The sequence below is a fragment of the Sander lucioperca genome, chromosome 13, assembly GCF_008315115.2.
Source record: "Sander lucioperca isolate FBNREF2018 chromosome 13, SLUC_FBN_1.2, whole genome shotgun sequence".
NCBI classification, from domain to species: domain Eukaryota; kingdom Metazoa; phylum Chordata; class Actinopteri; order Perciformes; family Percidae; genus Sander; species Sander lucioperca.
Genome location: NC_050185.1, coordinates 10,278,702 through 10,346,522, shown reverse-complemented (window position 1 = coordinate 10,346,522; position 67,821 = coordinate 10,278,702). Strand labels below are relative to the sequence as shown.

The following is a 67,821-nucleotide window of genomic DNA, read 5'->3' as shown; positions in this document are numbered from 1 at the left end:
AGCTCCCAGCAGGTATGAATAGAAGCAGAGGAAGTTTGTGCTGAGGTACAGCCAGCCTTGGCAGGGCACTTTGCCTCTCCAGTAGCTGCATGAGTAATATGTGACCAGTTTTTCCTTCGGTGGCAGCTCAAACCACTTCTCAAACCTCAAAAGTGCTTCTCGGAACTTCTCCGGATCTTCCTCCAGCACCAGGGATGATTTCCCTTCCTCAGCGATAAGACCCTAACACATTAGACATTGAGGGTTACTGCAGACTGAGGGTGATAACATTACAGTGCGTCATCTTCCTTGAAGCTGCTTGAATCAATATCTTTATATCAAGACTGGAAAAAGGACTGTGTGTAATGTAGATTTTGCTCTTGGTGACGAAGGCACACTTATTCGCTAAGTGGCCAGAAGAACGACTCCAAATAACCAGGTTTAAGTAACTGACAGTCATAGAGTAATGTTTATCATATAAAATATTGTATAGAATGACAATAAGTTCTTACTCTAATCTTGCCCTGTACAAAGCTGGTAATGTCTTCGCTGGAGTCAAAAACAGAGAGTGTCCTCATGATGTTCTGCTGCAGCCAATCCCAGTGCTGAACAATCTCCTCTTTGGTGACACCTGACCCAAAGTCAAAAATACAAAAAACTCAAATATCATGTTTGGGTTGTTGGTTTTTTTTTTTTAACGGTAAAATCTCTTAACTTGAACTTTTTTTCAAACCTAATCATTTGACAGCACTATTGAACATTTTTCCAGGAAAAGATGAAAATACAGCGACATACCACATGCTATGGTCCAATACACTTGTGAGTCTGGTGTGTGGTGTAGAATGCGGTAGGGAGCAACTTTGGATGTGGAGTCCAACACAGTATCCAGAGTTCCCACAAGGAGGCCTGTAACATACAGTACATCGATATGTTTAACCACCAGTGTCACACATGATCTTCAGCCATGTGAACCCTTTGAAAATCAGAAAAATAAATACCAGATATTTAAGAAAAATAACAAACCTTCCTTTGTTTTATTATTGACAAATCAATGTTTGTTTAACTGCTGCATTTACTGATAAACAACCATCTGACAGCATCAGAAAATATGAATAACTTCAGCTAATTTAGCGACGGTGTAATGTTAGTCGTTCATCAAAAGACCTGTCAATCAATCTTTTTTTTTTAATACTTGGATCGCAGACTATGCCTTTATACTCATAATGACAGTGTAGAAATAGGATCTAACCCTAACCCGCAGCCAAACTAAAATGAGCTAAATCTGTTACCACAACTTCTCTCTCTCTGACATGCCCTCCATGAATAATTAACAAGGTTGCAGTGAAACCACACTAATGCACTGCATCAGCATCATACTAGCCTGCCGGCTGAACATATGTTGTACTAGTGAGCTGCCAAGGAGTAATGGATTCAAAGGATCAAATGCAGATCATTTATTATATTTCAACCGGTGTAGAACATCATACAGAAGAGCATAGACATAAACACATAAAAGATACTTCAGACATAAAACGCTCTTGTGCTGGAGAGGGCTTCAACTACCATCAGGTAGTATTTAACCTGCACTATCATTAAACCAGCCAATCAGGACATTGGTCATTTTCTCTTCAGCTAGAACACCATCCATTAACATTCATTATCTAGTAATTACCTTACAGAGGCCCCACTGTGGCATACATGTGCTTAGAAAGTATAGGTTACAATCATTGGTGGTATTACAAGCATCACTTTTATGCTGGTAGGTGACAATGGTTGTTAAAGATCCAAGTCAGTAAAGAATGTCATGCAGTTAGGGGGTTAACACAAGGCTGTGTCTGCATTTGCATGGTGGGAACAGAGGACCTGAGGGTGCACTTGACGTTGCCTGATTTAAAGGGGGTGCCACTATTTTCAAGAGTTCTCACACACACACACAATTTTTTGGGGTTTTAACAGTTATACTAGTTACTTTGAGCATACTGCACCACTCTTTCCTAAAAACTGGCACAAAATGTGTGTTTAGGTTTAGTTATTGTCCATCGGGGGATATTTGGCTTCCAGTAAGGAAATAATACAAACAGTTCAATATAAGTAAATAAATAAAATTCATAATAAACTATATGGAGTAGTGCAACCCATGACTGACTTCTCCTTAACCAAGACTTGTCATTTTAAATTATCTGATCAATGTGTCAGCTAATAATATTGCTGGCCAATTATACCTTACATGTGTGTTTTTATCATACATACATTATTCACATTTCCAAAGCAAAAAACAGGGAAAGCTGTTATACCAGCTCTACAAAAGATCTGAGATCTGGGCTGAAATGATTAGTTGATGAATCAATTAGGTGATCAACAGGATTAATCAACAACCACTTTTATAATTAACTAATTTAACAAGGAAAAATGCAAAACATTCACATGTGAGGTTTCCCTTCCCTTTTTGGCTTTATAGCATTGTAAATTCAATAACATTGGGATTTGGACTATTGGTAATAATTGACAGATTGATCAATAAAAAAACAATCAGTAGTTTGCATCACGCAAAAACAACTGTCAGGGGTTTCTGTCCTCTCCATGCTTTAACAATTGTGCATCTGATTTTAGCAATGCTAAAATATAACCTAAATTACAGTATGACAACTCAACTACGCACGAATGTCTCCACAAAGTCGCTGACGCATGTATTGCCAAGGCAGGGAGCAGCAGTCCCTGACATTGCAGTTACAGTGGCATTATAAATGCAAAGGTTTTCTCTTTTATTTCTAGCCTCAGGGAGAAAGTGGTGCAAATATTCACAAACTGACTGAACTGTCATGGGGAAATGTAATATCTGTATATTCTTAGAACATAGCTACTCCAAAGTAGCCTTCATGATTGTGTCTGCTGGTACTGTGATTGGAGTCTAAATCTGACACAATAATGGCTCAAAGTGTTTAGGCCTATGAACATCCTGTAACCTAACCACAGGCACTGGGTAGTAAAATCAGCAGGAAATGAAATTAACTGAGTAGTGGACAGAAATACTTTTACCCATGTAACCTCCTTGTCAACTCAATAAACAAACCCAATTTTTTGAGACGTCAGCTACACATAAAGAGACCTTTACTCTTGCGAGCTGGCGTGTCAACAAGATCAACCAGCTGTTCAGCTACTGACGCGAGTAATTTTGACACTTGGCTTGGCTTAATAACGTTACCTGTTGCTATGAGGATTTTTTGTTCTGTAGACGAGGATACAGCACCCGCCCTATATACGACAGACAGCACAGCTATGCAGACGTATGGCGAGTAAACCCGTGAATAACTAATTTGTTTGAACGTGGTTCGGCGAAGACGCAGCGGCTGTCCTACACATGCGAGGAGGTGATAATAACATAACCGCTAACATTACCTGTCAAACCGCCTCCACCTTCTCCATAACCTCGTCTCCTTTGCAGTACGAAATACTCGTTATCCTCCTCGGTGACCCATAATTTAAACGCGTTTTTCAGCAGAATCTCATCAGGTTGGAGCCACATGTTTCAAATGTCATGGAGTTATCTATTAAATACACCTGACATGTCACAGCTATCTGTAACGTAGCCCAACATCAAACCCGTGGACGTTTGTTTGTGTCCGAATCTCTCCCTTCCCACGTCGACAAGAAATGCTGCCAATGCTGCAGGGCATTCTGGGATTGTAGTTTCTGACGAGAAGGCGGTCCTAGGGAGATTCATTCTCCGGGACCATGTTCGGGAGCAGCTGTTTCATGAATAAAATGGGGGGGGTCTTTAATCACAAGCAAAATAGTTTTTCTTTTTCATCCAAACTGCAAAATATATTTTTGAAATACTTTAATAGCAAATACTTGTTTGACATAACATTTTTATTGGCTTTTCTACATTCTTTAAACATACAGTAGGTGTTTTTTTTTTTCTGACCCATTTCTTAATAACTCAAAATAAAAGACGAATAAGAGAAGTTTTAGGCCTACATAATAAATGCAATTACTTTTTCCCTTATTGACATTTCCGTTTCTGTTTTTTAGACTAACTAACATAATATTTTGCATTGTAAAGTAGCCTATTATTTCAATGAACTTGTGACAGTATTTGCTCTATATTTAGCCTACATTTATGTCTTTGTTGTATCATCTAGCCTTCTTTATCTTCAATTGAAAAACGTTTTAGCTGTACTGTGTACATTTCTTTTTATTTTTACACATTTTACACATTGTCTGAATGGTGTAGTGTTTACACTATTATTATTAGGCCTATTATTATTATTGTGGTTGTTGTTGTTCAAATGTAGATATATTAAAAGATTTATACAGACCAAAGATTTTTACTGACAAAGACACAGAGTGCTGAGAGGGCATACAATAGCTACACAGCTGGGGAGGTAGAGCACATTCATTCATATCTATACTGTGTATCAGTTTGCTTCCTAAATGCAATGGAAACACTAATAGTATCATCATAAAAATCAGCAGGTCTTGGTGACAGTGATTCATTTGAGTAACATGGATTGGAAATTAAACATGCACTTTAATGCTTTTATTTCATTGTCTCTTTCATTCTTACCACTAATGCATGGGTGACTTTAACAGCAAATACACTTTAAATATGTAACCTGATCTACAAATGTTAACTGTAAAACTGTACAAGATACATGGATCTATGCTGTGCTGGATCTTATTATTAAACATATCATGGTAGCAATTACTTGAGCACTAATACATGTAAAAACTAAGTGCATGATGTGTAAACATGACTTAGTTGAACTCCATTCAGTAATGCTGTAAAATGTAACACACCAGACTTACATGATTGTTGCTTCATTGAAGGAAATGAGAGTACCATGATGGCTAATTCACTTGCCAGGAAGTTCTTTTTTAACAGATCAGCAGTACGAATAACTGTAAATCCTTCCCCAACTTTTATTTATGGTGTGAGTGGTAGGCTACAGATTAATGTTAACTTCTGGCAGAAGCATTGGGACTTGCTGAATTGAATGCGGACAGCGGAACGGTTATAGTTGATTGTTTGCAACATGAAAGTGAAGTCTGGTGAAGTGTCTGAAGTTACACTATGTGGTCAAAAATGTTGATACCTAAACATAACACCCATATGTGACTATTGATCTCACTTCAAATCCTTAGGCATTAAAAGCCTCCACTCTTTCGGTAAAGCTCTTCAAAACATTTTGGAACCCGATTGCAAGAATAAGCTCTCACTCACTGTTGGATGGGGTTGAGGTTGTGGCTCTGTGCAGGCCAGTCAGATTCTTATACACAAAATTCAGAAAATTGTTTCTTAATGGACCTTGATTTGCGCAAGGAGATGTTATGCTGAAACAGGAAAGGGTGTTCCCTAAACTTTTGCATCAAAGAAAATGCAGATTTACAATACCATTGCTGTTACATTAAGGTGTCCCTTATTTGGAAAAAAAAGGGGACTGGCCCAAATCAAGATCAACAGCCCATGCAGTCCAGTATATGTATTTTTTTGACCATATAGGCTACTGCATAGGAAAGCAAAGGACCCACTTTCTGACTTCATTTGGACAGCAGAGGTCATGTTTGAGCTGAATTAAAAGATGTTTCCTGATCTCTGTCAAACATCTCAAGACTTTAGAAGCAAATCTACAAAGTTCATTCTCTGGATAATGTACATCAAGTCTGTGGTGTCAGCAGGATTATTATGAGCAGTTCTCACTCTATGCATCATGTAAGCAGCCAGACACAGCCTATTTACAGTATATATTAATTCATAATAATAATAAAAAACTCATGTTTGTACTACAACATGTTGCCCACAGACATAATTGTCCACTACAAAATGTGCACACTGCATGCACTGACAGGAATATCTGTCTCCTGAAACAGAAACTCAGATCTGCCTTGGAAAACACAATTGGGCTGCTGTGTAATACATTTGGGATGCTTTATATTCACATTTGGGTTGCACATACTAATATTTAGGGGAGTGTATATTTTTTCCTTGGAAGAATGTGATCTATACAGAATTTACTCACATTGTTGTTTCAATAATTATTTTGACGTCAAATTAATTTTGTTTTTGGGAGTAGTATTATCTCTGTCAGTTTGAAGTGGATCAGTGTTGGATCCTGTCCTGACCAGTAGGGGGCAGTAAGCCTTTACCCACGGACTGCTGGCTTCTCGTCATGCTGCAGAGAGCGAACTCATCAAACGCTGCTTGTCCTGCCGTCCGGGACCTGCAACAAGAACAGTTTCTGCTGACGTCAGGGCTCATTAAACTGTCTGTTGCTTATGAGAGGAGCTGATGTGATTGGCATTAGTGACGCTTCCTCTAACTCCACCTGCTGCTCTCAATTTGGCCATATAGGTCATATAGGTCATCAGAGCTCTCTCTCTCTCTCTCTCTCTCTCTCTCTCTCTCTCTCTCTCTCACCATCTGATCAAATTGAGAATGATCGGATTATTTCATTATTATTGGTGACTGTCTGTGCTGTTGGGAGAAGTTTAGTCTCGCTTTGCCAGACCTTCCTCCACAGCGCTGCGGAGGAGGGACTGGCTAGTCCACAAAGCATTCTGGGATGGGAGAAAAACGTGCTCTGGTTTATTGGCATTTCTTTAAACCAATCACAATCTTCATGGGTGGCGCTAAGCCCCGGGCAGAGCCATGGTGCCGCTGCAAAATAGTTTCGGGAAGGAACTTGTTTTGGTGGAACGCGTACATTCAAAAGTTGTTTTCGTCTTGCAACAGAAAACTCAGATTGGACAGATAGTCTAGCTAGCTGTCTGGATTTACCCTGCAGAGATCTGAGGAGCAGTTAACCATAGTCCTCATAAATCCACCGGAGTTTAAAATTCCAACACAATGAAAGCGGAAGGTAAAGGACATCCGGCTGAAAAGAGTGAAATACAGTGGAAATTCCGTTGGCAACGGAGCAATCCCGGAAGTGGACCGTCGTGGATATAGACCATCGTAATACATCCATGATATAGACCAGGAGAAGCCAGCCTTGGAAGCCCTTTCTGCCACGAATCTGTTTAGACTTAGGAAAATATTCTGGTTTGGGTTAAAATAGACCCTTTCTTTCTGGCAGAAAGCCCTCAAGGCTAACTTCTGCCATGTGTGACAAGACTACTGTGAGTTGAGGGTTGACGTCACAGTAGGCTAGTGTTTAGGCATTACATATGGTTGTATAATATCTGACAGAATGGCAGCCTTATTATTCCAAAAGAGCCTTACATATGTAAGACAGAAGTCAGATCATCGATAGACTAATTGCTATGCAATGTTATAACTTTAACAGCCTTATCATTCACTGGATCAAATAGTCCTACATTATAAACACATCATCACACACTGTAATGAAATACACAAAAAAGAAGCTTACCTTATAACTTACCTTACCAATGAAAACAATTACATGTCACCAATCGCTTATCTCATATCACCAGTTTAGATTTCCTTTCTGTCAAAATAAAAAATGATTTCTTATCATGAATAATCAGCTGCCTTAATATTAAGAAAAATGGGACCAATTTAAAGTCCACTGCAGAAGACGTTATGAACCTTCAGATTTAGCATTCTCCAGTTGATTGCAGTCAAATTATAAATATGCAACAGAATTCAAATTTCTTGAGCACCAGATTGTGATAATGGTCTAGTTTGTTATCAGGTCTATAAGCAAATTTCATGATGACTCAGTGAGGTCTTGTACATTCATGATGAAAACCAAATGAAGATTTGTGAAAAAAAACTTTACATACAATGCATTGTATACGTTAATATAATGTCTTAATTTAGGCCTAGTCAAAATAAAATGTTAAATAAACTGTAGAGGGCAGCAGTACACTTTGGTTGCATGTAACCTGTAGAAATGTCAAGAAGAAGAACCGGGTTCACGTCCGTTACCAAAGAGTATTGAAGGAAAGAGCTCGAAACAGCGTCGACTCGGTGTAACAGTCTATATTACAGAGCTTAAATCTGAAATGACACGTTTTCTATGTAGCTAAGTGAGTAAAACTGCTCTGATCCGTCATAGCACAAAAATAACAGCAAAAACATGTCAACTCATTCAAGACTTTACGAAACTTATGTTCGAAACTGTCACTGATTGTTCGGCGGCGCCATCTTTTTTCCAAAGCCGTTATCCTACTTAGTTTTCCATTGGTGAATAATCTTACGTTGTCAAAGAGTCTTTGCAATTACCCATGACTCTCCTGAAACGTATGACCTGTCTCTGGCCTTGGCGTGTAGCGCGGTGCTGCTAGTTGTGTGCCGGGTGTACTGAATAACGTGAACTAGCTAGTATTCCTGACCGAGAAGTCGGCTAGTAAACTGGGAACCGTTACAGCGGAGCTGAGCCATAATGCTGAAATGTAGAACTGTATGGAAAAAGCTTGCACCACTTGCTAGAGCTTCCTCAACTGTGTGCCGACAGAATGTGAGAAGAACAGGTAACGTTACGTTAAGTTAGGTAACAAACGTTAAGTAACGTTACAGTAACTTGGTTTCTCCTTGTTAGTTTCCCTCAATACAAACACACATTGCTTGTAGCATGATATTGCACAATGTTGACAATTTCTTAAACCAGACGGGGTATATTTTGGTAATGTTAGCTTAGTAAGTATTTTGACCTTCGGTTGGCAGTTACAAAGCTAATATTAACTGAGCTAATTAGCAAATGGCAACATGCAGAAGCCAATGGCACTTCGAAAACTAGCTAGGTTATCTCAAACCATATTACACTACACTGGTTGCTCTCGCCTAATGCATAGCAGAAAGCAACGCTAGTGAATGCAATATAAACTCACGTCACTGTCATACATTGATTTTGATTCAGTGCTGGTAACGTAGTGCTTATTACAGGTGTTACGCTATAGTCCGATTTGACCATGCTTACATAGGCTGACTTTGGTTTAGATCACGGGGTGTTTTGGTTTTCAGTCCCCCTGTGACCCTGAAAGAAAAAGCACAGCGCGTACAACGTAAGTCCCTCTGCATAGGATGCCTGTAGATTGGTTGAATGTACAATGATGAAGAAAGGAAGCAGTGGGAAGTTACTGTATAACAGGAATGAGAGAGGTTGGTCATAATGAGGATCCAAGCCTCTCAACTCAACTCAAATTGTGTGTGTGTGTGTGTGTGTGTGTGTGTGTGTGTGTGTGTGTGTGTGTGTGTGTGTGTGTGTGTGTGTGTGTGTGCGCGCGCGTTCTTTAATTAACCCAATAACAGGCACAAGGATTTCTGAGCATACCTATACACACACACCAACGTGTGCCAGTCCCTTCATTTTGGAGGAATTTAAACCCAGATGTATATTACCACAATATTTGATATTACCTTGCAAATAAGCATTAATATGCTTTAATTGATGATCTTGTAGTAAGACGTGTTTTCATTGTCAACATCCACAGGTTATATTCTGTAAATATATCATACAGCCTGCAGCATTTACACAGATAGTTAAAACTGTCGCTGTCATGGCTGTGTTTATTTAAATTGTTTGCATACATTAACTGCATGCACCTTTTCACATGCTATAAACTGTAGAAAAGAAATGTCTTATTCTTGTTACGTCTGGCCTCGTTGTTAGTGTCCAGCCAAATAGCACAATGAGATGTTATTGACTGAGCAATGATAGAGAATACATAATTTGATTAAGTGGCATTGTCAGTCAGATAGCTGCCACCTGATAAGCCTGATTAACATTTAAAAAAAACAATGATTGGAGAGCATCTCCAGCTGTGGCAAATGCTCCAGTTTTAGTGTTTTCTGCCATACAGGAAAAAATATATATAATAAAAAACATAGCACATTTCTTTCATAAGTCCAAGTTTAGTGTATTGCTATTAGTCATGTGTGTATAATACATGGCTTGGAGATGTAGGCTACTGCAACTACGGTTGACCTCCAGTTGGATTACTTTTGTGAGCACCATCAAAGTTGTTTGACTGAAATTGATGCAGTTTTTACGAATTTACATTTTTATTATTTGTCAAATTGTTTTCAGGGTTAAACAATAGCAGAATACCAGCATGTGTACCTGTGGCTCACATGTCCACCGGGCCTGCAGGGGGAGGCAGGGAAAACCAGCTGTACGTCCTTCTGGTTGGAGCAGCCTGCGTTGGTGGTGCAATATATGTGAGTAAGCTTTGTCCGTCATAACACACAGTACATGTATTTAAAATCATAAGTAATCAGTTGCAGTCAGTTCGCAAATACTCATGGTTGAAAACTTCTGTTTTTACAGACATACCGAACTGTCAAGGGAGACAACCAAAGATATCAGGACCGTATTGATGAAATTTCATCCAGACCATATAAAAGAGCCACAGAAGAACCAGCCACCCCCATCCAGTCAGAGCCTCCTGGTGAGCAATTTATATTAACTGATTTTAATGATAATATTATTTAAATAAAAGATCCGCAGCCTTCTACTGTGATACCTTTTTTTTTTGGTTCTGATCAATTAAGATTTCACTGTTTCTTTCTTGTTTTAGCTGTGGATGCCACTGAAACAGAGGGTGAGTGATTGTTATGTCATTTCTGAGTAGATATTATCTTAACATTTATAGATCAATCTCCAACTCTGTTAATAAGTTAAAGGTGCAGTAGGTAATATTTATAAAACTAACTTTCTGTCATATTTGCTGAAACTGACCCTATGTTCCAGTAGAACTACATGAAGCAGGTAATAATGAAAAAAAAAAAAAAATCCAGAAATCTTAAAAGCAATGCCTGTATTGTAAATAAAATAAAAAAGCCCTTTCACTTAAAAGAGTGACACAGCATTGTCACTCTTTTAAGTGAAAGGGCTTTAGTTAAATATTTTTTGGTGTAAGTCGGCTTGCAATCAGCTGACTCTGCAGTGCACAGTTTAGCTTCCTTGAGACTACAAAACCAACTTTATTTAGGTTAGTGGTGGATTGGTTTAAATGACTTACCTTAAACCATTTGTCTTAACTGATAATACATAATCTGAACGTCACACAAAAGAAATTGGGTTGAATATCCAGTCTTTAGTTAATCATTCCATAGCTAATGTTTGATAACTCTGTTCATTTCTCTTTCAGTCATCCCAGAGCCAGAACCTGAAGCAGCACCGTCACCAGAACCTCAAGCAGCACCGTCACCAGAAGAGCCGAGCCCCCTGGCCCCTGATGCTGCAGTAGCGGCTCCCATTGAAACAACTGAACCCCCTCCAGGTTGTCTGCATTCTTTTCTATATACCCCTACATGCATGCGTAACATGTTCCTCCTTTATAAACAGTATGTTTGAACCAAAAAGTAACAAAAAAACTTCAAAACACACTGTCTCTATTACACTTTGGACACATACTATACTTTAAAGAGAACTAAGGTGTCAGAAATGTGACACCAACTTGTAAAGTCAGGTTAGTGCAAAAAAAGCAGGCTCTAAAACACCTGTCTTTTCATTACCCTGCTCATAAGTGTAACACATTAGTACAATTATTTATTTTTATTTATATATATATATATATATTAGAAATAGAAATTTTTGGTGATTACATGTTTTATACACGAGGCCCTCTGGATATTCTAAACTTGTATTGTCTTTAAGTTGCTGTCTTTTTGTATGCGTTTATTTATTTACTTTCTTTCTTGTATTAATTGATGCATTTGTCATGCTCAGTTCTGTTGGGTTTCATGTGTGTCCTCTAACCTTGTTGTACATTAACCCTTTACTGTGGACACTCACATACTCACCTCCGTTCTGAACTATAATACTTCTCTTTTTGTGGGACACACTCGTTGATGTCAGTATTTTCTACAAATATCTTGGCTCCTGGTGTGCTTTGTTATATTTGTGATATCAAATGGAATCCTCCTGTCTGACATTTTTTGTGAATGTGTCAAACTTTGTGTTACTTTGTCCTAGGATAGTACTTTTTCTGCCGTAAATGTGATAGTATTGTTCATAATTGGAAGCTGCCCTTCGATGTTGATTGTATTTCTTTGTGACGTTTTTCATGCTGTGTCTAAGATGCAAAATGTCTTCACAGTAGTTTAGAAAACAGAAAGGTCCCTGGTACTTGTGAACATCACTGTCATCAAAACTGACAACTGATAAACTCCATGCTCAGCTCCTTGATATTATTTCTTTCGAATATAACCGTTATATTTTCTGGTATGGTGTGGACTATGTACATCTCTTTAGACCACACAGTGGGCAGCTTCCTCTTGTCATTGTGTCAGTATGCATGCTCTGGAGAATGTTAACAGGGTGAAGCTAATAGGGGTGGGAATCACCAGAGGTCTCACGATACAATATCATCACAATACTTGTGTCACGATACAATATTATTGCGATTTTAAACATATTGCAATATTCTGCGATATATTGCAATTTATTACCTTTTTTCCAACTTCAAATTTTTCCCAATTTCAAATGATGTCCCCAAAAGTAAACTTTGTCAACATCTGTTTTATCTAAAAAGATATATTTCTCTGTTTGTTCATCTCACTTCAATTTTATTGCTGCAAAATGGGATTGGGACAAACTGACCAACACATATATAATAAAAGATCGATACTTGGCGTCTGTGTATCGATACAGTATTGCCACGGAAAATATTGTGATACTATGCTGTATCGATTTTTTTTCCCCCACCCCTAGAAGCTAAGGAAATGCATGGATCCTGATGGTCTTCCCCTCCAATAATTTAGTAAAGAATGTGATCTTAACCCATACTATGGATTGCACCAACAGCAGATGAGCCAGTGGTAGAAGCATCCCCAGAACCACCTGCTGCACCTGTAGTTGAGGAGGGTAAGATTTGAGTAGAAAGATACTCTGATCTAATTAATTTACTCATTCAATTGGAAACATATAAGGGTGCATCTACATATGCTTTTCCATCTGACCTGAGGCTGTGTAGTAGATACACACTACAGCTCAGTTAAAGATGGATTTCGCACATTAACTGTTGGTGCGCATCCGAGATTATTATGTAACTTTGCCACTATGCTACCAGAACCATCACCCCCCTCTGAGCCGTCCCCAGCTGAGCTTACAGAGCCACCCCCTGCACCTGTTGTGGAGAGTGGTAAGCACTGTGCATGACCTGTGCACGGAACCAGTGATGTACATTTACCACATCTGAGGGTTGATTTGGTCTTAACTGGTTAATGCTCCGGTTATACTAACAGAACCTGCAGCAGCAGAAAGCCCAGCAGAGCCAACCGAGCCTCAACCTGAAGTTGTGGCAGAGAGTGGTAAGACCGTAGCTCAGCCTTGTTTGGAGCGGGGAAGTCGGCTGACACCAATACATTTCCTATTTTGTTAATGTTAATTTGAAACACCTTTTCTTCTATAAATATTTTAAGTATATTTTTCTCATTACAGCTTTTCTTCCTGCTTGTTCATGTCTTTTTTTTTTTTTTTTACATTGTTTGGATTCTTGTAATGATAAAGGTTAATCTCACTCGTGGAAAAAATGTATTTCTGTTTCAATATAACTTTGGACACTCATATACTCACCTCCATTCTGAACTATAATACTTCTATTTTTGTGGGACATAGTCGTTGGAGTTGTCAGTATTTTCTACAAATATCTTGGCTCCTGGTGTGCTTCGTCATATTTGTGATATCAAATAGAACCCTTCCTGTTCATTTTCTGTGAATCTGTCAAACTTTGTCTTGGGATAGTAATCAAAAGTTGTTTTTTTTATACTGTTAATGTGATAGTATTGTTCATAATTGGAAGCTGCCCTTTGAGGTGAATTTTGTTTCTTACCTCTGAACGTTTTTCATGCTGTGTCTAAGATGCAAAATGTATTCACAGCAGTTTCTAATTCAAAAAGGAAGTCGTAAAACAGAAAGGTCCTTGGTCCTTGTGAACGTCAGTGTGGTAAGACATGCTTGAATAAAAATCAGCAGTGACACTGTCAACATGTACAAAGGCTAGAGTACAACTCCATAATGAGCTCCATGATGGTATACAGTGTGTACAGTACGTCTGTAGAAGTGTATCACAAAGTGGGCAGCTTCCACTTGTCATTGTGTTAGTGTGCATGCTCTGCAGAATGTTAACAGGGTGAAGCTAAGGAAATGCACTGATCCCGATGGTCTTCCCCTCCAATAATTTAGTAAAGAATGTGATCTTAACCCATACTATGGATTGCACCAACAGCAGATGAGCCAGTGGTAGTAGCATCCCCAGAAGAGTCAGCAGAACCACCTGCTGCACCTGTAGTTGAGGAGGGTAAGATTTGAGAAGAAAGATACTCTGATCTAATTAATTTACTCATTCAATTGGAAATATATTCAGGTGCATCTACATGTGCTTTTCCATCTGACCTGAGGCTGTGTAGTAGATACACACTACAGCTCAGTTAAAGATGGATTTCGCACATCAACTGTTAGTGCACGTCCGAGATTATTATGTAACTTTGCCACTATGCTACCAGAACCATCACCCCCCTCTGAGCCGTCCCCAGCTGAGCTTACAGAGCCGCCCCCTGCACCTGTTGTGGAGAGTGGTAAGCACTGTGCATGACCTGTGCATGGAACCAGTGATGTACATTTACCACATCTGAGGGTTGATTTGGTCTTAACTGGTTAATGCTCCGGTTATACTAACAGAACCTGCAGCAGCAGAAAGCCCAGCAGAGCCAACCGAGCCTCAACCTGAAGTTGTGGCAGAGAGTGGTAAGACCGTAGCTCAGCCTTGTTTGGAGCGGGGAAGTCGGCTGACACCAATACATTTCCTATTTTGTTAATTTCAAACACCTTTTCTTCTATATATATTTTTTAACATTTTCTTCTCATTACAGCTTTTTCCCCTGCTTGTTCATGTCTTTTTCACATTGTTTGGATTCTTTTAATGATAAAGGTTAATCTCACTCACATGAAAACTTTTTTCTTTTTCCATTTACTCCTTTCAGGTGCATTTGTCATGGGTACTGATGATCATCCAAGATCATGCACTGACTGTGTCTCTCTTCTGCTTTTTGCCTTTCTCTTTTTTTTCACTGTCACTCTCTCGTGCTCGCTGTCGCTCTCTCATGCAAACTCCAGGTGGCCCCGCACCTGCCTCTCTCAAGGTCCCCTCGCACACCCCCTACCTCCTTATTGGTGGAGGTACCGCCTCTTTCGCTGCTGCCCGGTCTATTCGAGCCAGAGACCCTGGTGCCAAGGTCAGCATTCAGTTCATCAATCGCCTTGTTGTATCTGAGTTTTTCCAGTTTGATTTGTGTGTGTTTTCCTCATGTCCCTTTTTTGAATTGTTGTTACCAGGTACTGATTGTGACTGATGAGCCAGACCCTCCATACATGAGACCACCTCTCTCTAAGGAACTGTGGTTCTCTAATGACCCCAGTGTGACGGAAACACTGCGTTTCAAACAGTGGAATGGAAAGGAAAGGAGGTGTGTTTAAGTTTCTTGCATTGTGCTTTTTGGTCTATACAACTTTATTGCCTTAAATTCTTTCTGTCTCACTGTGACTTTGTGCCTTTCATACAATCTGTCTTTCTCTGCTGTGATACGTGGCCATTACAGGCAGTTAGACTGTGTTGTCCTGTGACATTTCTTTGATTTCATTACAATTACCATTCTGTTGGTGGCACTTTTTCTATTCAGGTGGACTAAACTCTGTTTACTGACTTCCCCTTTTTACGGTATTCACAACAAACCACTGTTGATGTCAAACAAAACTTGCACAATTTCCCGTGCTGCTAATGATTTATTTTCCCCAGGATAGAGCTGCTGGACACAGCTGCAACTTGGTACTGTCCTAATACCAGCTACAGTCGATACCAGTACTTTACTGGTTTAAGTGGTTTATGTATGACTTGCTATGTATGATTAGTGGCCAAATGATTTCTTTTTAAAATGTTTAAAGATTTTATAATATTTGTGTTTATTTGCCAGTATCTACTTCCAGCCACCTTCATTCTACATTAATGCAGAAGAATTGGATGGTGCAGAAAATGGTGGAGTGGCAGTTCTCACTGGCAAAAAGGTTGGTTTGTATTTCTTTTCCTTTAACAGTCAGACACTACAGTGTGTTAATGTCATGATTATATACAGTACATAATAGTAGTATTAGTAGTAGTATTCATACCAGAAGTGAGGAATGTCATTGGCAGATGTAAAAGTACTTTTTGACTGTATTGAGATTTTTGACAACAAATAACATGATGTAATCCACTTTAGGTGGTTCACATGGATGTGAGAGGAAACAAAATAAAACTGGACGATGATACCGAGATTTCATATGACAAGTGTTTGATTGCTACAGGTAAGCCTCTTTGTGATGCATTTATTACCACGTGTGGTTTAAACCTGGTGGAAGCTAATTTGAATGGTTTGCTGCAGGTGGTGTGCCAAGAAATCTACAGGTCATTGAAAGAGCTGGAGAGGAGGTGATGAAGAAGACAACGTTGTTCCGCAAGGTCAGTGTTTGGCCACAAGGGGGCAATATCTTTGTTTCAGTTTGGGTATTTCTGTCTAATAGTACAAAGCTCCAAAAAGTGACACGTTTTGGCTGTGGAAGTAAAAGTTGAATAAATGTCAAAGGTATGACATGATGGTAATAATTAGTTGGCAATATTTTTGATTCTGAATAAGTTGTTTGGAAGTGTTAGATAACCCGAAATACTCTCTGAATGTTGATTCCAACACTCTTGAATAGGTCAGTGAGCCAGTGAAAATACTTAGTTTAATTTAGAAAATAATACAAAGTATAACTTCATTCTAAAATGCCGTTTTGGCAGGAAATGCAAAAACTTTGCTCCGTAACATAAATCGTGGCTGCAGTGTGCGCAATGTTTCCTTTTGTCAATCCATTGTTTCTTATGGTTCATTTATTACAGTCCCTTCATAGTTGCACAGACAAGTTAACACACTTGTATAAGACTAATTTTAAATGTTGAGAGTAACACTGTGATGTATCACTGCCCAAAAAAAGTGAAGTTGATGTACATTTTCTTCTCCTCAGATAGAGGACTTCAAATCATTGGATAAGGTCTCCAGAAACATCAAGTCCATCACAATCATTGGAGGCGGCTTCTTGGGCAGCGAGCTGGCCTGTGCCCTCGGCAGGAGATGTAAGACCACTGGACAAGATGAGAAAATGACCGAATAGTTAATACTTCTGATGTTTAATAGAATTAATTTGTTGTTCTGCTGTTGGATCACTTATCCTCTTTCTCCTTTTTCCCAGCAACTGAGTATGACCTGGAGGTGGTACAGATGTTCCCTGAGAAGGGCAACATGGGAAAAGTGTTGCCTGAGTATCTGAGCAACTGGACAACAGAAAAAGTCAAGAGTGGTAATGTCTATGCGTGTCTGAACTCTCATATCTTGTTGCACACTGCACTCCTCATTTCTTCTTTTATTAAATATTCTTCCTTTGGTTTTCTAGAGGGTGTGAAAGTCATATCAGAAGCTTTGGTGAAATCTGTGGTCTGCAAAGATGATAAGTTAGAAATCAAACTGAAGGACGGCCGATTGGTAGGTCCAGGTTTTTGTACAAGTCCAGTGTAATTTGGTAAATGACTCATTAGTTACTGATTATCTTGTGCTTCACCTTGTAGGTGAAAACTGACCACATTGTTGCAGCTGTTGGCCTGGAGCCCAATGTTGACCTTGCTAAGTCAGCCGGTCTGGAGGTGGACTCTGACTTTGGTGGCTTTCGGGTCAATGCAGAGCTGCAAGCTAGATCCAATATTTGGGTGGTAAGTTTTTGTTCATAAGGTAGTTGAAGTGTTCCAATAACAACAGTCATGAGTTGCTTAAACAGTGTCTGATTTTGATTGGCTTTGGAAATTCAGGCACATTTATACTTGATTTAGTGAAACTGGTCACTAGTTGTGGCAGCCATTTTGCTGTTGATGTTAAACCCCATGTGCCAATTTGAACAATATCTTATGTTCTTTTAAAAGCTGAGACTCGTGAAAAGTGGATTAACTTTAATGGGAGTTGATGGTCCTTTTAGTGATAAAGGTCATGGTCCAGAAACAATGCACCTCTGTAACCATGTAATGCAATTGTAATATAGTTAGGAATTGTAATCTATGCCTCATATCCTCAACCCCTTCTGTCTGGATTTAGGCAGGAGATGCTGCCTGTTTCTATGACATCAGACTGGGCCGCAGACGAGTGGAGCACCACGATCATGCCGTTGTGAGTGGAAGACTAGCAGGAGAGAATATGACCGGAGCCAACAAACCCTACTGGCATCAGTCTATGTTCTGGTGGGTATTATGGTACTTTCTACGTTGTGCTAGTGATGCTAACGCAAGGTTTTCATGGGTCACAAATTCAAACCGTTTTGCAAATGAGAGCTGTAGCTGCAAGCCATGAAACTGGCTTGAAGTGAAAGTGAAGGAAAATATTTGAGAAATCAAAAGCCAGTCTGACTTGTTGATTGCACACATCCACATTAATTTAAATATGATTATGATTAAAATAAGTGAGCACTGGGGCAGCATGTACAACTCTACAAATGACTCAGATTAAATCCTTTTAGAAGTCTGATGCATGCATGATTGCTTTTAAGTCTTAAATACCATTAAGTTCTAAAATATTTAAACAGCCTTTAGAGGACATTAGGATAGGAGTTTACAGCACAGGGCTACATCGCTCAGCCAGACATTTTTCATGCCCATCATAAATTTACTAACTCTGTTAAAAACATTTTTGATATGATCACAAGGGGACTCTACCAGATATTCAGGGAGGGAGTAGCCAAAAATGTAACTACTGTGTGGAATGTGGCCCGCACTACACAGATGAATGCTGTGACTGCATGTTTTTAGCAGCTGGTGAAATATGACACACTGCTGACAACATGGGTTCATTGCAGTCCAAAAAAAAACACAGGTCCATTAGTCAAACTGTCGTGACTTATGCACCAGTCAGATGATATGTTGATATTCCTATGAATGCCAGTATAATGTGTCGGCAGAACCAGGCTGCTGTAATGCCTCCTAATCATAATTTAGCAGCACTGGTCGGTCAGTTCATTTTAAGATCGTCAAGTCCATTTTTTTTTTTTTTTTTTTAAATATATTTAACTTGTTAAAAAAGAGTACCCATTAGGGCTGCACGATATGAGAAAAATATGCGATATGCGGTTACGTTGTTGGACATCGTGATAACAATATTACTTGCGATAAATAAACATATACAATAAACATACACAATAAACAACACACAGATATTGAAGTGTACTCGTTTCTGCATTTCTGCTGCTTTCAGTATTGTGCTAAAATACAACGAATTGCTTGTTGAATTTAAAACAAATAAAAGGAAATCACCTCCAATATTTTTTTATGGAACACACTGAATTGAATATAAAGGGCACCACTGAAAAGATAACGACAGTTATATTTTAAAGTGCAGTTTTCTACTCAATAAAAAAATTGGAGTGTCTTTCGCGATGTGTCGCAGCCTCTCGCAATATGTGTATTGTGGCAGTTAATATTGCGATGACGATAAAAAAAACGATATACTGTGCAGCCCTAGTACCCATCCTTCCACATTCTGTGTTTACTCATTGGAAAAAGTTCATTTTAAAATCAAAGGTCAAATACTACATATGAAACATGCATAAGTCAAACATATTTCAAGAACATTTTAAACTCACTATTAAAACAAGTCTGCAACTGTAAGTGCTGCATACAGCTGCTGGTGTCATACTAAAAGCCTTTCACAGGAATGTTGGCACAGTAACAGAGAGAGAAAAAGTACAGTCAGGTTCCCTAAAACTCTTACTGAGCCATAGGTGTGGATGTTTCTGAGTGATGCCACATAGTGTACAGGCTGTCTGGGCAGAAGGACCACAGCATCATTTGTTAAGGTCATATCGCTGTGACATTACATCAGGTCATCAACCAGCTTGAAACTCATCAGGTGGTGGTGGGGGGTTATCACTGACATTCACAGCTACAGTTCCCTCTCTGCCCTGTTTGTTTTGTGTGTGTCTAGAGTAGGAGCTGTGTGAGGTTCTCATACACAGTTTTAAAATGTAGAGCTATACTTCGCATTGGAGGATTAACTTCAGCAAAACTATTTTCTAAAAGGGATTTGCAGAAGATTTTGTTTTTGCTTAAAAAATGTAGTTGACACTACTTGGCACAAAATGACAGTCTGTCTAGCTGCAGTGTCAACCTATATTACTATATTATTAACTCCCAAAACAAAATCATGGTAACACATTATAATAACCATCATTAATAGATGGTAAATTGATAGTTATTTGATCTTTAGTTAATTGTCATTTAACTGTCAGCAAACAGTCATTTTACTGTTAACAAACAATGAAATTATAATGAATAATGTTTACTAATTATAAGTGGTGCTGTAAATTAACAGTGTATTGTTACACACATTATATCCCTCATATACTATATTAGGTAACAGGTAATGATTCAAAAAATGTTTGTAAACCTTTAAGAAACCATTTTTAAAACCTCTATAAACATTACATAGATAGGTGGAGCAGATATTCCTAACACTTTGTTAAGGGTTACTAGTTGGTTTGTAAACCGTCTATAAACAGTGTCTGGAAGGTTATTATAAAGTTGCAACAGATGACTATAATACCTTGTTAAATAGTTAATAAATACTTTATAAACCATCTATAAACATTATCTGGATGGCTATTGGAAAGTTGCGACTGATATTTTTTGTAGTTATTGGATAGTAAATGCTTGGTAAAGCAATGATACATTTTTTGCCCTTCATTAAATCATATAAAAAAAATTATACATAGTGTTTCCCACACATAGACTGTGTGGCGGTGCGCCGCACTATCAACACTGTTTTTTTTAACGCTATTTAAAACACGCAGCTTATTAATTCAGCTGCATTTCCTTTCCCTGCTCTCCTCCGTCTCTCTGTCACCTGCATCTTGCTCACACACACACACACACACACACACACACACACACACACACACAGCCCCTCCCACCGTGCACACTGGCTGGCGAAATTCACAAGTTCACGAAAGGTTGGTATTTATCTCGTGAACACTTTTACACAATCACACATTAAAAAGTGCAATAAAAATATTTTATATTCTAAATACAATGTTGTCAGTGTGTTTAATGTTGGAGTCCCGACCCGACTCTTAGCAAACAAACGATTGCGCCTGCTTTAGAAAGTTAACTAGTCGCAAGTTTGCGGTAAAATGCAGTTGGGTTGTCGAGGTCAAAACACTATATGTAGCAGCTGTGAATCAAATAAACGTATTATAAATAATGTCATTTTTTACTCTACACTGAATGTTTGCTGCTTAAATCCAGATGAGTATTGAAAAGTGTTTTCCGCGACTGAAAAAGGCATGTGTTGAGGATGAGGACCAGTCTGAACCGGAGGTATCAGTCTGAAACGGAGCTGAACAGTCCGACCAGTGTTAATTAGTTATGTTATTAATTTGTTTACAATATTTTCAGGCTTCAACCAGTGAAAGACAGGGTCAGCGAGAGAGAGAGATAGATAGATTCCTTAGGCATTGAAGTAGGAGAGGAGGACAGTATCCAACAGCGTGTTGTTAGAAAATAAGTCGTCGTCATCTGTAATTCCATGCAGCACTACAATGACTTGCCATAGCGCAGAACAAATAAATCAGTGGAGAGAGATTAATTCTTGCTCTGAGATTTCTGAATCAAATAATCCCCTCAACATGTTTTCCAATTTCTATGGTTTCTCACAGGAGTGACCTGGGTCCTGATGTAGGCTACGAGGCGATTGGGATTGTTGACAGCAGCCTACCAACAGTAGGAGTGTTTGCCAAAGCCACTGCCAAAGATACACCTAAAGCTGCTACCGAGAAGTCAGGTATTTAAGAAATCTTAATCCTATAAAGCAAAAATTAACAGTTTATTGAGGACCAAGGCTTAGATTTAGTCTTACCCGTTAAATGTATCGCAGGAACTGGGATCCGCTCAGAAAGTGAAACGGAGGACACAGCTATAAGCCCAGTGGCCTCTTTAACGCCTGCTCCCAATGTGGGGCAGCACAAAGACGAGTATGGAAAAGGAGTCATCTTCTACCTGAGAGACAAAGTGGTGGTGGGCATTATCCTGTGGAACGTGTTTAACAGGATGCCAATCGCAAGGAAGGTATGTCACTTTGTAAGAAAAATGCTTTGTGTCATAGTAAGGAATTCAAATAAAGATTTGCTTATTGTAAATTGTTTTTTTGTAGATTATCAAGGATGGAGAGGAACACGCAGATCTGAACGAAGTGGCCAAACTGTTCAACATCCATGATGATTAAAGATGGTGGAGGCCGGCACTCATTGTGGGAGAGGAGTTAAGCTTCATGTGAAGACTGAACTTTGGCAGCCATTGCCACACTCTTGAACATACAAAACAGTAGGATTCATGTAAATGATCTCATGTCGCTGAAATATTTTTCATGTTTGGAATTTGTATCTGCTGCACCAGTTTTGTTTGTTTTGTTTTCTTTTTCTATCCAGGACAAATCATCTTCTCATTTTCCACCAAACCTATTGCTCATGTTTTTGAAAATCATGTTCAAGATGTGATTGTGCTTTCCCCCCACCAGGCTAAAAATGCTGAGCATGGATTATTGTTTTCCTCTGTGTGATCAGAGCAGCTTGTCGTGAGAGCTGTAATAAAAGCTATTTTTCAATTGGAGTGATCCCATTAATTTAATTTTGCCCCTAGATAATATCACTGATAATGACATATACTGTAAGTTGACCTGCATTCTGAGCTGTGATGTTGTTAAGTCTGTTTGGTTAAGCTCGTTTGTCCTAAAGCCTTTCAATCAATGTGTACTGCTTGGCAACGTTGGTCATACACGTGAACTAATAGTGAGTGGACTTTTTTAAATTGAGTGAGGTGATGTTAAATGTCTTACTTTAGCTAAAAGCACTGGGTACAGACAGGCTTGTATAAAGGGCAGCTGACACGTACATTTTACAGTGTGTAGAAGTACGATCTAATTAAGTGCCAATGTGCTCTCCAACAAGAACATTAAAATGAAGCTTGCCCTACTTTTCCTGTCCGGAGGTAAAAGTGTTCAAGCAAGCAGAAAGATTATTTTTTTTCTGCTGTGGGCTTCTTGTTATTAGAATCACATTCATGTTTTGTATTCTAACACATTTCCTATCCTATTTGACACTGTGGGCTCCAGAGCGAAGTGTGGAACGGCCTTTCAAGTGTGAGACAAACACGTGCAGCCATAACGTCCCATCGCTTTCTTTGACATTAATTGTACATGAGTAAATGGCTCAACTGCCTCCCCCTCAGTATGGAGGAATAAATATATGCTTCCACATTTATATATTAGAATTTGCCTAGCGATTTGAAGATGAAATAAACCAGAAAAGTTGGACAGCTCTGCTAAATATACTGTAAATAACCCCTGGATGTGTACTGACAGAAATGTGTTACACTTGAATTAATTGGAACTTATTGCCCTCGTCCTATTTTCTCTACCCTTGGTCTTCAATCTGCAGTCTTGGAGGATGCTGTGATTGCATACGTTCTCATAATTGTATGCAAAAAAGACTTTATTTAAATGTTAAGATCTCACTTAATAGATCTGTAACACTGATGATACTGGATTTTTAAAAAGCAAAGTAAACAGCCTCTAATGGAAGATATCTGTCATTTATATTTCGGAAAATGTTCTCATTTGAAGAACAATTATTTTGATTTATGGCACTGGAAGAGAGTGGTTGAACTTCTTTTTGTTCGTAGGCCATATAATGTTTGACCATATTTCTGCTAATCTGATGCCGTGAGAGCAATGTTGGCCGCTCTACTTAGGAAATGGTCCTGTCTCTTTAAATATTCTTGCAGTAATTCCTTGAACATGCATATGGCCATAAAAAAGAGATAAAGCTTGAAGTCATCCACACAAACACAGGCATTTTGAATTATACAGCAGCAGCTTCCTGTATTTTACACCTGCAGAGAGGGAGGGAGGCTCAGCCAGTCCAGAAGACAGATCCTGGCTAGAAGAGCAACAACAAGTTCCCTGCATCTCTGCTTTTATTTTATTTTTCAGTTCTTCTTCCCTGCATTGGTACATCTGTTTTTCTAACTAAGAATGCTATTGCACATCTTGTGTATGGTTTGGTTGTCATCTGTCATTTTTCTGCAAGGCAGGTAAGTACCAATTTGTTGCAGTGTATCAACCTTCCTGAAGTTATTTCTAAGAGAAATATTTGCTGTTTGGATAGCCATTGTAATGTAAATGCATGTTTGTTTCACGGTGTAATTATTATATTCAGAAAATATTTGCCATTGACAATGTATAACTATTAATAAGACATTATGATCTCTGTGCTTCTATGACCCATAGCACATCAACATTACTGTTCTCCTAAAGTGAAATGCATTCAATATTTAGTGATCTAGAATTAAAAGACAACAATTAAGTAACATTTTTCAAAAATGTAAAATGCAGGATTATGCAGACAAAAAAAAGGTTTTGATTGATTTTAAGTGATGAGACGTGTGCCGGAATAATTTCACAGATTTAATCATTTGAACTGAGTCTTTGTATAAAGACGTTTAAACACAATACGATAGTTTAATAAATCTAATCTGAACACTGTTCAGTATATACGTAACACATGTATTTACAACTACAATGTATGTGATGCCAACTAGTAGGCTAAAATACTAGCTAAAGTTATAAATATTAGGCATCCTTAGTACAAATTAGATCAAACCTTTCCTAAAGGAGAAAATGATTTTAAATACTAAGTTAAGAAAATATCATCCAGAGTTGGTTGTCCTGTCACCTGGCAGGTCTGTGCTCTGTAAGGAGATGAAGCTCCCCAGCAGGGCAGCCAAGCCCCCCTCTCCATCTGACTTTCTGGACAAACTGATGGGACGCACATCTGGCTATGACGCTCGCATCAGACCAAACTTCAAAGGTAACGCGCTGTAGGACAGGTGTGGGAAAGTGCGATTTTGCATAACAATCTGGGCAATGAAGCAGTACAAATCATTCACAGATGTGTCAAAAGTAAGAGGTGCTGCAGGCTGCGATGTTTTCACACAGGAGCCTTGTTTTCTTCTCTTGAGTTTTAACTGTTTTTATGCTGACCCACAGCCTTAGGTTAGACTTCTCTTTCAGATTTGTCAGAAATGTGCTTGTACCCTTGTATTTTACCCCACAAGCCCATTTCAGTCCAATCTTGCGTTGTGAGTGAAGCCAGCAGATTCTCTCTGACATTCTTCCCCCTCAGCCTCTGGGGTCACATGTCATTTATATTTCATAATTGCTCAACATCCTTGTCAGTGCGTGCTGGGTAAATCCCAGCTGATTATCTATAAATACACTAATGTAACCAAAGGACAATCAATAAATTATTGCCTCTCAGGAAATGACTCCTTGAAATATTTAAAGTTTCGGTGGTCGACAGATGGACTACACTAATGTGAGCGCTCTGGAAATGACAACACAATTTCATGCTGGTTATGTAAGATACGTCTATTTATCAGGACATAGCATTGCACATAATGAAGAGAGAAAGCAGATGTTATTTTGCCAGAACATTCTGCTCTTTACCGGCTTCAATACTTCATGCGGTCTCCTCAGAAAACATCATCAGTGGTATTTAAGAAACCCTTGTGACTATATTGTGTGTATATGCCAATCTGCTTCTGTCAGGTCCTCCTATCAACGTCACCTGTAACATCTTCATCAACAGCTTCGGATCCATCACTGAAACAACTATGGTGAGAATCTTCTTTATAATCCTCAGTGGTCACACTTTGTTTGGGTGATCTATTGGTGACAAAAATGTGATAATCTGGAAGATGCATCAGATAAACATGTGAACATCTGCTTTTATCATCTGATTGTTGGGCCAATCAAGCTTGGACTATCTAAATACAGTGTTAAGAAAATATCATACATTTTTTGACTGTTAAGTGGCAATTCTGGTCCTCAGACCAGTGTACATTATAGTCATCTTAAAGATATCAAATTTAGTAGAGTCTTATAATATGGACATCTAGTAAAATCAAGGTTTCACACTTTATTTCAGCAACAAATTGCACTTTATTATCTCTTGGCATCTGTCTTACTGGTCATACACTATCAGGTTTTAGATGAAGTAGACCTGTTGTTCTTCCACATAACTGCTGCTTGCACCACTAGTAAACTTCTGAAGAGGGTAGTTAGGGAAAGAGAGGTTTTAAACAGTATCCTCTTAGGACTTTGACAGGAAATCCCATAACAGTGATGCCTAAAAAAAGGTGTCTGTAGCAGCCATATTATCGTTCATTATCAATTTCATATTATTGTCTCTGTTGTAATAGTAAACATGCACCACTGATTCTGTCACAGAAGTTAAGTATCATGTTTCAACAGAGATGGAAGAAGTAGCAATACTAGGTAGTAGTACTTAGTAAAAGTAGCATTACCACAGTATAGAAATAACCGGTTACATATAAAAGTACTGCATTTAAAACTTTACTTATATAAAAGTACAAGTATAAGCATCAAAATATACCTAAAATACCAAAAGTAAAAGTGGTCATTATGCAGAATAGCCCATTTCAGAATAATATACTACATTATTAGATTTTAATTATTGATGCATCCATGTGTAAACATCACTTTGCAGCTGGTAAAGATGGGGCTAATTTAAACTATATACTGCTGGTTAGCATAATCTATAATACTATGTCAGCATTTATGTGTTGATTATATTTTGTAATAATATAATCAACAATAATATTACACTAATAAAGAAATATAAGTAATAAAAGAGTAAAAAAATAAGATATTTGTTATTTTATTTAGAGATGTTAATGCGCTTAAAAGAAGCCTCAGCTGGTTTAACAATGCAAGGATGTCCGATCAGGTTAATGCATCAGAGTCTTTGTTCCTCATTCATCTGAAGCACTTCTGGCTCTTCTCCCTCTGTTTGGAGAGGCCATTTGGAGCATGTTTCATGAAGCCTAAACATACTGTCATTAAATTATGACTAATTAATGACACCATCTTGTGATTTCATTACATACTGTCAGCTTTGATTTTCATATATCTGTGTCTCTGTCAAACAACAGGGAAATCCTTTAGTTGTGCAGCCCATGGAGTGTTTGGGGACGGTCTTGATTTTCTTTTTTTTTTTTTTTTATTCAAGTTAAGAGTTTGGAAGGCTCATGCTTTCCTAAAATACCTCTAGGGAGAGCCATCAATTTTTAAATTATGAAATTGTAAGTGGAGTTTTCTGTCATTCATGTTATGAGCACTTAAGTCTGTTTGCCAGTGTTTGTTTATTTATTTATTTATGCTTACACAGAGTCTGTGTGGGCACAGTGCTCCTCGCCTGCTGAGAGACGCTGCAGGGTCATTTATTTCTTGCCCTATCACAAGTTTTTTTTTTTAAATGACACCATACTTAGATGCATAGCCATATGCAAATAGACAAAACACAAGCAAATTAGGAAAACATCTTCACTAAGACATAGCTGCAAATACAGAAAACATTCATGTGTATGTGTTGTGAAATTGGTGATGTTTTCTGTTGTGTCTATTTGCATGTGTTTTCCTTATTTGCAGTGTGTTGAGCTCTCAGGTCCACCTAATAAAATCTTAATATGATATCTAGTATGGCACTATTGCCACTTGTGGCTATTTTGTTTCAGGCATTTATACCTATAACAATTTTTATTTATTTATTATGATTCACTTTCATACTTTAGGACTACCGGCTCAATGTATTTCTGCGACAGCAATGGAATGACCCTCGACTGGCATATAAGGAGTATCCAGATGACTCTCTGGACCTGGACCCCTCAATGCTGGACTCCATTTGGAAACCTGACCTGTTCTTTGCAAATGAAAAGGGAGCAAACTTTCACGAGGTTACAACAGACAACAAACTGCTTCGGATATTCCAGAACGGAAATGTCCTCTACAGCATCAGGTGATCAGTTTTTTTTTTAAATTGCTAATTTGGCTGAATAATGCACCAGGATGTACCCATATGGATGTACCTTTATCAGACATTACAAATCCAGCTCCATGGTTTGTCAAGTCGCCAACTGAATATGAGTTGTAGTCTAAACCTCTATGGTCTAACAACATGTTTGTTTCACTCCAGTTCAGTTCAGTTGTCATTGTGTTGTCCAGCACCCACTGTGAATAATAACTGCAGGCTAAAACAGAATCACATCAGCAATGTGGCACTAGGGCAGTGGTGAAGTGTAGCGTAATAGTTTTCATTAGAATATGAGAAAGATGAAGCAATGTTTGAAGCTCTATTAGCAGTTCTAACATGAACTAAATGAGCAGTTGCTTCTCTGGTTACTGAACCTTAAACGTAACCCCTAAACTAAGGGGATCAAACTGAAATGACCAATAGCTATTTTAATATTTATTTAAAGTTAGAAATTATAAAAAAAAAGAAGAAGAAAAAAATTCACTTACTCACATATGGCTAGCCACTACATCTACTGGAAGAATAAGGGTCATTTCTCCTCTCTGCAGTACTGCTAATTTGTGTGAGATTCTTCACTTTCCCCTTGCTGTAATAAAGAGAAGAGGGCTCCTTAAAGCTATAGGCCTAGTGCGTACTTTCTGTCGCCCCAATGAGAAATTCTAAGTAATGACAACAACACTGTCGGAGCACCCCCACCCCTCCTCCACGCAGTTGCTAACTTGATGGATTAAAAAAACATGATGGACTACTCAGAAGAGGTAATTATCTTGTAACGTTTTTGTCCTCTGTCTCCAAAGCTGACCACTGCTGTTGTTCTTTGTCAGCGGTGACATAAAATGCATCACTCGAGCTTCTGCGAGCGAAAGTCGCCGTACGGCAGTATTTTGTAAACATAGCCATACTGAGGAATACAGAGAGAGTTTTGTAGAACTGATAGGCTTAATTGGCTTTGTATTAACTAAGATGGCAATGGCTTGACTGTAACGGACATCAATTAATATAAAATAGTTGTGCACTATAGCTTTAAAAATGGTAGCGAAATCATGCCTAAACAAAAAGAGCAGTGGCAGCAACAGAAACTCAATGTATTTGACATAAGTAAAGTCCTTGCCCACACCTCTACTGAGGAATAGGATGTTCTTTTTTTAATCTTATCTCTATGTGTTGTGTTGGGGGGAAGCATGCTCCTATTTTTACTGATTGTGCTGCTGTGTTTCTCAGCCCATTCAAGCCCTCCATAAAGGCTGACATGTTGTCTGTCAGCACCTGTCAGTCCTTTGTGTGCAGTGGGATAGAGAAATGGAAAGGAGGACAGGTGTCAGAGAGGTTAGAGCTGCTTGATGTGACCTTTAATGTAGGGTGAGTGTGCAGAAAGGCTTTGAGTGACACATAAGCAGGAGACAGTAGGTCTGGGTATCGTCACTGATTTCCCGAATTGATTTGATTCCAATTCACAGGGTCTCGATTTAAATCGATTTCCAGGTCAATGTCGATTTGGGATATTTCCGTTGCAAACCAATTTTGCTTGGATATGATAGAGATTCTACAATTGAACAAGGTTCCCTCTAACCTGGTGCATTATTAAAAGTTTCAATGATTACATTAAGAATTGACCCCAAAGCAGTTACAGTAATGTACGTTTTATTTAACATGAATACACAACAGCAGTCAACACAATAAAGTGCAACTTTACAGAGTCTTCAGTCAGTGAGTTATGAGTGACATTTCATTAAGATATCTTGAGGTCAATGGTCAAGGGACCCCTTTTAAAATGGGCATGCCAGTTTTTCCCTGGCCAAAATGTAGCCTATCTTTGAAGCATTTATTTTAACCCCCTACCCGTCCAGTTGGTACCAATGGATTCCTTATGTCTTTTAGTTTCACATGATCGATTCTGGATTTTATGAATCGATATTGGATCATTCAAATGAAAATCAATTAGAATTTTTTTTTTTTTAAACCCAGCCCTAGGAGACAGCGCTGTGGGTTTTTGTGATGTGGGCTAGTTGGACATCCACTCATGGGTCAGCATGCGAGGGTATCACCTTTTTATTCTACGTGCCATTACGGTGTTGCTGTGTCTGTTTTCCAGGCTAACGCTTACCCTCTCCTGTCCCATGGATCTGAAAAACTTCCCCATGGACAGCCAGAAGTGTACGATGCAGCTCGAAAGCTGTGAGTTCATCTTTCAAGGCAGGCTTGAAAACATTACATACAGATTTAGTCAGGAACATATTGCATACCGTATACCTTCTCTCCATCTTTCTTCTAGTTGGCTACACCATGAACGATCTTATTTTTGAATGGCTGGATGTGGGAGCGGTGCAGGTGGCTGATGATCTAACGCTCCCTCAGTTTGTGCTGAAAGAGGAGAAAGGCCTGGGCTACTGCACCAAGTACTACAACACAGGTACATGACACATGACGACCCGCCGAGCAACATCCTCAATAGAAACTGCTCATCAACTTCTAATAAGACTGTCAGTTTGCACCTGTATCTCTTCCTGTGCTTAGGTAAATTCACTTGCATTGAGGTCAAATTCTACCTGGAGCGTCAAATGGGCTATTACCTCATCCAGATGTACATACCGAGCCTGCTCACCGTTATCCTGTCCTGGGTGTCGTTCTGGATCAACATGGATGCAGCTCCAGCCAGAGTGGGTCTGGGGATCACCACAGTGCTCACCATGACGACGCAGAGCTCTGGCTCCAGGGCCTCCCTACCAAAGGTCAGACCGTTTAGTAGAACATGCAAGTTAGTCATTGTTTGTTCTAAATTTTTGGATGACGTCAGGGAAAATTGGTTGCTGGATTGAATACATACATATTTATATATACAGTGTATACTGTATGTGCATTGGACGTTTGAAATGTTTGATTATTACCTTGAATCGTTAGGAGAATGCTTTCATATATGCATATATGAAGCAGGCGTGACAAATAGTACCGCAACATTGTCATTTTTGTATTGCTACTGGTAGCAGAGATGGTAATAATTTCAAGAAAGGGAAAGTTTAAAAAAGTTAATAAAATCTGAGAAATTAAACTCAGCCTAGGTTCGGGCAGGAGTTTAAAGATTTTGAATTACCCATTGATTCAGTCAATTCATTCAAATCCCAGATTTTATTGATGATGCATTGGGCTCTGATAGGCCTTTTAAGATCCAGGAATAGACAAGACTGCGTAAATGGTTTAAAAAATGCAGTAGTGGAAGAAGTACACAGATCCTTTTACTTACATAAAAGTAGTAATACAACAATTTAAAAATACTTCACTAAATCTAAAAGTACACAACATTCGTTTTCAGACTGTTAAACTATTGTGTATATTATAATACTGTATTATAATAATAATTATAATTATTGATGCATAAGCATGCATTTTAATACTGTCGCTGGTCAAGGTGAAGCTAATTTTAACAATTTATCATATTTTATAAGCTGATCATGTTTTGTCTGTAAAATAAAATCTATAAAGTTGCATCACATGTAAAAATGTACCTACAGTACTTGAGTAGATTCATTTACATTTTAAAGGTTTGACTTAACTTGAGTATTTACGTTTTCTGCCACTTCATACTTCTACCATATTACATTTCAGAAGCAAATATTGTACTTTTTACACAAATACGTTTATTTAACAATTTAAGCTACTAGTTCCTTTTAAGATTATGATTTTACATACAAAACATAGAGTATAATCACTTTATAAAATATGATACTTTGTATAGTATATAAAGCAGTTACAATTAGTTACAATTAAGTACTGCTTACATGTAAATACACCAATAATATAAAAAATATAACACTGGGACCATTCTACATAATGATTATTTTACTTGTGATATAAAGTACATTTTGTTGCTAAAATTTTTGTACTGTTACTTGAGTACATTTTTGAATCGAAGACTTTTACTTGTAATGGAGTATTTTTGTAGTGTAGTTTACTCACAGTAAGTATTACTTCTTCCACCATCTAACATGAAGCTCTTGACATTGAGATTGTAATTCCATGTCTTTCATGTCACTGCCTGACATTGCATGAACGCTAATGTTAACTGAGTGATTTCACTGATTTGATTTTCACGGTGTCACAGGTGTCCTATGTGAAAGCCATAGACATCTGGATGGCGGTGTGTCTTCTTTTCGTGTTTGCTGCACTACTGGAGTATGCAGCCGTTAATTTTGTTTCACGCCAGCACAAGGAGTTCTTCAGACTGAGGAAGAAGCTCAAAGAGCAACAGCGGCAGAGTACTGTGAGTGCAACCCACCCACTCAGCCCCTCAGGCAGCTGTCACCTGCTATTCTCTGCGCAGCTATGCACGAGCTACACGACTTAGCTGCGTGTTGCACCCCAGCCGGGGAATGCAGACAGCACTGACCTGTAATTAATTCAAGCCATCACCTTATTCCACTGTTCTCAACATCTTGCTGCCTCACATGGGGAGAAGAAAAATAGGGAAACAAAAAAATAGGCCAACTTTAAATTAAGTATTTCTTAAATGAAGCAGTGTGACAGCAGCTTAAGGATTCATGAATACCTTGTAATATTTATAACACAAAACATCTGCTTGAATCATTTGTACTTATTCATTTGTTGGGTTTACGCAATGCCACTGAAATTTGCTCTGACTACATCTTCAAGTGGTCTCATTTCACATTAATGTCAGACTTGTATTCACTTTGTAAGAAACAGATGATTGCTTGTTAATGAAGATTTGAAACACTCATGTAGCACACTGTCATGGTTGCAAACAGTTGGATCAATGCAGTCTGTTTGATAATTACATTTATGTGCTGCTCATTCCCCCATCAGCAGGGAAGCAGTGACAGTAAGGTGAAAGGAAAAAACATGTCAGGCAACAATGCTCCTCATGGGAACGTAGCCCTGCAGTGCACTGCCTGTGCCAGGGTATGTATTCTCGCCTTGTTCAGTTTAACACCAGCCAATTACTGGCATCAGTGAAGTTGTGTGAGTCTCACTGAGAGCAGATGGTTATTTTGTGCTGTCTTTTCCTTCCAGGAGGAGGAGCTGGCACAGCAGGGTTTACTCTTTCAGAGTTTTGGACTTGCATTGTCAACAGGAAGTGCACCAGAAATGGATGCGACACCAGTCTTTGCCGATTTACCTCCTGGTTTAGGTTATTATGACATCCGCAGGCGCTTTGTGGATCGAGCAAAAAGGATTGACACCATCGCCCGAGCTCTTTTCCCCATGAGTTTCCTCATGTTTAATGTCCTCTACTGGCTTACCTACAAAGTTTTACGACATGAAGACCTTCTAGCTGCGCTGTGACAACACAATGACTGAGGACCATAAAGACACTGGGTACCTTTAATTCCGCTCTCTTCACTGAAACATTTACAGGCTGAGAGTCCTCAGCTGAGCCATGTAAGATGCATTGTGACTGCATGTCCAGTCCATGGCATGGAAGAGTCCATCCGTTTCTTTAAATATTTAACACTTCCAAAGAAACACACTTTTTTCTCAGCACTGCTGCTTTATACATTACACCTCAATGTACAGTATGTGTGTACAGTCAGCATCTTAAGTATATCAACAAACTTTTTTTTTTCCTTTGGGGTAATGTCTGTATGTGCTGTGTCTGTTACTGTAGCCTCACTGGAGCACATTCTTACCAGGCATACTTTTTTAATTGTAATTTTACTAATGCCATGGTTAACAGTGTCCAAATATCAATACAAGCAGGATTTATACTTTGAAACAGTAGCAACTCTGCTATGCTTTACAGGCCTGGGAAATGCATTTGTCAAAAATATTTAGTTTTTTTTCAGGCTGCAGAAATCCAAGATGGAATGCTATTTGTTATGACATGACTACTATTTAACTTTTTACTTTTTTTTTTTTTTTAAGTCTATCTGTAATAAATAATCTGTTTTTGAAACGTGTTTCACTTAAATTCAGGTACAGTATTTAATGCCTAAATAAGTGAAGGATACATTGTCCAGAGATTTTTACATGCCACTGTTTTGTATGTTGATATAATGACATGGCACACATACAGCCAAATATATATAGGATATCTTTTTTATCATTATTTAACCTCAACCATCTCAGTGCATACTGGCCAGAGATTATCAAGGGTGCATGAGAATAGTTATCATAACATATTGATTAACTTGTACTAAATTCTCCTTAGGCCTGCACAATGGGTGTTGTATTGGTGTTTAATAAAGCCCAATTAAATTACACACTGAGAATATATATATTTTTTTTTTTTTTAAACAAATGTATCCCTGAACGTCTTTGTTGGTCAATATATAATAAAGGAATGCTTTAATTTGAAATACTAAATGCATCATTGTGTCACCTTTCTTTCTTATATATGATGAGTTTTTTTAAATGATCTGTTAATTTTAACCCTGATACATAATATGAGAAAATGTGTTTTCCTCTGCAAATGTAACAGCATGCCAGGATCTAAACCAAAGCATTGCACTTAATTATCAGCTGTGCTACTCAAATCTTCAAACTATGAAATCCTCTAAGCCCAGAATCATCTAAAACAGCACTGAACTAGCTTTCACTATAGATTTGTCTTCCCTCCATTTACCTCTGTCACGGTTATTCTCAATCCTCACTCTACTTTCATTTGGTAAAAGTGCTAAATGACACTGCAATAACTTCCCATGATTTGCTCAATGTCTCACACTGTTATGGGTTTTTACCATATTGCTAGATTAGCATTTATGTGTACACATGCTTGGAGACTGGAGCCATCTCTAGAAACCTAGTCTATAAAATTAAGCTGTCATATTAATATTTAATTCAAAATGTAGCTGTCACATACATATACTGGTATACAGGAGGAGCAGGGCTGCATACATCAGCACTTAGAGTCTGTGTAAAACCTACATGGGCTCTTTCTCCAAATAGCAGTGGGGAAATGGTGAGGGGATCATTTGTTGATATTCAACTGTGGATATCAAGGCACAAATAAAAATAATAATATTTTATAACAAAGATGTGATTCTTATTAATAAGGACTGTGAGATTTATCTAGTGTTTGAAGAGGATACATACATCATTACAAAGAAATTGTCTTACATAACTTTATAATTCTCTTAAAAACATACAAAATACATCTCTATCCTAATAGTGTATTCTGTTACATTAAGCCTATTTTTGCCAATCACACAAATATGAATCTTTGAAATTGGTAACAAGAACTTAGCCCATACCAGAGACTCAAGAAAGTGTGTTACATTTATACAGCACCTTTGTTTTGACTGCAAAATGAATTACTCAACTTTCACTACATCTCATGTATGGTGCTGTACAAAATCTGAGACTTTGTATCTGTAGCCACAAGAAGGTGCTGTTTGCTCTTTTATGTCCCATGTGAGCAACGTTGCACTCTGCCACCCATAGGCCACATAATACATGTATACAGCACAGTAGACTTTTACCCTATGTGAGAATCTGTTAGTATTTATGTGTATGTTGTGTGATATTAACTGGCAAAGAAATCACTCCTTTTCTACAAATTCTTAATTAGGCTACTTGCACAGTATTTAATATGCAATGTCTTATATTATAATTGCTCTTATTTGTATTTTTACATTTCCGAATGAGGCTTTGAATTGCTACAGGATCTGCTAAATGTATGCAGTTACTCTTTGTTTGAAAAATAAGCAATTCAGCCAAATCCACACATTACATTAAATCGGAGGGTGATTTCACTCCGTAGTGTCAGAGGACACAGATTGTAGCCTAGAGGGCATCTTAATTGTGGGGCAGTTAAAAGAGAAAAATATGTTGAAAGGATATTGAAGGAGGGCATATATTGAGGAAATACAAAGCAATGTAACCATTCCACACAAGATAATTAATACAATAAGTGCCCACTGCTCCATTGAAACACTAACCAAAGATATAAGGTCTAAAATCTTTGTTAAATGCATACTAGATCAAATCAAAATGTTTGTTTCATGATGGATGATGGATACTTTCCAATAGTATATGTCTCTCCATGTTGTTATTTTTGGATGTAGGCAGATACCCTGGCTAATTTCATATGTGTAAAATTATATTTGTGATGGGATATACAATTGAGCAAACAAGATATAAAATATATATTGCACACAAAAAAAGTCCTGGTGGAAGATATGTTGCACACTGAAATCACATATATTGCTTTATTATGTATTTATTATTATTTATTCACTATTTATTTATTGGCTGCATATTATTTTTGTGCACTTGCATTCTGTTTATAGTATGCTTTGTTCTTTTGGCACAAATGTAGAAAACAGCAACAGGAACATTCTATTTTTTTCTGTTCGACATGTGGTAAAATACTTAGAAATGAATTAGGAATGTTTGAGGACAGAGCTATTAAATTTGCAATACGTTTGTTTTCCATTTTGGGAGTGGGGTTGGTCTCCCCGGGACCCTCCACAAAAGTGTCCACTGACTGGAGACGTGGCAGCGCCTCCGGTCATATGATTTTAGTTCAAACGCGAACCCCACCCTGAAAAGATTTTTCAAATATCACTTGTCCGTTATTTTAAAGTGAAACATACATAGGTCTGAAAGGCACTGCAAAATATCCCCTGCATAACTCAGCACAAATAGTAGACACGGAATTTAGTGCTGGTGATCACCCGAAACAGTGCCATTTTTAGACGTTTACTGCTGACGTTTACAGAGGCTTCAAACAGCTTCCGTTTACACTGGTAGTGATTGGACTGTCCTGCACTTACCCCGTGAGCTAACATATTGGGTGAACAAGTCCGACAATCTACACTTCAATGGAGGAACAGCCCAAAGATCGGGCACAAGAAAGGCAATACCACCACCACGGAGAAGACAAAAACTCTATTCAACATACAACTTGTCTAAAACATGATCAGAGCCACTTCCAGCGCCAGCATCAGGAAACGCAGACGAAGAAAACAGGTTGGGCCATCCGGAAAAGTGAGCTAACGCTTGCTAGCCTTAGTCAGCTAATGTCAACGAGCAGACTAGCATTTGCTAACTAATGTTAACTCCACAATGATTGAGAGCTTAGCATACCAGCTAGCTATTAATTCAAACAATATGCTGTTGCCTTGAATAGTTTAAGAAGCGTTACAGCAGGTGAGTAACGTTAGCCAACTGATTGGACCGATAGTTGGCCACTGTCGCACCAGAAACCAGCCGTTAAGTTGGCTAGCTGACGTTGCGTGACAGTTGTCGCTGGTGGTGGTTTGACATATCGGGGATTGACCTTGTGCCCATTTTTCTTTTACATATGCAACTAAATCATTTCAGAAATCCCGCTGGGTCACTGTGCGCTTTAAACTCATTAACTGGTATGAGTACATGGTAATTCCCTTTCAACGGGAGTCAAATCTCTATCTTATTCATTTCAGCATGCTTATGTCCAGTTCAGGAAAGCGAGCCGGCTCCACTGGAATGTTCTAGCTGCCGTTTCCTGTCGGCCATGTTAGAATATCACTGCTATCACTAATGCTATACCGTTAGTTATCTGGCTTGTAAATAATGTTTGTACGACCACGGTACTTTGCGGCACTGGCATGCCGTTGTTGTCTTTTGTCTACTCTGGTCGCGGGTGTTGGGTGGCTATCTTATGGCACAGTCAACTATTATTGGTGCCAGGGCGTGTTAATGCCCAACGAGTCGATGGCTAGCTAGTTGACATTAGCTAACGTTAGCCATCTCTGACAGGCCTGTTGCATGTTGTCCATCAGTCAACGTGAAGCCACGCAGCAACTTGATTATGAATTGATAAAGATACTGTTTGCTGCAGCTAAACAGCCACTGTAACTATCGACCTTACGTTTGCTGGCAGCTATGTTAATGCTAATAAGCGAGAGCATCATCTCTGTATAATAAGTGAAGCGTATGCAGCAGACGCTTGTGTGTGCTGTGCCCACAGACGAGGGCAGGCAGCACCATTGAATTTGAAGCCCCACGTTGACACAGCCGTGCCCATATGAGTAACGCATAGACCTATTTGTGGTTCACTGCCACTTCAAATGTATGTCATATATGCTGCTGTGAGCCCTTTTTTTTCTTTCTTTTTTTTTTACATCTTGCAGCAACTGGTATTTGATGTCAGATCAGATAATGTCAACAAAGTTAACGGCTAATAGTATGCAGTTGACCATTGTGAGGTATAATACATGTCCATAATTTGTTAAATACAGTGAGCGCCTAGCTCATCTTGGAATGTGTTAGGAGATACATATCCAGGCAACACTATAAATGTAAACTAGATGGCACTTACCCTGTCTGTCTCGCTGCTCTGGACAAAGTTGCTGGACAACCTAGCTTTCTTAACATTGAATGCTGCAATGGTTTATCAGAAAATACTAAAGTTACCTTTGAACACAATAAATGTTATGTTATCAGATTATAGTGCATATTTGTGGTTTGTATAGGACACCATTTTAAATCTGTGGTTAGCAGAGACAAAGTTTTAATTCCAAATGTGGTTGATGTGTATAATTCATACTTGGACTCATTTTAAATATGAGTATGATCGTAGGTACAGCATCTAAATCATTTTTCAGATTTAGTGACTTTAGGGTCCTATATTGCTTATCATACAAAGAAATACTTTACCAAAATTTAGATTTTTGTACTACTAGTAAATCTTTGCATCACTTCTATTTTCCATAATTGGGAAAGTTCATATGAATTGACACAGCATTCTTGTAAGTCTTTGACCAGTTATAGCAGTTTTCTGCAAACTAGTGGAAAGAATGGTTGAGGTGTTGTGTTATTTCAGTATAAACTGATTTTATTTCCCCTTTCAGGCAATAAAAAAGTAAACATCACTGAGGAGGAGGGTGAGAAGAATCCACATCTATCTGATACTGTTGGTATGTCACATCCCCCCAACAGCAATGGTAACCGACACACAAGTAATGCAAATGTGAAGCAGAAGTCCACACAAAAGCTGTACACGACTGTTCAAAAAGTGAGCAGCAAAGGCTTGGACCATAAGAAAAATATGGACCTTAAACATGACAAGGAAAAGGCTCTGGATTTGAATTATCATGAGGGCCCACTTTTGGATAAGAAAGACTCAATGTTGCTTCAAAATGGTATTGTAAACTGTGGCTTAATTACAAATGGCTATTCTAGCAAGGACAATGATGGCAGCGGCTCCGAAGGTGGATATACTACTCCGAAGAAACGCAAGGCCAGATGCAACAACGGCAAGAACACTGATTATGTGATAAGAGAAAAGGAGAAAGACATGCAGCAGGGCAACACTACACAAGAGCACGGTGCTTTTATTCTTGACACAACTGAGAAGGGAGTGACTTCTAGACTGGATGGCGTTAGAGTCGCCCATAAAATAGATGCTCAGTCAGCAGCTAGACGGGCTGTTGCATCAGAGGCTTCAATGGGTGAATCTCAGAGGAAAAACTCTGATGGCAAAACAGTTGGCACCTTTGGTAAAAAGACTGAGGAAAGGCACAAAGCCAAGCTTTCCTCACCTTCAAAAGAAGACTCATGGACTTTGTTCAAGCCCCCTCCTGTATTTCCTGTGGACAATAGCAGTGCAAAAATTGTTCCCAAGATCAGTTATGCAAGTAAAGTAAAAGAGAACCTCAACAAAGTAGCTCAAGGTGGAGGAGAGGCACTGCCGCCTCCTGTTAGACTGTCACAGGTCCCTATGTCTGCTATGAAAACTATCACCTCAGCTAGCTTTACTAATGGCCCTGTTTCTGGAAACGGAAACAACTGCCCATCAGTGGGTACCTTCTTTGCTCCTGCTGCTAGTAGTATTCAAACCGCCCCATCTATCCCAAGTGGCGAGAATGTAGCATCTCCTTTGGAAAGTAACTGTAGCTCTACGACCAGTCCTGTAGATGAAGCATATGAGCTTAGAAAGTGTACTCTTTTAATTTACCCTTTAAATATGCAACCTGTGCTCCCTAGTGCTCGTCATCTTGACCCCCCAGCTGCTCAGACAAATCAGAAAGCCTTGGGAGATATCTTCCAGAATCAGTGGGGGCTTTCTTTCATCAATGAGCCCAACTTGGGACCAGAAGGAGGGGGTGGCCAGGTGCCTGCAGAGGACAAGTCTACTGTGGTCACACCTCAAAGCGAGTGTCAGGCTGTTGCAGCCAAGGCTGCCCAGCCCTGCTTTGATGTAAGCCCATCATTCTTAGAGCCTGGCACTTTGGCTCAAGACCCTGAGAAAAGGACTTGTGCCCCTTGCAATGTGTCTAATACATGTTCTCCTGCTTGTTTGATGAGTGAGGGGGAGAACAAGCTGCAACCATGTGGCCAGGAAAAGACAAAAGTTGAGGCCAAGGGTGCAGGTTCTGCTGTGTTGGCCCCCAGTAAAGCCAACGGTGCTAAGCCTGCACAGGGCCAGCTAACCACTGTGCTGTTTGGCTCATCGAAACAACAGGCCCACTCTAAAGACATTGGCAGAAGGTGTAGCTGGTCCTTTGATATTAAAGCTGCTGTCACTTATCACACTAAAGGTAACTATGACTATCTAATTTATTAAGAACTTGTATAACCATTTAAGTTGTAATCCTTAATTTAATTCCTGGTTGATTTGGATTTATTGGTGGTAACGGCAAGTGTTGTTTAATACTACAGCAAACACTCAATGAACAGCTACTTTGTCAGAAATACAAGAGAAGAGCAACTGGTTCATCAGTTTACAAACTTGCATTGTTTTAGTATAGGCGTCCGTCAATAATATTTGCATCTCAGAGTTTTTCCTGGCTCAGAATAGGCTGTCAAACACTTCATCTCCTGCATTCTGGTAAAGTAATATGCAGTAATTTATTGTGGAAATGTTGTGATTAATTTAAAGGAAAACACAAAATGCAGGTGGCAGGTATTCAAAATATAATGCAGTAAGGCTCTCATGCATTCTGTATGGCTTTCAAATGCGATTTTAATTGCACATTTTACCTCGCTAACGATAATTTAAAAGAAATTCACATTTGGCGACTGGCGAGTGTTAATTTCGGACACCGCACACGCGGTAGAATGTTTTTAAGGAGAAAGTAGGCCTATCAACAGAAACAAACAAATCAAAATCAAAATTATCGTCATGGGAAAAATACGTCGATAACAGCTTCAGAATTTCGATGTCGATACATTTTCGATTAATCGTCCAGCCCTATTGCTGAGTCAACACACATGTATGATTTAGGCCTCATTCACACAGCCTGCGTTGGCCGTCAGGCGATCCGGCAAAAACGCAGGTCTTTCCATTCATTTTGAATTGGGGTATTGCCGCAGGGGGGGGCATTCAGAAAAACGCAGCGGGCTTTCAAAGTTGAGACCGACCCCACGTCACGCTGCGGTAGCCAATCATGTAACCGGCGATCAGACTTCTCAGTGTGTTTTCACGAGGTGTGAGAATCCCATACAGTAAACGGGAAACATCACTGCCTTTATCGCTGCCACAAGAAAGTTTTAAAACACTATGAGGGTAAAACACGATACACAAGCACTGAACAGCCCGGGAGTTTGTGTAATAGCTGAATGTTCCCTGCAACAACAAAGCACTTGCTATGTCTCCCTCATCTCTTTTCTTTCTCTCTCTCCTGTGAAATAAAGCTGCCCTTATGTGCGTTCGGAAACGTGAGATCTGTAAACAGTCTGACGGAAAACAGTCGTGAAATATAAAGTTTACTTGTGCTACATTGGGAGGTTAAATAACACAACAAGACGTCACACAAATGAGGTGTTTGATAAGTAACATTCCCACCGCAACACAACCCTGCGGAAATTGCTTTTTTTGGTCTGAACGTAGCTTATGTCTTCCCTCCTCTTTTGTGTCTTTTTGTTTGTGGAAGTAACATCTTCAACTGTGCATTTGGCACCTATTCACGTTAATGATACATTAATTCATTTTTAATTAATTATTATTTTTGCTCAGTTGTTATGTTTGTAATTGCAATATGGTAGTGGCTTATTGTCCAGAAATGTTAACTTCACCATCTCCAATAGCTCACAGCCGCTTCTCTGCAACCTGTGTTCCGCTATCTACGTGGAGATGCTGGAGAAGGAGGTGGCTAACGCAATTTGACAGCCCAAAGAGCTGGACAGCCTGACTCTGGCCGTTAAATTTGAGATTAAATACTACAGTTAGAACTACCGGCAGAATCCGGTACATTCAGACTCTGGACGGTAAAACTGAGATCCCATTAGTGCTAGCTTGACAGCGGAGGCTTCAGGTCCAGTCAAAACAATGCCTAGCTGGCTTATCGGCACCAGCTGCACGTGTAAGATATAGAGAGGGGAGTTGACTGCTGGAAGTCAAAGACGTTTTGGCACTTGTGATTTTCCATTGGTGCTGTCTAAAACCTCTTTAGAGGGCACCACCCTGCATCTGCCATCTAATTTCAGTAGAAAAAGTTTTCACAAAGTTTTTTTATGATTGTTGTGGGCAAAAATCCTTGATTATGCGGCACGTTTTCTTAAAAAATGCGATGGAATATGTGGGATATTTATGCAATTTTATGCAATGAAATTGCGGGAACTTGCAAAAACTGCAGTTTCATCATGGCTTCATCGTGCAGCTTTTCGATGATGTTCACGTCGCGTAATTATGTCACTTCATAACGTTCCCATGGCAACGGGAAAATGGCTGCTCTTGTGTGAAGTAAACGCAACATTTTTCAACTTTCTGCTTAGATATATGTGACTTTTTTGCAACGAAAATGCGGGGATTATGAAATCATGCAAGCCCCGCATATTTTGCGCGGAAATCGGCAATTTATGCGGCGAAAGTGCGGCAGAGGTATGCAGCCTGTTGCATGCAACTTTGCATCTAACAGTTCACTGTGGCTGCTCCCACTTGTCCCATTGCTTTGCAATAATAAAAAAGAAAGACAAAATGTGGTTAGCGCTAAACTCTGTGACAAATACATTGCGTATTTGGTGAGCCCCTGGTTTGGCAGTTGAATGCTTTTAATGTGAAGCATTTGGAAATGTTCAGTTTGGATTAGCACTAACTTAACACAGGTCTGATTTGACTGTCGGCGAGTGAAAAGTAAACCATGAGGCTGATATTGATTAGATAGAATTACAAACCGTATCTCTGCATTTTTAGGAGAAGCATAGTGTCCTGTCAATCCCTCATGCGTGTGAAGGAAATTTTAATCTAAAATTTTAATGTTTTACTAACATTTTAAGGATTATAACTAAGCACTGTCAAGTCTCAAGAGATTTGATGTGCTGAATGAATGAAACAACAAATTTAATAAAGATGTTTAAATAGGTCTTTAAACTAGAAGACATATCGCATTTTCTGAAAATATTAATGCTGAAATAATATGCTTTTTTTTTCCTTCAACAGAAATGGAATTTATTTTCAACTTGCAAAAACAAGGTAAACTAAACTTGTTCTCACTTTTTCCTAACCTCTATTTTTAGAAATGTTTAGGCAGTTCAGATTTCTCAACAAGAATTGGACCTAGAAATGTTCTGGCATATGACACATATTTGTGAAACCTATCAACAACGATAATGGGTGGGGGGTCAGGCCTTAAGTTACTTATATTTATAAGTGTGTGAAACCAAGGGCATGAATGTTTTGGTTCTGTTCCAAATGGGATGTAAATGTAGAAAAACAAAAGGAATTAGTTTTTATCTTTTACTCAAATGAATTTAGAGTACCTTATTGTGACCTCTAGTACTTGCAGTGATTGTGACATTTCAAAATACTTTTGTCTCCAAAACCGTGCTGCCTATGCAGCTCTTGCGGCACATAGTCAACATCAAAACATGGAGGATCTAGACTATACATTTCTGTTAATGGAGTTATACTTACTCACAATATGACCTTTATATTAGTAAGTTAGCCTGGTGTGTGCCTGTGACACTTTTTTTTCTTCTTTTCTATGCCGTTACAATCAAATTATTAGTGTGCATGTACACCTGTTGACTGACTTTAATTCATAAATATTTGGTAACCTGATCCTGAAGCTTCTAAAGCTAACTCCATGCTATGAATTACTCTACATGAATAAAATGTTCCAGTTAGGCTGTATGGCAGCATGTGGCACAGAGGCTGCATTAATGCCTTCAGCCAGCCTCTCCAGGGTAGTCAGCGGTATATCATGGACTAACATAATTGAAAGACAAAAGGCCACATTTGTTGTATTACTAAACAGCATAAACATAAACAACCCAAGGTAATCACCTACAGAAACATGGTTAAAATGGTCGTGACATACTGCTGGTGTATGGTCCTCTGATACTGCAGTCATGCCAGCTGGCAAGTGAAATGCAGCAGTTATTCCAAACAGTCTGTTGATACCAACACAGACATGAGTTCAATGAGATGTGAGGCTATGTTAGCTTAATATTCAACCACCAGATAGAATGAAATATGTCAGTATTACTAGCCATTATTACTAGGGCTGGGTTTTGTTTGAAACTTTTTGGTACTTGTGCCAATAGTTCCGTTTCTATGCCAATATCAAAACGGTACAGACGTGACTTGGAGAAGTATAAAAAAAAAAAAGTCAACAAAAACCTTTTTTTCATTTTACAAAAGAAGCCAACGTTCTCAAATGTTAAGTAATGTTAAGTAAAGTAGTATTCAAGAAGGTTAATTAGGTTAAATAAAATGCCTGTTGCTTCACATTTTATGTGTTGATGTCAGAGGTCTGATTACTGATATGTTGAATAATCTAACCGTTTCTTCCCCCTCTGCTGTAGATCCAAAAAGAGTAGTGGTTTATGATGAGACCAAGGATGGACCTGATCAGTGAGGTAGATGGGCTAAAGTACTTCTCTTCTGAGTGCTACGATGATCTACCTTGGGAATCATAAATCCTGTTGGACAGATAAAGTGACAACTGTGAAAACATTGATAGTTTAGCATGACAGATTTTCCTTGGAATCTCCGGTGGAATAACCGACTTCTTTCGGGGGCATCAGACAAACACGCACACACTCCGGAAGGACGTTAAAGGAGTTGATCTGTGCCTCTCCAACACGATAAATGGAACTTTGGAGCTGTGATAGTTGTTTGTCTCATGGCTCTTTAAGGATGATGTTCAGGAGTTCAACAAAGGAAGGTGTGATGGATTGCACCTCCCTAAGCCTTTATCCTGTTGAACTGCGGCAGCCGTCAGTCTGACTATGGGATGCCTCAGTCATTTTCTTTCTTCACGCATTCAAATGAGTTCATTGGATATGTTAGACTTTATACATACACATCTGTGTGCAAGCTTGAATTCATCGTGGAAGAAAGGAGAACACACTTTGCAAAGAATGCCTTGGAAGTTATGGAATTAAGATTGTTAAGAGTTGAACTGTAAGTTAAGTGGAAGCTCATAGGTGAGGCCCCATCCAGGAAGGGAAAACCTTGTCTTAAGTCCTTTAGGGAAAATCAGAGCCCAGAAATTAAACACTTGCTTTTTTCTTTTATACTGTTTTGTCTGCCCTAACATGAGTGTTATCTGCACTGCAGTTTGACCCCAGAGCACAGGTACAGAAGTGCCCAATTTAAAGAAAAGCTACGCCCCTTCATTTCATTGTTTATTTACAGGTGTACTCAAGATTTTAAAATCAGGTCTCCGTTAAAGGCAAAAGCTTTTCATCTTAAAGCTTTTAATACATTTCATGCAGATTGTTATAAGGTCAGTGTAGACTATTCTTAAATTCTGATTCATATAAGTCTATGAATCCTGATTTTAGGAATTAACTGAGTGACACATTAAGAGGCATTGCTACCAATAAGGTCTTCTGCGATTTGTGCTATTTGTTCAGCAGCAAGACTCAGGATGTCTATACAGATTGTTTTTACTGCATTTATTTCTATGTGAAAACTGTTCAATTCCTCTTTTCAAAGGAACATGAGTTGCATTTTACAACTTAGATTTTTTTGTTTTCCTGACTCAGCATTTGGTCTTTACTTTTCTGTCTTATGTCCATTGTTTTTCTTGCATGGTTTCTTGTGGAAATGAATGAGTCATAGGTCACTGTTCATCGCCATACAAAGATAACGGCAACACAACAACAATTGCAATACTAATCTAGGTTCCCCGACTAGCCACTTTGTCAAACTGTGTTGAAATGTGAAAATGAGTTGTACTATTATGTTTTTACTGTTGATAACATTTTACATTTGCAAACCAGTGTGCAATAACACCGTGTGATCCATACAATGTGTGAAATGGGTTATATGGAGCTACAAAATCATCACCCAAGATGCTGGTGGGGTTTGTTCAAAATCTTCAAGGTGCGTTTTCAGTTTGTTGCGCAAATTCTTAAGTGGTTTTTGCTAAAGAGCTCATATTGAAATATCTAATTAAATCTAGGGAGCCCAAATTTGCTAACTGCTAACTGGCCAGCTGTGACTTACCTTTCATCACCATCTCCAAATCAGGATTGGGTTATTCAACGTAACAAAGGAACTGTCCAGGTTTTTTTTTCTCTAGAAGATATGATTTGGTTAATGTGTGGATTACTAGCACTTTATGTAAACTAATTGCTTTTATCTTTTAATTACTAGAGAGAGATATATATGTACTGACTGAGAAATACTCCTTGAAAGAATGGCTCTGGGCTGTTACTTTTCAGAAAAAACAAGTTGAGAAATACAAATTTATTATATGTAACTCAGGTAGTGTTGATAAAGCCATGACTCTGTTAAGTATTGTTTTTGCCAAATGGCCCCTGCCATGTTATGTTCTAAAATTGGAATTGTTGAATTGGAGTCCAATTATATAGTCTCATATGATGTTGTGACAAAACACCAAATACTTTTGAGGAAAACTGTCGCTGTCATTGTCATTTTGGGCTCTAAAAATATAAGTTTTCCTGTTTATTTACCCTTTTAAAAAAAAAAAAAAAAAAAAAAAATGGCTCCATGTGCCGTTTTCTATGTATACTAGACTGTAATCTTGCAATTTTTGATGGTTCATTTTCTCCCTCGTGTTCATAGTGAAGCACCTCTTGATTTCTTATTGCTGAACGTCAGTGGTGTTTCTATTGGGGGGCTACACTCTGGGTATGAGCTTTCAAGTACACTTCTTTCCACTGTGTCCTGATTAGGCAGCGCTGCAGCTTGTATTCATGTGCAGAGAGGGAAAGTCATAACTGCAGCCAGTTCTTGACATTTAACTTCCACGTCTAATCTCAGTCAGCTCTCTGGTATTTAAAATGCTTTGTTTTTTGGCTTCAATTGTACAGCGTGTGATGGATGAGTGTATTATCAAATGCTGCCCTCTGAATAAGAACAATTGTGTTGGCTTTGGTGTATGACAAAGCAAGGGCATTTGAGGAGATATTGCCCATTAGCATTTAGACTTTTATGTTTTTCTGTGCTTGTGGAAATTGACATTTTATCTGGCATTAAGTTACACAAAACTCTTAGTTTCTTTTCTTCTAATTGCCCATGATCCATCGACAAAGTGACATAATCAGGTTCCCATATGGTAAAGGCAAAATTGTTAAGGCTGAAAGCATTATCAGCTGACAGTGATGCATCTGTAGGCTTCTAAATGTAAAACAGGGTGATCAAAATGAGTAGTATGTGATGTTACTGTAGTCTTACATTTTAAAATATTTTTGTCTTGCTTTTTGAGAGTATGGTCCTGTACAGGGATATCAAGAGAATCTCCTATTCTCCCACCCCCAAGGCTCCTCTTTTTGAAGCACTTAATACAGCAAAAAGGCTATGTTGAATATGCATTTATAAAGATAGAACTATTATCTAGCATTGTAGCCTGCAAACCAAAAACAGGTTCTTGAAGTTAATCAGTGATTTGGGAGGGTGGCGAGGGGGGGTCGAATGACTGACTGTTGGTGTGCTGAGAAAGTAGCCTGAAAATGTGGAGTTTATATTTCCACCCCCTCAGGATGTGCAATCACCTCAAGGACTCTGGTGCAGGTTGTGTGAGTGACAAGTTTGGCCTCGTTTTGTGGGTGTGTGCATAGCGAGTTCTTCCTATAATATGCAAGTTTCTCGTATTTTTCAAATCCCCCCCCCTCCCCCCCAACCTTGTTTCAAGTTCAGGTGCCTGTGTGGAAAAAAATATACTTTTACAGCAATTTAGATTGTTTAAAATCTGCTTCCAGCATATATCCGTGCCATTTTTTTATTTCTTCTTTCTTTCGTAACATTTGCAATGCTGTTTAAGTTTTCTTACAGCTAATCCTAATTTCTTCTTTTCTTTTCATAAGCAACATGGACGCAGCTGAAAGCAATTAGCATTTTATGTGTTTTGTAGTTTTTGAAATTGTCATGGCTTGTGTTCAGAATTGTGTGACCTAAAAGCCAAAATCAGTTTAAATGGGACGGATGACAGCCGCTTGCTGGCGTATACTCATGCCAGCCCATTGTCAAGATAATGTCTGAAGTAGCACAGAACTGATTTAACAAATTAATGTTTTACCATGTTTTTAAAAAGGTTTTATTTTTGAGTTATAACCTAATTTATCCATAGATTCACAATTAGGATGAGACTGAAAGGAATAAATGATACAGAAAATTAAGATGTCTAATTTTTCGTAAGTTTTAGATGATTTAGTTACTGATAAAGGCTGATATAGAACTATTATTTTCCCCCAATAGCACCAATGTTACTCTTTTCCAGCAGATTTTCTACAAATTACTTTAACTAATTACTTTAAATAGTTGTGATGGAGTGATGAGCATTGAAACACCCTGCATCCCAGAGTTCCTCTTAATATATTTTTTATTTGTAGTGATGTTGATCATGTTGTGAGCGTGAGTGAGGTATTAACGTGCGGTTCAACAGCTCTGAAATCTGCTTTCGCCAAAGGTACACTACTCAGATATTCAGCTAGTGAATGGCAAGCGCACAGACTGGGGGGGGGGGGGGGGGACGTTCTTGATGATGTCATAACCAGCTTTTTGACATCGTGCTGGGTTTGGTGGAGTTTTTAGTGAAGAAAAGTCACTACTGTAGCAGCTGAATGTCACTTTGAGTGTGTTGTTATACGGTGTGAGAGAGGAGCAATCTTCAAAAGATAAATACCGAAAGTGCTGCTTCTTCATCCAGTAATCAATCGTCTGTAATGGGAAATGCTGGACTTTGGTGTTTGTGCTCTACTTAAAAACTGTCCCTTCCTTTTAAGCTGTCATTGCCTCTCGTGGAAATGTTTTAATTTAGGGGGCTTTTTGTTTTATTCAATGACACCTCAGAGGTACAGTGTTTATGATTCCACACATGAATAAAGAAAAAAAAGGGGCAACATGTAGGTTCAGTCATGAAAAGAGGCGATATGTTGCGCCCAGTCATCGTTTTGTTTCTCTGTCATCTCAAAAGGATGTTGTGCTTGTTGATGCATTTTCTTTTGGTCTGCTCCTCATCACTTTTACATCTCTTGCCCCCCTAAAATATGAGGCAACAGCATTTCTTTGTTAAATGTCTTACAGGTTGACATTTAAGTTTTTAAGTGAGCAGTCTGTTTATTTAATTTTTGTTTGGAATTTAACAGAAGTGTCACATTACAATGTTCATTTTTTTTTTAAAGCATGATAATAACCCTCAAATTCCAAACAATGTAATAGAGTCGATATAAAAAAAAAAAAAAACTTCCAGTGTTCACAATTTTAGTTTCCATTAAAATGTCAAGTTTTCATGAATAATTCTGTGGTTTGTGTGTGGTGTCCTGTATTTCTGATGTCAGTGTGAACTGTAAACAGTGGTCGGTCAGATTCTGTTCACATATTGCAAACCGACAGTATATTGGTTTACCATGACAAGTCATCTTTATCACATGTTCACTATCACAAATAAATTCAAAATTTTAAATACACCTGTAACTCTCTTCAAGACCGGCCTCAAGATCAGGTAATCTAGCAGGACCCATGTCGATGGATACATCCCACCACAGCTAAAACACAATAACTAAGTACATTTACTTATAATGTACCCAATTGTGAGATACTTCTTTACTTGGATATATATGTTATGCCACTTTATACTTCTACTCCACTACATTAGTGTACTGGAAATAGTGAACTTTTTACTCCACTACTGTACATTTATTTAAGAGCTTTAATTACTAGTTAAGATTTTTCACCCAAAACGTACAGTATGATCACCTTTGAAATTATGATACAAAAGCCTGCTTTTCAGCGCAAATCGTTTTTTATTAAAATCAGTTTTCATTTCTCAAAATCCTAATGCAATGATGCGCCTTATACTTTTTTTATTTCAAGATGCAGTCGATTCTTTAGACATGTTCTTTTGAATTTAACAAAGGCTGAAAGTGTAATGAATGTTTTTTCGCTTGGAAAATAGTCTTTTTGGAATCATCTAGTTGTCTTTTTAAGACTTACACTAGATTGAACTGCACAACAGTAGTCTTTAAAGTAGTTAAATAAGCTCCACCTTAAACTGGCTACAACAGTAAAATGCTACTTACACATGAATACACAAGTACTAATAATCCCCTAATATAATTATTAATAAAACTATGAAATAAGCCATTCTACAGTACTTTAGGTTACTTTTAGTGCATTTTTGCTTAAAATACTATTTTAATACAGGACTTTGATGTATTTTAAATGGTTGTATTATCACTTTTACTCAAGTAATACTCATAATTTTGTTAGCACTTTTTAAAACACAAAGTTACAATATACATGTACAAGCACACATACAAATAAAAGTACACATGCAAATACACATACAAATATATGGTACATAGCACACAACCAAAATAAACAAAGGCCAGCAAGACTAACTAGAAAATGCATTTTCTGCAGAAAATACTTGTGAATGCTGAAAAGCTAAATTGCTAAAGCTAAACTGGATTGCTGGCATAATTGCATAAGAAGGAGGTGAAGTGGTAAGAAAGGTGGGAATGATTTTAATTAGTATGAATTTCATTGAAATGTTGAATAATACCAATAATGTATCAAACAAAAGTGGAATATTTAAAGTTTTTTTAAAAGACGTCGCTACACTGAATTGCTTGTGTAAGAAGGTGGAGTAGGTAAAGTGGAAAAGTGCATATGGTTCTAATTAATAAGAATGTCTTTAAAAAGCAGAATAATACCAATATGGTATGAAAGTTTTTGTAAAAGCTGATGCTAAACTGAATTGCCGGCTTGAATTTGGATGAAGAAGTAACTGAAAGAGTAATGAATGAGTTGGTAAAATGGGAAATGGGTGGGTCAAATTAGGAAATCTCAATCAGATAATAGCACAAAAACTGTAAACGATATCAAAATGCTTAAATGACATCTCTAAGTGAAAGTATTTAGGAGGAGTAGCATTTCGAAGTGGAAGAAACCAAAGAAGATTTGAAGATTGCTCCATTGACTTTCAATGTAAAAAAAAAAAGAAAAAGAAATAGCTTAATATTTTAAATAAATGGTTGGATACAAGCACACATGTCCTTAAAGAGCTGAACATTTTAATATTTCAATGTTTTTGTAATTGAAAGTATGCAGAAGTAGTAGGCGACCGAAAATCGTATGGAAGAAACGGATGACAGTACTGTGAATGCTGCTATATCAGCATTCACAAAATATGAAAAGAAGCACGTTGGTATTGCAGCACATCAGCACACTAAATCAAGTCATGAAAATGTCATAGTGTAGTATGTTGAAAAAGTAATAAAAAAGTCATAGTATATTATATCTAAAAGAGTCATAGTATAGTATGTCGAAAAAAGTGATAAAAAAAGTCTTAGTTTAGCATGTTGAAAAAATTCATAGTATAGTATGTCAAAAAAAGTGATAAATAAGTCATAGTATAGTATGTTGAAAAAAGTGATAAAAAAGTCATAGTATAGTATGTCAAAAAAGTGATAAAAAGTCATAGTATAGTATGTCGAAAAAAGTGATCAAAAAGTCATAGTATAACATGTTGAAAAAAGTCATAGTATAGTATGTCGAAAAAAGTGATAAAAAGTCATAGTATAGTATGTCGAATAAAGTTATAAATAGTGATGGCATAGTATTTTCAAAAAGGACATTAAAAATTCATAGTATGCTTTGCACAAAAAAGGGATGAAAAAGTCATAGTATAGTATGTCGAAAAAAGTGCTAAAAAAGTCATAGTATTGAATGTTGAAAAGTATCATATGTTGTATGTATGTCGAAAAAAGTGATGAAAAAGTCTTATAGCGTGTCGAAAAAAAGTGATAAAAAAGTGATAGAATAGCACGTAGAAAAAAGTGAAAAAAAGGTCTTAGTATAGCATGTTGAAAAAATTCATAGTATAGTATGTCAAAAAAAAGTGATAAATAAGTCATAGTATAGTATGTCGAAAAGAGTGATAAAAAGTCATGGTATAGCATGTCGAATAAAGTTATAAAAAGTGATTGCATAGTATTTTCAAAAAGGACATTAAAATTTCATAGTAGAGTAGGCTTTGCACAAAAAAGGGATGAAAAAGTCATAGTATTGTATGTCGAAAAAAGTGATAAAAAGTCATAGTATAGCATGTCGAAAAAAGCCCCATGTTGGCTGAGTCCAGCAGTGGCACAGGGTTCGAATCCGACCTGCTGCCCTTTGCTGCGTGTCATCCCCCATTTCTCTCCCCCTTTCATGTCTATCCACTTTCAAATAAAGGGAAAAGCCCCAAAATAAAAATGAAAAAAGTCATAGTATAGTATGTCAAAAAATGTGATAAAAAGTGATAGCATAATATTTCGAAAAAAAGCCATTAAAAAGTCATAGCATACTAGGCTATGCACAAAAAGGGATGAAAAAGTCATAGTATAGTATGTCGAAAAAAGTCTGGAAGGAAATGCAAAATCCACACAAACTGTCCAAGCCCTGACTAGGGACCGATCTAAGGGTCAGAATGTAGCGTGCCTATTTGTAGCTGTGTGAACCACTACACCACCATGATCACAATTGAAATGTGCTGAAAACAGTCATAGTTTAAAAAGGCAAAAATAGTGATGAAGTCAGAGTTTAGATTGTTGAAAAAAGTCCTAGTATAGTATGTCGAAAAAAGCGATAAAAAAGTCATCGTATAATATGACGAAAAAAGTCATAAAAAGGTCATAGTATAGCATGTCGAAAAAGATTCATAGAATAGTAGGTAGAAAAAAGTTATGAAAAAGATATAGTATAGCATGTCGAAAAAAGTGATAAAAAAAGTCTTAGTATAGTATGTCGAAAAAAGTCTGGAAGAAAATATACACTAATTGTCCCAGCCCTGACTGGGGATCAATCCAATGGTCAGACTGTAATGTGTCTTTGTGTTTCTGTGTGAACCACTACCCCACCATGACCACAAGTGAAATATGCTGAAAACCATCATAGTATAAAATTGCAAAAATAGTGATGAAGTCAGAGTTGGAAAAGGTGATTAAAAAAGTCATAGTATAGATTGTTGAAAAAAGTCATAGTATAGTATGTCAAAAAAGTGATAAAAAGTCATAGTACAATATGTCAAAAAGGCCATTAAAGCGTCTAATATAGCAGGCTATGCACAAAAAAAGGATGAAAAAGTCATAGTATAGTATGTAGAAAAAAGCCTGGAAGAAATATTGTCATATTGTAGTATGATGAAAAAAGTGATACAAAATGTCATTGTATAGTATGTCGAAAAAAGTGATAAAAAAGTGATAGAATAATATGTCGAAAAAAGTGATTAAAAGGTCTAGCATAGTAAGTTGAAAAGAGTGATGAAAATGTCATAATATAGCATGTGGAACAAAGTCATAGTATAGTATGTCGAAAAAGTGATTAAAAGGTCATAGTATAGCATGTCGAAAAAAGTCATAAAAAGGTCATAGTATAGCATGTCGAAAAAAGTGATGAAAAAGTCATAGTATAGTATGTCGAAAAAAGTGATGAAAAGTGATATCATAATATTTCCAAAAAGGCCATTAAAAAGTCATAGCATACTGGCTATGCACAAAAAAGGGATGAAAAAGTCATAGTATAGTATGTCGAAAAAAGTCTGGAAGATAATGCAAAATAGACACAAACTGTCCCAGCCCAGACTGGGGATCGATCCAAGGGTCAGACTGTAATGTGTCTATTTGCAGCTGTGTGAACCACTACACGACCATGACCACAATTGAGATATGCTGAAAACCGTCTTACTATAAAATGGCAAAAATAGTGATGAAGTCAGAGTTGAAAAAAGTGATAAAAAAGTCATAGTATATTATGTCGGAAAAAAGTCATATTGTAGTATGACGAAAAAAGTGATACAAAATTCATAGTATAGTATGTCAAAAAAGTGATAAAAAGTGATAGTATAATATGTCAAAAAAGTGATAAAAAAGTCATAGTATAGTATGTCGAAAAAACTGATTAAAGGTCTAGTATAGTATGTCAAAAAAAGTGATGAAAATGTCATAATATAGCATGTGGAACAAAGTCATAGTATAGTATGTCGAAAAAAGTGATGAAAATGTCATAATATAGCATGTCTAAAAAAGTCATAGTATAGTATGTCAAAAAAGTGATAAAAAGGTCACAGTATAGCATTTCTAAAAAAGTCATAGTATAGTATGTCGAAAAAGTCATAAAAAGGTCATAGTATAGCATGTCGAAAAAAGTGATGAAAAAGTCATAGTAAAATATGTCGAAAAAGTGATAAAAAAGTCATAGTACATTAGGGGTGGGAATCACCAGAAGCCTTACGATACAATATCATACTTATGTCACGATACAATATTATTGCGATTTTAAACATATTGCAATATTCTGCGATATATTGCAATTCATTACCTTTTTTCCAACTTCCAATTTTTCCCAACTTCAAACGATGTCCCCAAAAGGAAATTTTGTCAACATCTGTTTTATCTAAAAATATATATTTCTCTGTTTGTTCATCTCACTTCAATTGTATTGCTCCAAAATGGGATTGTCAAGCAGACAAACTGACCAACACATATATAATAAAAGATCAATACTTGGCGTCTGTGTATTGATACAGTATTGCCACAGAAAATATTGCGATACTATGCTGTATCGATTTTTCCCCCCACCCCTATAGTATAGTATGTCGAAAAAGTGATAAAACGATAGTATAATATTTCCAAAAAGGGCATTAAAAAGTCATAGTATAGTAGGCTATGCACAAAAAAGGGATGAAAAAGTCATAGTATAGTATGTCGAAAAAAGTCTGGAAGAAAATGCCAAATATACAAAAGCTGCCCTAGCCCAGGCTGGGGATCAATCCAAGGGTCAGACTGAAATGTGTATATTTGCAGCTGTGGGAACCACTATGCCACCATGACCACAATTGAAGTAGGCTGAAAACAGTCATAGTTTAAAATGGCAAAAGGAGTGAAAAAATCATAGAATAGTATGTTGAAAAAAGTAATTAAAAGGTCATAGCACTGCATGTTGAAAAAAGTCAAAGTATAGGATGTCGAAAAAAGTGATAAAAAAGTCATAATATAGAATTACGAAAAAAGTGATGAAAATGTCATAGTGTAGTATGTCGAAAAAAGTGATGAAAATGTCCTAATGTAGCATGTGGAACAAAGTCATAGTATAGAGTTTGAAAAAGTGATAAAAAGGTCATAGTATAGTATGTCTAAAAAAGTCATAGTATAGTATGTCGAAAAATGTGATGAAAAGTGATAGCATAATATTTCCAAAAAGGCTATTAAAAAGTCATAGTATAGTAGGCTATGCACAAAAAAGGGATGAAAAAGTCACAGTATAGTATGTCGAAAAAAGTCTGGAAGAAAATGCAAAATATACACAAAGTGTCCAAGCCCTGACTGGGGATCAATCCAAGGGTCAGACTGTAATGTGTTTATTTGCAGCTGTGTGAACCACTACGCCACCATGACCACAACCAAAATATGCTGAAATCTATCTTAGTATAAAATGGCAAAAATAGTGATGAAGTCAGAGTATATTATGTCGAAAAAAGTAATATTGTAGTATGACGAAAAAAGTGATACAAAATGTCATAGTATAGTATGTCGAAAAAAATGATAAAAAAAAGTCATAGTATAGTATGTCAAAAAAGTGATAAAAAGTGATAGTATAATATGTAAAAAAAGTGATAAAAAAAGTCAAAGTATAGTAAGTCGAAAAAAGTGATTAAAAGGTCACAGTATAGCATGTCTAAAAAAGTGATGAAAAAGTCATAGTAAAATATGTCGTAAAAAGTCTGGAAGAAAATGCAAAATATAAAAAAGTGATAAAGAAAGGCTTAGTATATTATGTCAAAAAAAAGTGATAAAAAAGTCATAGCATATTTCCAAAAAGGCCATTAAAAAGTCATATCATAGTAGGCTATGTACAAAAAAGGGATGAAATAGTCATAGTATATATTGTCAAAAAAAGTGATAAAAAGTCATAGTATAGCATGTCGAAAAAAGTGATAAAAAAGTCATAGTATAGTATGTCGAGAAAAGTGATTAAAAAAAGGCTTAGTATAGTATGTCAAAAAAAAAGTTATAAAAAAGTCATAGCATAAATATTTCCAAAAAGGCCATTAAAAAGTCATAGTATTGTCATGATTGTAAGTTTCTGTATATGTTCTGTTTCCTGTTTTATTTCGAAATCTCTGGTTTTCTGCCTTGTCTTGTCTGTTTTTACTTCCTGTCTTTAGTTTTCCCGCCCTTGTGATTGTCTTATGTGTTTCATCTGTTGTCCCTTGTTAGTCCTCGTTACCTCTTGTATTTAGTCTCTGTGTTTCCCTGGTCTTTGGTCAGCTCAGTGTTCCTGTTGGTGTGGTTTCTGTGTCAGAGTGGTGTGTATTAGGCTGCCTGTTTTTGTCTCTGTGTTGCTAATTCCTGTGGTTCCTGTTCTTCTTTGTTTCTTTGTTTTTTGGATGACCTTGCTTGCTGTTTTTGGACACCTTTTGTTGTATGGATTTTTTGTTTGTGAAATAAATCCTCAAGCAACAAACTTCTGCCTGCTCTCTGCATTTGGGTCATCCATTCCCTGAAACCCTGACAAGTATATCAGGCTATGCACAAAAGGGATGAAATAGTCATAGTATAGTATGTTGAAAAAAGTCTGGAAGAAAATGTATATCCACACAATTTGTCCCAGCCCAGACTGGGGATCAATCCAAGGGTCAGAGTATAATGTGCCTATTTGGAGCTGTGTGAACCACTACACCACCATGACCACAACTGAAATATGCTGAAAACAGTCAAAATATAAAATTACAATAAGAGTGATAACATCATAGAATAGTATGTTGAAATTGTCATTGTGTAGTATGTTGAAAAAAATTATAAAAAGTCATAGTATAGCATGTCCAAAAAAGTCATAGTATAGTATGTTGAAAAAAGTCGTAGTATACTATGTCAAAAAAAGTGATAAAGTCATAGTATGGTGTGTCGAAAAAAAGTCATAATATAGCATGTCGAAAAAAGTCATAGCATAGTATGTCAAAAAAACTGATTAAAATTGCTAAAAAGTGATAGCATAATATTTCCAAAAAGGCCATTAAAAAGTCATAGTATAGCAGGCTATGCAAAAAAAAATTATGAAAAAGTCATAGTATAGCATGTCGAAAAAAGTTTGGAAGAAAATGCTAAATCTACACAAACTGTCCCACTGTAATGTGTCTATTTACAGCTTTGTGAACCACTACGCCACCATGACCACAACTGTCATAGTTTAAAATGGCAAATAGGGTGATAAAGTCATAGAACAGTATGTCGAAAAAGACGTAGTATAGTATGTTGAAAAAAGTTATTAAAAGGTCATATCACTGCATGTTGAAAAACGTTATAGTATAAGATGTCGAATAAAGTGTTAAAAAAGTCATATTATAGAATTACGAAAAAAGTAAAAAAAACGTCATAGTATAGCATGTCGAAAAAAGTGATTAAAAAGTGATAGTACGGCATGTCGAAAAAGGTGTTAAAAAGTAATAGCACAATATTTCCAAGAAGGCCATTAAAAATTCATGAACCACTACGCCACCATGACCACAAATAAAATATGTTGAAAATAGTCAGAGATTAAAATGGCAAAAATAGTGATAAAGTCATAGAATAGTATGTTGAAAAAGTCAAAGTATAAGTCATAGTATAGTATGTCCAAATAAGTCTGAAAGGACATGCAAAATTCACACAAACTGTCCCTGTCCCTGAGCCGCCATTCCCACAACTGAAATATGCTTAAAACAGTCATCATATTAAATGGCAAAAAGAGTGATAAAGTCATAGAATAGTATGTTGAAAATTGTCATAGTATAGCATGTCGAAAAAAGTGATAAAAAAGTCATAGTATAGTATGTCAAAAAAAATGAAAAACAAAATCATAGTACAGTATGTCGAAAAAAGTCTGTATAGCATATTGAAAGAAGTGATAAAAAAAGTCATAGTATAGTATGTCGAATAAAGTTATAAAAAAGTCATAATATAGCATGTCAAAGAAAGTCTGGAAGATCATGCAAACTTCACAGATAAAGCCTAAGTCACACACACACCCATTATTAACGCAGAAAAAGCTTGAAAGAAGCACTAGCCTTAAACAGCGGTGAAACACTAAAACTGTAAAAGATATCAAAAAGCTAATTCATTTTCTAATAGCTGAAGGTTTTGTTAATAGTTTAAAGCTGGAATGACATCTCTAGGTATAAAAAGGGTAACCGATTGTAAAAGATCTAAATACTTCTTGTGGTAAACATCCTCAAATAGGTTTCCAAATAAATTATATAATACATTTATAAACAAAATAGAACACACAAGTTAACAAGTCTGGAGCTTTTAGAAGCCCCGGAGTTTTGGTTATTCAGCCTTTGTTTTACTGGCAATCTATGACAAATATTTAACAGTGAAATCTAAAGTATATGAGAAGAGGTGTTGCCTTGTTACCACCAGCAGGGACACGGATCATTCTTTGAGTCTCGTGGAGGAAAATGTTTCAGTATTTTGGGATGATAATCTAGAATAACCGACCGACAGCAACATTTTAGTGATGAGCTCAAATCAGATTCATCCAGTTTTTATTAAATAAAAAAAAAAAAATCTTTACAAATTATTCAAACGTAAGACGCCAGGTTTTCTTGGATGTTTAGACATATGTTTCCTGGAAATCCTCTTTGCTTTTGACAGCATATGTTAGAAAAGGTTCCTGCTCAGTGATAGATGTGTTCAGTCACTTTGTGTTCAGACATGCTGCTGGAGCAAGGACAGCATTTGTGGCAGCCATGATGCGGTCATAATGAGCTTGATAAATAGGCCTTGGAGAGCTGCTGTGCCATCAGTGAGCAGAGGTGCTGATTGTTGCTCAAAGATGCCCCCTTGTGGATGAAGGATCAGTGCACATTGACTGAGACACTCCAAAACGACAGAGATGCTGATTTATTCATCTTTTTGATTTCATTAGCAGATGATATAAAGCAACCCAGATTTAATCTGGTTTCACAAATGCTCCAAGTATTTAATAAGTTACTAATTCTAGAGGGAAACAGGTATTATATGTACGATCTGTCTGTAATATTTGTGAATAAATTGCAGTATAAAACAGGAATTTAGTTTTACCTTAACTTTGACCTGTAACATAACCGTAGCCTAGATATTTTTTTTATAAATCTGCAATATAAATGGATTATAATCTGAATAATGTATTATGTATCATATTACTAGACTCTATATAGGACTATATTCACTCTAAAAATCACTGAACCACTGAAAATGAGGGTGTGTGTGTGTGTGTGTGTGTGTGTGTGTGTGTGTGTGTGCGTGCGTGTGTGTGTGTGTGTGTGTGTGTGTGTGTGTGTGTGTGTGTGCGTGCGTGCGTGCGTGCGTGTGTGTGTGTGTGTGTGTGTGTGTGTGTGTGTGTGTGTGTTTCAAAGATATGTTTTGCCATCTGTTGATTACTGAATCTGTGAGCTATTGACACTGCAGGTGGTGTATTTTTTTTACCACAAACACACACACATACACACATTTTTTCACTTTTTCCATGAAATTGAACAGATGTTTAACGCCACCCCCTCAATTGTACCTTGATTACTCTGTACTTCACAGAGGCCACACGGGGCTTAATGGTTAGTGCACCGGTGCTCAGAGAGATTGTCCGATGTCACTAAAAGGTTTGATATTTGCTGAGGTGTTTCTGAACTTCTTCTCACCCCAGACTGCTGCAAAAAGGATGAGCACAATGTGACCCTTTTGGCAAAGAAAAAGAAAAGGTGACAAGCAAAATAAAGATGTCCTTCCCTACCAAAAGTCAAATGTGTATCTGGAGAACAATCTCTTTTTAACTGAACCAGGACTCCATTATTAATATCAAAAGTTTGATTGATACAAACTTTTTTTTAAACTATGTAGTTTCCTTATTCCACCATTTAATCTGTTTATCTTTGACTGATTTATTTCATTACGAGCAACATTGTTTCTACTTGTCATGACATCATCTGAATCTTACAGTAAACAGGTTCTCAATGCCTCAATCCAGCACAACTTATAACTAATCAACACTTATGTTGTTACATCTGTAAATGACAATTATGGGGTTGGTAGTATAATCATCAGTGCGGAAGAAGTATTCACATCCTTTACCAATGTAAAAGTACGTACACCACAGTATAAAATACTACAAGTAAAAGAATAGATAGATGTAGATAGATAGATAGATAGATAGATAGATAGATTGATAGATAGATAGATATATCTACATACTTCTTTGTCTGTTGTATTATTATCTGTTGTTAATGTGGATGCCTACTTGTAGTCCTCCACCACGTCAACATCCTCTCCCAGAACACACAGGGTTTGTGAAAATGTCCTCTTCCTGTATACAGTTCGGTAAGGGTCACAAGATAAATTACAATATATATTTTTTTACTTTTCTCTTGCATTTTTATGTAAAAATTGTATCATTTTACCTCATTGAGCATCAAACATGTATTTGTATGAAACTATTTAAGAAGTTCAGAGGGGAAATTACTGCTAACAAACAAACAAACTGCTAACAACTCATAGTAATCTGGCTGTCAAAATATGTGAAGTATAAGTATAAAGTACAATACATAAAGTAAAATACAAGTGCCTTAAAATTGTCGGGTAAATATACTTAGTTGCTTTTCACCACTGGTCGTGTTACCATCATGGAGAAAACTGAAGAAACTTGCACAGTAAAATAGTAAAGATTTTCCAAAACATACACACATAATGAAAGAGAAATTTTCTATTTAAAAGTAATTATGTGGGAAAAAAATGCAAGAAATGTTTGAGATGAGGTAAAAACTCAAACACATAGTAAACAACAATAAAAATCAAACATTTGTATCAAATTAATTCTATCAAGTTAATTCTTATTTAGCCCACATGATGAACAATTTAATTTGCATTCTGCTCTACGGCACAGAATGTCAGATATGAACTGTAAGGCCAGTTTTTCTGAAGCCATTTAATCAGCCCTCATATTTGTGTGACATTGTTCAATAATCCGTGGTCTTATTCCTCTGTCGCTTTTGGTTTGGCTTTGTAAGTCACAACTGAAACGTGATATATGACATTTCTCAGTTGTACAGGTCAAGAACTGTTTTATAGAACAGTTTCTCTATTGAAAGCCCTCAGACATTTTGAGTCTTTACATGCTGTTCATTCTTGACAGAGGAAAGAAACCAGGGGCAATGGATCATCTGAATGCATCTCCTGCTTCCTGGGATGAATATATTAGCTCTGACAAGACAGTCCCTGACATTTAGTGATCTGTGATGATCACCATAAACCTTCATCATCAAATGTCAGACTGAAGTACTTTCCAGAGTTTGCAACTGATCTGATGAACACCACGGTTTAGAGAAGAAATACTGCAGGCCCAGTCCCAATGTTCATCCTGAGCCGTAAAACACTGAACACTTACAGACTTTAATTAACATCTACTGTGTGCTGAGCGAGAATGTGTGTGAGTGCAGGAAGGTACTAGGGCTCAAATGCTTTAATGGGACCGCTGCCCCCTTACATTTTCATATGGTATGGGGAAACCGCTATAATGTGACTTCTGTTGATGCTTTTAAAAAGCATAAAGACTCACCTATTTAAACTGGCCTTTGTCTCATGTTTGTTTTTTAAGTTTTATTTTACTGTTTGTATTTGTATGTATATTGTTATTTTATTCTCTTCTATTGCTTGTTCTTTTATTGAAACTTATGTTATAACAATTTTACTCTTGTGAAGCACTTCTGTAAAAGGTGCTATATTAACTCATAGTATTAAGCTAAATAGACATTTATGGAATATTATTTATAGAATAAAGGGTATGAGTCATTTTCCCAGATTTGAGTTTCATGTGCACCAAAGTGTGTCCCTCTGGCCGACCTCTACACTGATTTCAGAGGATGACACCTTCTAATCTAAGCTGTCACCTTGAGTATGAATACATTCTCCAGGTAGCGAATAAGCTACTTGGAGGACTTTGTGAACCTATTTTGAACAAGACTATCGCCATGTTAGCAGCCCATTGAGGCTGTACTTACGGGCACAGTGGTAAAGCTAAATGCTAATGCTAGCATGGAAACACGCTCACAGTGGCAATGCTACCATGCTAATGTTTAGCAGGTTAAATTGACCAGGTTCACCATTAGTGTAGCCTGTTAACATGCCAACATTTACTAATAAGCGCTAAACACAAGAGACTGACGGAAAAGTCATTAGTTTTGCAGGTAAATATTGCGCAACATACAATTTGCCAAATGAAAAGTCAGGGAACCACCAAAGTCATTAGAATGTATCTTCTAGGGACCATGAATATCTGTACAAAGTTTTATGGCGATCCATCCAATAGTTTTGAAATACTGTAGTTCAGTCTGGACCCAAATAGGCCGACAGACAGACCAACATTGCCATTCATGGAATATACACATATACAGTATTTATCTTTTAGATACCTTGACAGTTTGGATATTATAATCAGCATTTCTATACAGCAGTTCTGCTGACTCCATGTTATTGGGACTAGACTAGTAGTAATGGTTTTCAGAGATGATACATTTTACAAAGCAAAATGTGATCACGTCTAAGAAAAAAATAAGTAACAGGTGACTTTCTGAACTCCAGGGTAGGAGGAAAAGTTATGTGTCAGCATGTAAAGAAATAACACCCATACATGATGACACGCTGGTAGCTTTTGACAATCCACAAACTCTCTAAGACTAACATTAAGCAGTGCTGAGGAAGTTCGGTACATATGCCCTGATTATGCCCTCATTGAAATCCTCTGATTATGCACTGGACTGTCATCATCCATCACTGAAACTGTCTGTATATTTAGGCTCAGTGGTCTCAGAAACATACAGTATGTCCCCGGTTCTTGTCTGTCTAGTGACAAAAAAACGCTTACTTATACTCTGCATCTATGCATGTAATCCCACAAGGCCCATCATTCATTTCCTGTTTACTTGCACTCCTTTGTGGCCACTCTTCTTGACACTGTTGTTCATGAGAGAGGGGAAGATGGAGTGAGTTACAAAAGACTGGAAATCCATATACACAGGCAGACACTCTGACACAGGTCACGTTGTCTCTTTAGCTGTGCACTAAAGAGATCCAGATTTCGATTATTGAAATCAGACAAGACACAGTCCGGCTGTAATGATGGTACTGCAGCTCAAAATATATAAAACAAGTGCATGATGATGAGACAGTGTGCCCAGTGGAGCATCCACATGATCTCAACAGCAGGGCCACCAGTGTCGCCTGAGGACTGTAAGGCAAGTGCAGCTGGACTGCTGATGATTTCTTTTGGGTCATCAGTAATATTCTCTCAGCAAACTGCTGCATATGCTAGGTGGAATTAAGCTTTGTGTGCTGGTGGGTTGCTGTGGAGGAGGAGGTGTGGGGGCAGTTTGTGTGATATGGGCCATTGACTGCTTTTCCATAGCTCAGGAACAATAATGAGATTTTTTTTTCCCTTCAGAATATCAGTGCCGCCATTCAGCGCACTGATTGTGTTTATGAAATTGTGCATACATCTCTCAATGCTGGAGCAGGGGAAGGGAAAGCTATTTTCAAAACATTAGCAAATTGTTTTCTGTTATTGTGCAGAGATTGATAAGAGTATGCATTGTCTAAACACTAGTCTAGCATTACCAGACCTATCTCACGCACGCATGCATGCACACACACACGAACGCGCACACACACGGGGAAAAAACATAAAATGCATGCTTTTTTGCATATTGCTCTTTCTATTGCATATTGCTCTTTCTATCAAAAGAGAAAACAACCTAGCTAAAAAACTGTAAACTGTATAACCTTTCCTTCATACTGCCATTAAGCTGTAACTACAGTAAATCCAATTGTTTGCGCTAGTTTAGATGTATTTCTGCTATAAAAATACATTTTTAGGATAGCAATGCAATTTACCATAATGCAATTTATGTGGTTGCTGTTTTTACTTAATTCATATGTATGCCTCATGCATTTGATGTATTATTGTATACTGTGCTGCTTATGAAATGTTCATGATGAGATATAAAAATAAGCCTTGAGCTTGACCTTGCCTTTGAAATCTCTCTGGCATATTTCTCACCAGCAGATATTGTGTCAAATGACTTGAGATTTCCCACAGATCACCTTTTACCTGATAAAAACCTTTGCATGGCAGCGTTAACCAACAGAAATGCTTTAGTTCCTTCTCATGCATGGTAGGGTACAGCTCTCAGTAGTGTTTGCAGTGAAACTGATTTTCTGAGCATTTCATTGTGTTGAAAAAATGTTGTAATGTTTGTATCATAAAAGCAATACTTAGACAATGATACCATATCACATATTACACTGCGCCGTGATATGGCTCTTTGAGAGGTGTTTTCTCTGACTTGTTTTTTAAATTGATCACAAATCTTACAAATGCGGTATGAAAGCTGTTGAACTGATCTTCCCAAACACTGTTGCAAATAATACTGTATGGATTTTTTTGGGCTAATTAATGAACTGCTGGCCTTTCTTTCTAGTGGAGATCTGTGCCATTTAGACAAGGAGGTCAGTGTATTGGTGATGTTTTAAACTGGGAAAAATCTGAACGTGTTGTGTCAGAATGTCTTAGTGACTCATACTCTATCTGTTCTACTAAAACAATATTAGATTCAGCACGCCTCTTGGCCTGTTGGCAATTAACAGTCTTTTCACCTACACACATACTGTATATCTCTCATGAATCTAATTGCTGTCATAGTTTTAGGATGCCTCAGCACAGGGGGGACTGGAAATGTACTGAAATCTCACTGGGTATGGAGGTATATTTTCTTTTCCAAAATAGAGACTACAGGCTGTAATGTGAGCTTTAAAAGCCAGACATTTGCAGCACCCAGCCAAGTAATCATTAATCCATCGGTAATGATCCCATCAACACCATTACCTCCCCCCTTGGCATTTACTTTGTATTTTTGCTCTGTCCTCCAGTAATAATTGACACTCTCACCTGCTTCTACAGTCTCTTGCTCTCTAGTTTGCTCTAAGGCAGCTATTGATTCTGAAGCATCGGATCTATGGAGACAATGATGATGAACAATGAACAGACAGCTGCATCCTCTGTGATCTGGGCCAAAAGTGATGGCCTTTTAAAGCATGTAATGCCTCATCTGGTGGATAATATGAGAGAAAAGAGGGACACAATATGTGAATTTTCTGAGTCAGTTAGCTCATGGCCTCCTAGAATTTTTTTATGCACGTGGCTACATACAGCTCACGAGTCTAAACATTGGGGCTATAATTACTTTGATTCTAAAAATGACTGTTTCTTTTTCTGTAAGAAAGAGAGTCACCAGTCTGCATTTGACTCTATATTATAATATATATAATATAATATAAGTATTTAAAATTCCATCTCCATGGTAAGCATTCTGCTAAAGTTGTGTGTGACAACATATACAATAACATAATATATATATATAAACTAAATATTAAATAAGTAGGAAAACAACATCTACATGTTAATGATTGATACTTGTCTGTCAAACCTTCACAATGTGTAACAACAATTTACTAATCTTCAGACCTCACATTACATCTTATTTAACATTATTTATATAAGGGGAATAATGAAACATCAAAGTAATGGGATTACAGTTATCTCATCCCTTGGAGTTTTGATAAAGTAATTAAAAAATATGTAGATAGTGGTCATATAAAACCTAATTTAAATGTATTAACGTCATCTACAACTAATTCATTTGATCTGCAATAGGCTACATGTAAAAAGTAAAGCTTAATTTATTGCTCTTAATATTTGTAAGATATATGTTACCATGTTCAGTATTATCTCACAGTGTTTGTTAGATTGATAGACTCCTCGTAAAGATTATATGAGCTCAAGAACAATTTCTGTGAAGATGCACACAATAAAACTAATTTTTCTGAGAAAGTCAATAGTCTCACACAGCACGCTCCTGTTTGTCTCGTATCTCCACCTTCTCAAAAACAATCCAGGCACCGGTTTCACACACAAAGCTGTCCGCCTTCTTGGCTGCAGACTATTTGCCATTCCCAGAAGGTCATTTTGGTTAATGCACATTTGAGTTTTCATGGACTCTTAACTAGTTTTTAATCAGCAATTATTAGTGAATTGGAAGGCTGTGCAGGCGTATGACTCTCTGCTGGCGGGAGAGTGCCCATCAATGTCACGTCAATTTCCATGCCAAAGGCTACATTAGGCCTGGAGTCTGGGAGGAAAGAGCCACCTGAGTGCCTCATCTCCCCATCCACAGCAGTCTTCCCATCAACTATTGACTCTATTACACAGCTCTGTCAAAAGAATTTTCCGCTTCAAAAGAGGAGCAACCATTACATTGCTGCGCAGGGAGATAATTTAGTGATGCACATAAAATTAAGTGCATATCCATTGAACATTGCTCATTATTGCACTTGCATTCCTACAATACCAGGCTTCTGTGAGGATCCTGGATGTTTCCCAATCTTTCATTCATTTTCAAGGTATAAACTTGATTATTTAGGCTGATCTACTATATAAATACCTCGTCATTTTCATCTATATCTAACCTACCTGTAATTGGCAATTAAACATGCCGGCATCTCAGACTTGCTCTTAATTACCGTTAATAAATGCTGAGGGGCCCTGAGGTGTCCTCTCAGGGTGGAGGATGGGGGTTGTGAGCCTCCTGCAGCACCACATCACGGCATGAATATGCATGGCAGCCAGGCATTTTTCAGCTCGCTCCTCTGCTTTGCAGGCTGACGCACACGGAGGTGGCAGCAGGTCACTACCACTTCTTCATTACACCTCCACGGCGGCCGGAGCGTTGCTGTTACCATGCAGCTTCCTCACAGTGGCATTCCTGCACATTGTGGCTTGTTTGTGTTTGCCAGGAGCTGTCACATTCAGCCTGTTAGCACTGGCCCATGGGAAATATGCACAGAGCCGCTGGTATGAGCCGAGGCCGTCAAATGAGCCGGTGACATGCTGCACACATATTTGGTGAAGTTTGTGTGTGTGTCACTGTGTGTTTGTGTGTGTGTGTCACTGTGTGTTTGAAGCCAGGTAAAAAGTCTGTAAACACCCTGGATTTCAGTGTTTTTTGTTAAATGTCAAGCAACATAAATGTAACTTTATTGTAAGTAAAAAATATAGTACAATGTAATAAAGGAAGAGGTCACTTAAATTAGGCAACTGTGCATTTGTAATAATTATAGTTTATATATGATATAAATCATATGAATACAGGTGATTAAAACAATATTTTTACTTTAAAGCAAACTCTCATTCAACAGATATGTAACAGCTTCCTTGTCTCCGCTGTGAGCTGACATTTAGCTCCCATAATGACTGCTGATTGTCTTGCAGTGTTCCACCAAAGACCTGAATCCTCGTATTCAAGGGCCGATGAGTGTCAAGCTCTCTGATCATAATGACACTTTTAATTAGTACTTAATTAAAGGCAGGTGGACTGGAAAGGTCAACCAGTTAGGCCTGTAAGTTTAAAAACACAGACAAGTGCGAGCATTAACTGTTTGATGAATTTGTCTGCTAATTACAGTGACCAGGAATCTGGACAAACTCCAGTCAGATCTGTTAATAAAAATATACAGAATATAATAACATCACAAAGCCACAAACATTTTTCAA

The 67,821-nt window shown here is 37.6% G+C and overlaps 4 protein-coding genes across 15 annotated transcripts in view; 3 read left to right on the top strand and 1 right to left on the bottom strand.

Annotated features, from left to right (window-relative positions):
• tbc1d8b (TBC1 domain family member 8B) overlaps nucleotides 1-3,647 on the bottom strand; it is a 15,491-nt gene extending 11,844 nt beyond the window's left edge. For all 3 annotated transcript variants that reach the window (XR_004899192.1, XM_031320043.2, XM_031320044.2), the window contains exons 1-4: nucleotides 3,376-3,647; nucleotides 775-885; nucleotides 492-610; nucleotides 1-222 (exon numbers count right to left, since the gene is read on the bottom strand). The exon at nucleotides 1-222 is cut by the window's left edge and continues 4 nt beyond it. Coding sequence is in view for 2 of the 3 variants with exons in the window: in XM_031320043.2 (XP_031175903.1) it covers nucleotides 1-222; nucleotides 492-610; nucleotides 775-885; nucleotides 3,376-3,502 (579 nt within the window). In the remaining variant the exon portion in view is untranslated. The remainder of the gene's footprint in view (nucleotides 223-491; nucleotides 611-774; nucleotides 886-3,375) is intronic.
• Nucleotides 3,648-8,162: 4,515 nt separating this feature from the next.
• On the top strand, nucleotides 8,163-22,596 carry aifm1 (apoptosis inducing factor mitochondrion associated 1). Of its 7 annotated transcripts, XM_031320169.2 has the most exons (24): nucleotides 8,164-8,415; nucleotides 9,972-10,102; nucleotides 10,212-10,332; nucleotides 10,462-10,485; nucleotides 11,035-11,166; nucleotides 12,693-12,752; nucleotides 12,958-13,029; nucleotides 13,133-13,198; nucleotides 14,116-14,187; nucleotides 14,393-14,464; nucleotides 14,568-14,633; nucleotides 15,003-15,121; nucleotides 15,222-15,352; nucleotides 15,857-15,947; nucleotides 16,142-16,226; nucleotides 16,304-16,380; nucleotides 16,926-17,034; nucleotides 17,151-17,258; nucleotides 17,352-17,440; nucleotides 17,524-17,664; nucleotides 18,041-18,183; nucleotides 21,648-21,772; nucleotides 21,866-22,056; nucleotides 22,142-22,596. In XM_031320169.2, exons 1-24 carry the CDS (start codon nucleotides 8,328-8,330, stop codon nucleotides 22,211-22,213), a joined length of 2,385 nt encoding a protein of 794 aa, XP_031176029.1. In that variant the 5' UTR covers nucleotides 8,164-8,327; the 3' UTR covers nucleotides 22,214-22,596. The 7 variants fall into 7 exon arrangements, with proteins under 7 accessions (XP_031176031.1, XP_031176029.1, XP_031176033.1 ...); XM_031320171.2 differs by lacking the exon at nucleotides 10,462-10,485 and having other exon boundaries at nucleotides 8,163-8,415; XM_031320173.2 differs by lacking the exons at nucleotides 12,693-12,752; nucleotides 12,958-13,029; nucleotides 13,133-13,198 and having other exon boundaries at nucleotides 8,165-8,415.
• A 1,101-nt stretch (nucleotides 22,597-23,697) lies between these two features.
• LOC116065041 (glycine receptor subunit alpha-2-like) lies at nucleotides 23,698-34,186 on the top strand. 2 transcript variants are annotated; one of them, XM_036008934.1, is made up of 10 exons: nucleotides 23,698-24,078; nucleotides 24,727-24,854; nucleotides 25,595-25,662; nucleotides 27,640-27,863; nucleotides 29,971-30,053; nucleotides 30,151-30,288; nucleotides 30,393-30,607; nucleotides 31,975-32,133; nucleotides 32,697-32,789; nucleotides 32,901-34,186. In XM_036008934.1, exons 1-10 carry the CDS (start codon nucleotides 24,020-24,022, stop codon nucleotides 33,171-33,173), a joined length of 1,440 nt encoding a protein of 479 aa, XP_035864827.1. In that variant the 5' UTR covers nucleotides 23,698-24,019; the 3' UTR covers nucleotides 33,174-34,186. The 2 variants fall into 2 exon arrangements, with proteins under 2 accessions (XP_035864827.1, XP_031176350.1); XM_031320490.2 differs by having other exon boundaries at nucleotides 32,694-32,789.
• Nucleotides 34,187-36,403: 2,217 nt separating this feature from the next.
• On the top strand, nucleotides 36,404-49,467 carry nufip2 (nuclear FMR1 interacting protein 2). 3 transcript variants are annotated; one of them, XM_031320010.2, is made up of 4 exons: nucleotides 36,404-36,818; nucleotides 38,666-40,354; nucleotides 43,195-43,227; nucleotides 44,562-49,467. In XM_031320010.2, the coding sequence occupies exons 1-4, from the start codon at nucleotides 36,653-36,655 to the stop codon at nucleotides 44,612-44,614; spliced, it is 1,941 nt and encodes a 646-aa protein (XP_031175870.1). In that variant the 5' UTR covers nucleotides 36,404-36,652; the 3' UTR covers nucleotides 44,615-49,467. The 3 variants fall into 3 exon arrangements, with proteins under 3 accessions (XP_031175870.1, XP_031175871.1, XP_031175872.1); XM_031320011.2 differs by having other exon boundaries at nucleotides 36,410-36,800; XM_031320012.2 differs by lacking the exon at nucleotides 36,404-36,818 and adding an exon at nucleotides 36,843-37,195.
• Nucleotides 49,468-67,821: the final 18,354 nt, after the last annotated feature.

Excerpts from the sequence above, each read along its gene's own strand:
- nufip2 (XM_031320010.2), top strand. The coding sequence starts at position 36,653 with ATGGAGGAACAGCCCAAAGATCGGGCACAAGAAAGGCAATACCACCAC. Across the intron at positions 36,819-38,665 it reads AGGTTGGGCCATCCGGAAAA|GCAATAAAAAAGTAAACATC; the intron begins GTGAGCTAACGC and ends TTCCCCTTTCAG. Across the intron at positions 40,355-43,194 it reads TGTCACTTATCACACTAAAG|AAATGGAATTTATTTTCAAC; the intron begins GTAACTATGACT and ends TTCCTTCAACAG.
- aifm1 (XM_031320169.2), top strand. The coding sequence starts at position 8,328 with ATGCTGAAATGTAGAACTGTATGGAAAAAGCTTGCACCACTTGCTAGA. Across the intron at positions 13,030-13,132 it reads TGCACCTGTTGTGGAGAGTG|AACCTGCAGCAGCAGAAAGC; the intron begins GTAAGCACTGTG and ends TTATACTAACAG. Across the intron at positions 15,353-15,856 it reads TGGAATGGAAAGGAAAGGAG|TATCTACTTCCAGCCACCTT; the intron begins GTGTGTTTAAGT and ends TTTATTTGCCAG.
- LOC116065041 (XM_031320490.2), top strand. The coding sequence starts at position 24,020 with ATGCTATTGCACATCTTGTGTATGGTTTGGTTGTCATCTGTCATTTTT. Across the intron at positions 30,289-30,392 it reads CACCAAGTACTACAACACAG|GTAAATTCACTTGCATTGAG; the intron begins GTACATGACACA and ends TCCTGTGCTTAG. Across the intron at positions 32,134-32,693 it reads AGCAACAGCGGCAGAGTACT|CAGGGAAGCAGTGACAGTAA; the intron begins GTGAGTGCAACC and ends TTCCCCCATCAG.